This window comes from Ranitomeya imitator, chromosome 3 (assembly GCF_032444005.1).
Source record: "Ranitomeya imitator isolate aRanImi1 chromosome 3, aRanImi1.pri, whole genome shotgun sequence".
Taxonomy (NCBI): Eukaryota; Metazoa; Chordata; class Amphibia; order Anura; family Dendrobatidae; genus Ranitomeya; species Ranitomeya imitator.
The window spans coordinates 688,718,631-688,790,719 of NC_091284.1; the positions used below are offsets into that span (position 1 = coordinate 688,718,631).

The window sequence follows — 72,089 nt, forward strand, 5'->3', positions numbered from 1 at the left end:
CTCTGGATCATTCCTGTGGCCTGCTGCTCTGCATAGCTAAGTGCTTCTTTGCTATTTGTTGCTATTTTTTCTGTCCAGCTTGTCTATTTGTTTTGCTGGAAGCTCTGGGACGCAGAGGGTGTACCTCCGTGCCGTTAGTTCGGTACGGAGGGTCTTTTTGCCCCTTTGCGTGGCTTTCTTTAGGGTTTTGTGTGGACCGCAGAGTTATCTTTCCTATCCTCGTTCTGTCTAGAATATCGGGCCTCACTTTGCTGAATCTATTTCATCCCTACGTTTGTCTTTTCATCTTACTCACAGTCATTACATGTGGGGGGCTGCCTTTTCCTTTGGGGTATTTCTCTGAGGCAAGGTAGGCTTATTTTTTCTATCTTCAGGCTAGTTAGTTTCTCAGGCTGTGCCGAGTTGCATAGGTAGCGTTAGGCGCAATCCACGGCTGCCTCTAGTTGTGTTTGGAGAGGATCAGGGATTGCGGTCTGCAGAGTTCCCACGTCTCAGAGCTCGTTCTATTATTTTGGGTTATTGTCAGATCACTGTATGTGCTCTGACCTCCATGTCCATTGTGATACTGAATTGCCTTTCATAACATATCACCATTTTCGTCTGTCAATCATCCTGGTCCGGTCTGATGGGCGTGGCCTAATCGCCGATTCTCCCCACCTCTGGCTTTTCACTACGAATCTTCTTCCCGGCATTGGCGTTGTATTTTGTGCCTGCGCATTCAAGTGTCAACTTGCGCCTGCGCAGTATGCTTTGACCAACTGTGGACAAAACATACAACACATTATTGCGCATGCATCGGCTTTTGACACTAACCTCTGTGCTCCGGAAGTGTGTATATGCAAATTGTGTTGTCCTGGATGCCAGAAAACTTTTCCCATCCAGGACATAATGCTGTAACCCACTGCTAGCGTAAGTTTTGTGACAATTTTGCTAATCTATCTATCTCTTTAAATCTATCTATCTTTCTATTTCTTTACATCTGTCTATCTCATTCTATCTATGTTATTCCTTCTAACTTTCTGATTCCATATTTCTATTTATCTATCTCATCTATCTAAGAGTGGAGAGCAGCCACATCAGCTGATGTGACCGCTCTCCAGGAGCTCCAGGAATATAATGATGGAAGGTATCCTTCCACAATGTCTTCCCCACAATGTATTCCTCCGCCCCCGTGAAAAAATAGTCTCTAGTCTCACTTGGGGCACTGCTGTGTGGGAAAAATCCCTGGCAGCTTTGCCATAAAGTGAGACTCTGAACTAAGGTAACCTCAGTGATACAGTGCAGGAGCCATTGTCTCTTGTCAGTGTGTCCCTGGAGGTCTATAGAGCAGTGACATCACCCAATGTCACTGTTCTATAGGGGAGATCATCGTGGGACACTCGTTATTAATTGGACTACGGCAGAAAGTAAGTATACGGTTTCTTTATTACACTGGTCAATGCAATTTTTCTGGCAAAAGGTTTTAAAACATATTTTAAGTAAATTTTGGCTGCTGATTACAAATATGAACTCCGTTTTTGGCTATCACATCAGGATTTCGAGATATTTTCAATTTTTGATGAAAATTACTCCTATCTAATGTTTTATGATAAAAACACATGATTTTCGATACTACATTGTATATTTTTAATCAAGGAGTAACAAATATTACAAACTATGTAGAGAAAATCAAATATACTTGCAGAATTAAACAACTACAAAATATTAAAACACATATATATGGCACACAGATAAATGACAAATGGCAGTTATTTGAACTTTTTTTTCTTGGCTGATCTGTTATGTACAGCTTCTGGGTTGTCTCTCATCAGGCTCCAGCAATAGTTAGCTATCATAAGTGAATGCCACCGGCCTTGATACCATTCTTCCATTGTTTTAATGTCCTGATGAAAACGCTCCCCTTGTTCCTCGCTCACATCCCCAAGATTCTCTGGAAAAAAGTCCAAATGGCTGTGTAAATAGTGAATCTTGATACTCATTCTACATTCCAAATTTCACTGACTCATTAGTAGCTTTTCCACAATCTCTTCATAGTTGTCTGGTTTCTTATTCCCTAGAAAATTCTGCACCACATTACAAAATGCATTCCAAGCTCTGTCTTCTGTCTCATTCATTGATGTGATAAAATTTGGGACTCTCATAAGTGTTCTTATTTGAGGTCCATCAAATATTCCAGCCTTTTTCTTCTCTTTACTAAGACCAGGAGAAGTTGAACATATATAGTTAAAGCATTCTCCACTGTGATTGAGAGCTTTGACGAACTGCTTCATCAATCCAAGTTTTATGTGTAAGGGAGGAAAGACAATGTTCTTCCTATCCACTAGAGGATCATGGATGACATTCTTATTGCCAGACTCCAAACTCTGTAGGTGAGGCCATTCTGTTTTCACCCAATGCTCTGCTGTAGCTCTACTGTCCCAGTAGAATTATGCATGTTCAAAGAAAGCAAAGATATTCTCACATTTATTGGGAGACTAAATGAAAACTTAATTTACCTTAGTGAACCGTATAAATCGGCACTTTCATACACTACTTATATTTATCATAGAATTCTTGAAAATGGGCTATATACCTGTAGCGCAAAAACGTTATGTGATAGAGAAATTATGAGATCAGATTTGAATTCAGCAACCTCAAATTAGTCTAAAACTGTTCTTAAAGTCCATGCCAGAACATTTTTTTTTTGCACACCAGTGTTATTTTTACTTTTTTTGCAGGCGCTCGAGTATGGTAAGTAAGGTGAAATTAAGAATAATAAAATACTTTTTTCTTGCTGTGTCTTTATTTTTTTTACACTTTCACTACTATAGGATTAGTAATGGATAGGAGTCTTATTGACACCTCTCCATTATTAACCGGGCTTAATGTCACCTTACATTAGAAAGGTGACATTAACCTCTTATTACACCATATCCCACCACTACAGGGGAGTGGGAAGAGAGGGGCTAAGTGCCGTTATTGGCGCATCTTATAGATGCGCCATTTCTGGGGCAGCTGGGTGCTGGTATTTGTAGCCGGGGGGAAAATATCCATGGCCCCTCTCCAGGCTATGAATATCAGCCCGCAGCTGTCTGCGTAGCATTTCTGGCAATAAAATATAGGGGGATCCCACGTCATTTTTTTGGGGGGTTCCCCCTATTTTAATAACCAGTAAAGGCTATGCAGACAGCTGCGAGCTGATATTCATAGCCACGGAGGGGCCATGGGTATTAACCCCTTCCCAGGCTACAAATATTGGCCCCCAGCCGTCGGCTTTCCCCCTCTGGCGCAGAAAATGGAGCGGGAGTCCACGCCATTTTTTTAACGTTTTTATGTTAAAGGGAACCTGTCACCCCCAAAATTGAAGGTGAGCTAAGCCCACCGGCATCAGGGGCTTATATACAGTATTCTGTAATGCTGTAGATAAGCCCCCGATGTATCCTGAAAGATGAGAAAAGAAGTTAGATTATACTCACCCAGGGGTGGTCTACGTAGCCTTTTCTGGCTATTAAAATAGGGGACCCCCCCAAAAAAACTACATGGGGTCCCCCTATATTATAGGCAGAAATGCTACGCAGACAGCTGCGGGCTGATATTCATAGCCTAGAGAGGGGCCATGGATATTTGCCCCCCACTCGGCTACAAATACCAGCACCCAGCTGCCCCAGAAATTCCAGCACTTAGCCCCTCTCTTCCCACTCCCCTGTAGCGGTTGGATATGGGGTAATAAGGGGTTAATGTCACCTTGCTAATGTAAGGTGACATTAAGCCCGGTTAATAATGGAGAGGCGTCAATAAAACTCCTATCCATTACTAATCCTATAGTAGTGAAAGTGTAAAAAAAAATAAAGACACAGCCAGAAAAAAAGTATTTTATTATTCTTAATTTCCCTATACTTACCATACTCTAGCGCCTGAAAAAATAAATAATAAAGAAACCGTATACTTACTTTCCACCGTAGTCCAATTAATATTGAGTGTCCCATGACGATCTCCCCTATAGAACATTGACATTGGGTGATGTCACTGCTCTATAGACCTCCAGTGACACACTGACAGGATACAATGGCTCCTGCAGTGTATCACTGACGTTACCTTAGTTCAGAGTCTCACTTTATGGCAAAGCTGCCTGGGATTTTTCCCCACACAGCAGTGCCACAAGTGAGGCTAGGGACTATTTCCTCACAGGGGCGGAGGAATACATTGTGGGGAATACATTGTGGAAGGATATCTTCCATCATTGTATTCCTGGAGAGCGGTCACATCAGCTGATGTGGCTGCTCTCCACGGGAGATCGTCGAGAGACACTCGTTTTAATTGGATTCCTGTGGATCAGGGAGTATATTGTTTGTTTATTATTTTATTATTTGTTACAGGTGACAATGGCTTTGGGGATCAAGGTGACAAGGTGATGGTGAGTATGTACTCTATGTTTAATGTACTGTATGTATGTACTGTATATATGTACTGTATGTATGTTCTGTATGTTGCATGTTCTGTATGTATGTACAGTATGTTGCATGTTGTATGTAGCATGTTGTATGTCGTATGTTACATGTCGCATGTGTTATGTCGCATGTACTATGTTGCTTGGTAAATGTGGTATGTTGCATGTCGTATGTTGCATGGCACATGTTGCATGTCGCATGTGGTATGTTGCATGTCACATGTAGTATGCTGCATGTAGCATGTGGTATGTTGCATGTCGCTTATCGCATGTGGTATGTTGCATGTCGCATGTAGTATGTCACATGGCGCATGTTATGTTGAATGTCGCATGTTGCATGTCGTATGTCGCATGTTGTATGTAGCATGTCACATGTGGTGTGGTGCATGTTGCGTGTCGCATGTGGTATGTTGCATGGCGCATGTAGTATGTTGCATATTGTATGTCGCATGTAGCATGTCACATGTGTTATGTTGCATGTCGCATGTGGTATGTTGCATGTCGCATGTGGTATGTTGCATGTCACATGTAGTATGTCACATGTTTTATGTTGCATGACGCATGTCGTATGTTGCGTGTTGCCTGTCGCATGTTGTGTGTTGAATGTCGCATGTTGCATGTGGTATGCAGCATGTGGCATGTCGCATGTAGCGTGTCTCATGTCGCATGTCTCATGTTGCATGTAGCTTGTAGAAAGTCACATGTGGTATGTTGCATGTTGTATGTCGCATGTTCTCTGTTGCATGTCTTATGTTGAATAGTGTATGTGGCATGGTGTATGTTGCATGGTGTATGTTGTAGGGTGTATGTTGTATGTACTCTACTCTTAGATAGATGAGATAAATAGATAGAAAGAAGGAATCAGAAAGTAAGAAGGAATAACATAGATAGAATGAGATAGACAGATGTAAAGAAATAGAGAGATAGATAGATTAGCAAAATTGTTACAAAACTTACACTAGCAGTGGGTTACGGCATTATCAATATCCAAAAAAGTTTGGTCCGACCGCACCCTAAAATACTGTTGTCTCTATGGACATCAGGGCGCACGTCCTCACCAGGGGGTCCATCCCAGATAGAAGATCCAAATTCAAATGAAGAGAAGGACAGCGCCACACCAGGAAGTGAAAAAGCAGCTCACATTTTATTCTGCCTCCTGCGGCAACGTTTCGGTCCGAGGACCTTTGTCAAGCACAGTACAAAACTATTCCAACCACCATTATATATCCTTAAACCCACCCCATTAATTAGCTGACAGCCAATAGGGATACCATAATATAATAGAAAAAAACACACAGCGATATAACATACATAACATACATAAACATAAGTAAAAACAATACTAAATGGGTAGCATATGTACATATCACCCTCTAACACAGTACAATCACCCCTGATCGCTCCCCTTTGTATAATAAAGCTCAGAGAATACAGTGTAAAGTTCCCAACATACAAAATGTAAACAGACTCCATCCTCCTATCCGGGCAATGCATAGGTAGCTGTCATGGTACCGTAGGCGTGCTCATGAGAAGCGCAGCACAAACAGGAAACAGTATCGGCCCCATGTGACCGCACCATACCCAACATGCAGCGCTCATCCTACACAGGCCCACAAGTCCTACTCCAACCGCGCATGTCTCAGGACAAGGCCCGCCCACACCCATCAGAGTCCAACCCTCCGGTGCTCGTCACCGGGACCCATCAGTCACCAAGTGATGCATGACGCGGCGCCTATCCTTGCGCAAGTCCAACGTTACTTTTGAGACTGCGCATGTCCCAAATAAGGATCCGCCCATATAAGTCCAGGCTCAGCATTTCAGTACGCATGTCCGTGACATCATAGTCCTCTGGGGCTCCAATGCGCATGTCCGAGTTACGATGTTCAATAGCTTCTATGCGCATGTCCACAGCTGGTCATTAATGCGCTTGTCACGGGAGATTTACCAAAGCGTCCCTCCATACTGAGTCCACAACGCACGGTATAATAGTACGTTCATCCAGATGATACCGCTGAATACATTGCACAGGAGGAGCGGGGGGAGAGACAGCAATTAGGCCTCGCCCATCTGAACAGATCGTAGTGATTGACAGACGAAAACGGCGAGATTACTAAGGTATTTTCTCTGCAAAGGTGGGGAATCGGGGGATATAAAAGGTACTAATGTAAAGCAGAGCTCAGGCCCTATTGAATGATATTTTTATCTCATATCGAAAAAACGGGGTGACAGGTTCCCTTTAAAAGCCTTCCTCTAGCGAAGTGGTGTTGTAGTCCCTTACTGCCTATGGCTTCTAATAAGGTCCTCACAGTTCTCTCTGTCCCCCATATAGGATAGGACACAAACCCATATGACAGGTGTTACTTGAGCCTTTTTACAGGGACTCTATCATGCCCCGGGCTCTATGCGTCACTGTGCCTCCTGGGTATTGAGGCGGACAGGTAACTTGCAGTTCAGCTGTCTTGCCAGTTTCTGCTGTAAGTTGTAGAGTCCGTTACAACCTCGGTGTTCCGCTACCGGTTATCTGCGCCTCAGGCAGAGGCAGCCCATTCGCAGCTGGTCTTCCCTGATATCACTCTCCTGTGCTTCGCTCTCCTACATGCTCACTACAATCTGTTCTTTCGGTAATATCTCTGTCCAGGAGCTGCAGCACTTTCTCGTGGCTGCATGGCTCCTCATACGTTCATCCTGCTCTCTGGCACTATCTCACTGACTTTCCCTCCAAACCACAATATACAGGGGAGTCACCTAGGAATAGGATCACAAGCTCGCCCTTGTGGCCTGGAGTGTGAACATGTTGCATGTTTGTGTTTACCTGGTGAAAGTTATCCTTCCTTGCCTCCAAGCGTAACATCACTCTCCCAGTGAGGAAAGCAATGTCACTGTGATGACTAGGACCCTGGGGTGCCACACTCCCCCATTAAATCCAGTACTCCCAGACTGGGAAAGAAGAACAACAATATAAATTAGCAAAAAAACATACAGTGCAGACCAAAAGTATGGACACACCTTCTCATTTAAAGATTTTTCTGTATTTTTATGACTATGAAAATTGTACATTCACACTGAAGGTATCAAAACTATGAATTAACACGTGAAATTATATACTTAACAAAAAAGTGTGAAACAACTAAAAATATGTCTTATATTCTAAGTTCTTCAAAGTATCCACCTTTTGCTTTGATGACTGCTTTGCACACTCTTGGCATTCTCTTGATGAGCTTCAAGAGATAGTCAACGGAAATGGTCTTCAAACAATCTTCAAGGAGTTCCGAGAGATGCTGAGCACTTGTTGGCCCTTTTGCCTTCACTCTGCGGTCCAGCTCACCCCAAACCATCTCGATTGGGTTCAGGTCTGGTGACTATGGAGGCCAGGTCATCTGGCCTAGCACCCTATCACTCTCCTTCTTGGTCAAATAGCCCTTACACAGTCTGAAGATCCAACTAAATGCAAACCGGATGGAATAGGAAGTCGCTGCAAGATGCTGTGGTAGCCATGCTGGTTCAGTATGCCCTGGCAGCCATTTTCCCGGAGTCCACCACATAATAAACTGCGGGGGCTCTGGGCTTTCACAAAATGTTGGCAGAGCCCCTGCACTACCGAAGACCCGCAGCGCCACTCTTGCCTCCTCTAGCAGCAACCCTGGGACCCTGTTCCACTGTGGCCTGCACCACCAATCACCTGCAACGCCATTCTTACCTCCTCAGCAGTGACCCTAGGACCCTGCTCCACTGCAGCCTGCACCACTGAACAGCTGCAGCACCACTCTTGCCTCCTCCAGCAGCAACCCTGGGACCCTGTTCCACTGTGGCCTGCACCACTTACGGCGTGGAACAGGATGACTGACACATGAGAGATGTTTTTTTATTTTAGTTTTATTACAGTAGAACGAGGTGTTAAGGTATAGGTGGAATTGGTGTTAGGTAAGTATAACTCTGTTATTTTTTTATGAAATGTAAAACTGTGTTTAGTTTTATTTCTAATAAAGGACTTTATTCTGTCTGTGTCTTTATTTACCATACAACTATAGGATTAATAATGGATAGGTGTCTTATAGACGCCTCTCCATTAGTAATCCATGGGTTTGATGTCACCAGACAATACAAAGGTGACATCAACCCTACAAATATGAACCCCACTTGGCAACACTACAGTGGAAGTGGGATGAGCTGTGCAAAGTGCCAGAATTGGCGCATCTAATAGATGTGCCTTTTGTGGATGGCTGTGGGCTGCTATTTTTAGGCTGGGGGGCCAATATCCATAGCCCATTACCAGCCTGAGAATACCAGCCCCAGCTGTCTGTTTTAGCAAGGCTGGTTGTCAAAAGGGGTGGACCTCATGTCTTCTTTTTAAATTATTTATTTAAATGATTAAAAAATACAGTGTGGGGACCCCGCTATTCTTGATAGGAAACATTGCTGAAGCTGACAGCTGAGGGTTGCAGCCCCCAGTTGTGAGTTTTACCTGGCTGGTTATCAAAAATACAGGGGAACCTACACAGGTTTTTTTAATTATTTATTTGCAGTGCAGGAGCGGCTGATGAATACTCCATCCGCTGCTCCTGCTTTCACTGTTATTAGCGGCAGCAGGTGTCAGCTGATGGAAGCTGTAGTCCCATCAGTTGACACCAGTGACCAGAGGTAAACTAAAAACCTCCGATCACAGCTGAGCGCTCACGCTGTCTTTTGACAGAGTGGGAACTATGGCTCTCCGACCGGCAAGGATGATTCCATCACCGATCAGGAGCGCTACGTCAGCGTGGGAAACACCAGCTTTTGTGCTGTGTATGTTCGGCTATATTTGGCGATTAAATCGGCGAATATTGCAAATTCAGCGATCATGAGCCGAACCGAACATTGAAATATTCGCTCATCTCTATTCTTGTTGGCTAGGCACCAGACATTGCGTTTACATTGGTGGCCAAAAAGTTCAATTTTAGTCTCATCTGACCACAGCAAATTCCTCAATACATTTGAGAAGTCTCCCACATGTCTTTTAACAAACTCAAAATGAACCTTACAATTTTTGAATGTAACTAAAGTATTTTTCTGCCCACTCTTCCATAAATGCCACCTCTATAGAGTGTATGGCTTCTTGTGATCGTATGAACAAATACTCTACAGCTTCTTCATGGTTACCTCTGGTCTCTGTGCTGCCTCTCTGATTAATGCACTCCTTGCCCAGGCTGAGATTTTTGGTGGGCATCCCTATCTTCACAGGTTTGGTACCATATTCTTTCAATTTGATATTTTTTTTTAGGTAAAAAGCCAAGGAGGGTGAATACTTTTGCAAGCCACTGTACTTCAATACTTGAGACCATATGATCTGAAAGGGATAGCTCTTTGCACTGCTACTATCATTATAAGCTGCTTGGTCATTTTTTTATAGGATCAAACTGATCTCTAGAATAGGTTTTAGAACAAGAACAAAGGTAGCCTTCATAAAATGAACAAGGTTTAGAGAATACGTTGGCAATCTATTATATGACCTAGTTTGTTCTAAATTCCGATTCATTTAATTTTATTAAGTAGGGTTTTTTTTTCAAATTTGTGGTGTATTAATATAGTCAACTATACATAACAAATTATATTATTATAAAACATCTGATGTGACTTGTTACGTTCATTTGTGAATTGATGATTAAAATCAACTATTCATAGGATGGGTGATAAATCTATGATTGCTAGGACCCCCAAACTGACATAAGTGTGTTTCTTTGCCTCTGAGCAGTATGCACAGTGTCATTAGATTTAAACTCACAGAGACAGCTGAATTAAGTTCTCTGTCCCTCATTCTATAAAAGAGGACCTTTCACCAGTTGGAGCATTTTAAACTGACCACATCATGGAATAGTGGTTGGAGAGAGTAAAAAATAGTTTTTAATTTCCATTTTCTCCTCTCCGTTGAGGAAATATTAGCTTGTAACATTTAGATTATAATACATATTATAGTTCAAGTAGGTCTTACCAGAAATTTGTCTCTGAGGGTGTGTACTGCTTCACATACATGGGGTTGACCAATCATAAGTAGGCAGCTACACACAGGGATGAAAATAACACACCCTCCACTCCTTATTCATCTCTGCAGCTACTGTGCAGAGGTACAGTAGAGATGAGTTATGTATCATTACAAAATCTCCAGATCTCATTTCATGGCAGTCAATGTGGAGGAAGAGTGATAGCTGACAGCACTAAGAGATGGGATATGGAATTGTTTGTAATGATAAATAACTCAGTGTGGAGATACGGGGGTCAGCAGGTGCCCGCTAGCTCAAACCACATGGACCAGGGATCACCCCACTGAACGCTCACTCTTCTTTTACCATCGGCGCAATACTACTCAGACAACACAGGGTGAGGGTAAAACAGTGTGGCAATACTTTATTGAACCACAAAACAGGTTCATAAGACATAGAACAGTCCCAGCACAATACAGAATCTCATCCTTCCACTTACTCAGCGGGATTTATCTGGATTTAATTTCTCATCCATATACCATATATACTCATGTATAAGCCGAGATTTTCAGCACATTTTTTTGTGCTGAAAAAGCCTCCCTCGGCTTATACACGATTTATGGTCCAGAAAGCCGGAGGGGGAGGAGGATGGGAGCGGCAGAGCAGTGGCAGGAGCCAGCGGTGGCTGTGACATCATACTCACCTTCCTTATGCCGTCACTGAACATCCCTGCATCTCCATTGTCCCGGTGCAGAATCTCCACTCCCATAGGCGCATATTCATTACCTTAATGAGCGGTACCATGTGACCACTCAACACAGGAAGAAGCTGCCGCGCTGGGACAACAGATATGCAGGGACATTCAGCGACGACGCAAGGAGGGTGAGTATGACGGGGGAAGATGGTTGAGCAGAGCCGAGCCATGCATATGTAGCAATATGTTATATGATAATATGGCATCTAGGGGTCTCACTACGTTTATGTGTGTGCTATAGTGTTGTTGGAACTTGTTTGTTGGTTGTGGAGAAGACTCATGTAATGAAGAATTACACCGCATGTAATAAACAGCCTGTGAATACCAACAGAGTGTGATCCATGACGAGAAACAACTAACAGAACAGCATACAAGGATGAGACATGGGAGCCCAGCCATGCATACAAGATTGGACGGGGGAAGCCATGCTTACAAGGATGGGAGGGGGAGAGCCAAGCCATGAATACAAGATGGGACGGGGGAGCCATGCATACAAGGATGGGATGGGAGGAGCCAAGCCATACATACAAGATGGGATGGGGAGCCATGCATACAATGAGCGGATTGGGAGAGCCATGCTTACAACAGGGGGAGCCACACAGAGCAGGACAGGGGAACCACACATACTGGGATAGGGATGAGGAGACAATACATACCCAGCTTATACTCGAGTCAATAAGCTTACCCAGTTTTCTGTGGCAAAATTAGGTGCCTCGGCTTATACTCGAGTATGTATGGGACTATTACATGCCCTGGGGTACATTGCGGTGGAATATAACTCTCCAAAAAAGCATTGAAAAATGTGTCTGGTTTCAATTTCTCATGCATACACTATTACATGCATTGGGGCACATTTTGGTGCTATATAAAACACCAAGATAGTGTTGAAAAAGTTATCTGCAATCAATTACTCATCCATATACTATTAAATGCTCTGGGGTACATTTCAATGGTATATAACCCTCAAAAAATTGTTCAAAAATGTTTTGGTATTATATTGCTCATCCATAGGGTTTTATGATTCTTGAGTACATTTCGGTGGTATCTAACCCTCAAAAAAATAGTTCAAAATGTTTTAGGTGTTATATTGCTCATCCATATTACATGTTCTTTGGTAGGTTTCGGTGCCATATAACACTCAAAATAAGTTGACAATTTTCTTCAGTATTATATTGCTCAGCCATACAAGATTACGTGTTCTTGGGTACATCTTGGTGGTATATATAACACCTAAAAAAAGTGATAAATTTGACTGGATTCTAAGACTCATCCATACCATTTTACATGATTTATGTTACATTTTAGTGTTATATAAAACAATTTTTGAGAAAATGTATAATGATTCAATTACTGATCCATACAGCATTATGTGCTTTCTGTTATATTTTGGTGTTATATAAAACTCCCAAAAAACTTGCAAAAATGTTAATGGATCCAATGATTCATCCATACATTGTAACGCAGTTCTTGTTACATTTTGCTGGTATATTAACTCATTCTCATCATTCACATCTTGCGCTGTACATGCACTGGACATGTACTGCGCATGTTGTGTATCTACCTCTGATGTGGGTAACGGCATTAAGCCCACATCTTTCCCAGCATATGTCAGCTGTTTCAACAGCTTTGTGCCCCTAACAGCCATGGTAGAATTGAGATCCACCTGCTGCTATTAACCAGATAAATGACGTTTTCAATCTCTGGCAGCAGACCCCTGTGTTTGTCATTGCTGGATTGCTATGAGCGCCACCCAGCAGTTGGCGCATATAACAAGTGAGCATTTCTGCTACACACAGGCGATCTGATCATCGTCTGTGTGTAGCAGAAGCAATGGGATTATCAAAGCTTCTAGTCTTCCATGGAGACTATGGAAGTAAGTGAAAAGTAAAAAAAAAATGTTTTTAAAAATATAAAAAAATAAAAAATATAAAAGTTCAAATCACACCCCATTCAAAATAAAATAATAAAAAACTTAAAACTACACATACTTAGTATCACAGCGTTCAGAATCACCCGATCTGTCAAGATATAAAAAGAAGTAATCCAATCAGTAAATGACGTAGCAAAAAAAAAAAGTGAAGATCAAAATGCCAAAATTACATTTTTTTAGTCGCCGCAACATTGCATCAAAATGCAATAACGGGCAATCAAAATATTGTATCCTCACCAATATAGGATCAATACAAACATAAGCTCAGCACACAAAAAATAAGCCCTCACCCACCCCAAGATCACAAAAAAATAGGACGCTATGGGTCTTGGAAAATGACGTAATTTGTTTTGTTTTTTTTAAACAAACTTTGGATTTTACTTTCACCACTTACTTAAAAAAGAACCTATACATGTTTAGTATGTACGAACTTGTAATGACCTGGAGAATCATAGTGGTAGTTTAGTTTTAGCATTTGGTGAACATTGGTAATAAAAATCCAAAAAAATAGTTGTGGAATTGTGCTTTTTTTTGCAATTTCACCGCACTTGGAATTTTTTTCCCATTTTTCAGTACACGATAAACTAATGGTGTCATTCAAAAGTACAACTCATCCCGCATAAAACAAGACCTCACATGGCCATATTGACAGAAAAATATAATGGCTCTGGAGCGCCCCGTCTGGGCATTGGGGTACTTGGTACCGGGTCTGATTTTAAAGGGGATGTCACGGTGGCTGCAATTCGGTCCGTGGCCCTGGGCATCAAATTAAAGGGAAAGGTCTTTAAGAGGATTTGTAATGTCTATGTTCGTGACGCCACCTGTGGTGTTCATTCAGTAGGGACTGGTGCTGCTTAAAGGGGTCCTCTGGAGTGATGTTGTTGCAGCAAGATAGTAATGCTTCCCACAGGTGAAGGCGGGTCCCCAGGGCTTCCCAGGTGTAAGGCACCAATGGTGTGGTAGATGGTATGACGAAAAACGAGGACACAGGTTTGCAGTCTTTACCTGGTTTACTGTAGCTTCAAGCAACTGCACTCCAGGGCACTAGAAAACAGGGACAGGCAGGGTCCGGCCAGCTTAGAAGCGATTCCAGAGTCTCCTTCACCAGGTGGAGATCAAAGCCTTCCTCGAAGTGTGGTGGTGATGTGGTACCTTACTGCCTAAGGCTTCACATAAGGTCCTCACAGTTTCTCTCTGCCCCCCATAAAGGGTGATCTGCAATCCAGCTGCTCTGCTGGTTTCAGCTATGCCACGTTAGAGTTCAGCAAGGCCTCGGTCTTCCGGCTACCGGAATTTGCACTGGCCAGGGAGGTAGCCTCTTCTCAGGTTTTCCTCTCCTTTGCTTTCTCCCTCCTATTCTCCTTCTACAAGCTGTCCGTGCTTTCTGTTCCCTTACTCCAGGAGCTGTGGTTCCTCGGATCACACGGCTAATTCAGACTTTCCGACCCTATAGGTCCGTCCGCCCTCTTTCACTGTCTCTCTCAGACTTCCTACTAACTTTCCCTCCAGCCAGAATATTTCGCCTTAATCCAGGTTCAGCTCCCCCTTCTGGCCTGGAGTGTGAACGTGTTATATGTGAGATTTACCTGGTGAAAGATATGCTTCATCGCTTCCAAGCGTGACGCCACTCTCCGAAAGGGGAAAGTAATGCCACTGTGACGACCAGGAACCTGGGGTGCCACAGCTCTGGGAAGAATGGGAGCGAAAAACGGAAATGCAAAAACAAAAAGGGGCTGCGGCGTGAAGACGTTGAATTCACAAAAACCCTTCCAAAACTTTTTAGCCATTCATTGATTTATCCATACACTGTAACGTGGTTCTTGTTATATTTTGCTGGTATATTAAGATCTAAAAAAACCTCCAAAACTTTTTATGGATTCAATGATTCATCCATACAGTTGACTGTGCTTTGTGTAAAATTCTGATGGGTTAAAATTTTGAAAAACCGCTTGATCTCTTAAAAGTTTACAACATATTTTTGGTCAAAAAATGTATTATTGTTATATATATATATATATATAATGTAAAACCTGCTTTGTGTGAAATGTTGTTCGTTTGAAATAAAAACCAAAACTAGCCTGCTATACATGTATACTTTTTAAATATTTTAATGAGGTCGCCAAGTTGTTGCCTTCAAGGGATAATTTGAACAGAATGTGTATGAGACCCTTCTCTATGTCTAGTACAGGATGTTTCTGAGTCCCTCCTAGATCATATTTTTGACAGTTTTTGCTTCCTTTATAAATTACACTAACATTTCCTATAAATAACAAATTCAATTTTGCTTTACTTAATTTATAATTTTTGCAAAAATCCTTTTTTTGTCTTTTTAAAAGTTATTATAAAGGAAAGAATGTTTCTTAACATTTTTTTTTTCCTGCAAACTCAAATTTCTTGTCAATTTTGAATGTTTTATTGTCAGTCCTTAAAGTGGAGTAAAAGTGTGACATCATTGTTCTCAGTAGCGATTTGAGAGTCAGAGATGCTTCCAGGGGTGTTCCCCAAGCTGTTCTCCTTCCATTCAGCACTTTTTCTATCTATTTCAACATTTTCACTGCCCTCCAGACCACTTTGTAGGGTCTGCTGGAAAAAAAGCTTGGATTTCCGATTGACTCCCATTATACTTTTTACTCAAAACGAGCATTCGAGCATTAGGAATTGCTCGGTTTGAATTATGAGCATCTGAGCATTTTAATTCTCGCTCATCTCTAAAGCTTAATATCTTCTATTTATAAGAGTCCAACATATTAGAATAAGTGGTGGAAATGGGTATAAAGTCCAACTAGTAGACAGCCCTGTCCCTTAGATCTGTGTGTTAACATATATTCTTAGGGATACACGAAAAAAATGTAAGATGGTTACATTATTGAGAAGCTCTACCTTTGGTGTCACTTTCCTTATATTAATTTATAACTTGCAAATATTTCATAAAATTGTAAAATCAAATCTATTACAGATTGAACAAGTTATCATAAAATAATTATAGATGTAATAACTACGGTATATGTTAACTGCTAGTCAATCGTTTCTCTAATATAAACATGAAAAGTCGGAGGATCCCATCACTTTATGAATTATGTCACATTAAACAAAAACACATTTCCTCAATAGACCTTTTGTCATCTACACAGATCTCCAAAGTTTGGTTTTATGGAGTCCTTTGAAATAACTAGTAAAATATTTGCACTGTAGAATGGGGTGATTATCACAGCTTGAAAACTCAAGCCAAAGTGTTAATCACACGCGTAAGCTATAGAAAGAATGAAAATAAATAAGCCAATCTCTTTATGTGCTCCATGGGAGAAAGGAAAGACTTATTTGTTTAGAAATTCTTTTTAGCTGCATTCCTTGCACTCGGACAAAGGGACCGCGCTCCATTTTATGGCTCGGACAATCTTAGAAGGTGTTTGCCTTTGCATAAGAGGATATCCTGGGCTACGAGAGCCACGGCCATGATTGCAGCTTCAGGATATGTGGGATCATTTCCTGAATGTGAGTGATGCTAACAAGTGTAAAATAGCCCATGTCACTTACTGCGGAGACGGAGAGAGCTAAAGAGCTGGGAGTAAAACTAAACGAAATTGTCAGAAACGTCTACGTCTGTTCAGGTGAGAATGCCTTCTAAACGACTCCGTAAATACTATTATTTTATCTGGGTGGCAGAAAACAGCTGCGACTCTTATGCTGACATGTAGTATGCACATTTATTGGTCTTACAATTCGTCTCTTGCTGAATTATGATGAATTTTACGATTCAAGCAGCATAGTTCTTGTGTAATTTATCACTTATATCTGTCACACAGTATCAGTAGCTGCCAAGGCTGGCTTCTCATATACAGACACTTTCACTACAATTCTAGTTAGGAGTTTTTAAACTTTGATATAGCTAAGTGCATGATAAAGACTACACGGAAGCGCACGGTACAGTACCGCTATAAACATACATGCAGAGTCCATTTCTCCTTATCGTACTTGTTTATATTTTGATACCATTGGTCTACAACATGTGACTCTCCCACTGTTGCAAAACTACAATACCCAGCATGCCCTGACAGACTGGGAACTTCCATTTACTGGAGAGCCACAGGTTAACATCAACTGCCTTATGTACTGTATATGCTGCCTGCCTTTTGCATTATTCTACAATACTCATTTTTATACATGCACAGGTATATATGCATAATTACACGCATTACTGTATGTTTTTCTATACACCATTTATATCAGCATTATACTAAGTTTATTGCTATTATGTTAGAATTTTATATGCGTCAATTATGTGTGTATTTGTTTAATATGCATGTGTTTGTACAATTTATCATGCTGTCCATATATATCTGGATGTCTGTAAGTATCAGCGTATACTGTATGTGTTTATATCCACACACATTAATTGCGGTTCTCATTTTACAATGCACCCCTCACTTATTATTTTACATTTATTTTTATTTTTTTTTATCAGCCTCCGGCTCGATCTTGAGCCATGGCGACTTGATGGATAAACTTTTTGTAGGAAGATCGATCTTGTGCAAGCCTTGATAGGTCCAACAGGGTCTCCTCCGCCATTATCGTGACAGTATCAAGCTATCGGGTTGCTGGTCTTCCTCTTTATTCTAGCAAATTCATATATATCAGTGATGGACTTATTACTTTACAACATAGTTATTGTTTTTATTATTTATAATATTATGCTATTTACATCCCTTCACTTATACGTTATGCACTTGTATGTGCATATTTCTACACATATATTTATTCTGGAGAGATGTATATGTTACTGTAAAAGTCAGAAGGACGGTAAAACCTAGGATTTACCAGTCAATCTGGACATTCACCGAGGCCGTTGGTAAAAGCTCAAAATGAAAAGTAAAATTGGACTTTTACCGGTGAAGTCTTGGTAAATGTTAACATTTCTCAACAGCGTTGGTAAAAGTCAGATGTATTCCATATAAACGAACGATTTTGGACTTTTACCTGGGCGAATTGGTAAATCTTTACATTTACCAGCATGTGTCGGTAAAAGTAACTTTGAGTCACAGAATTCTGACTGACCAGCAGATGATGGTGGTAAAAGTCAACTAAACGTAATTTCCGACTCTGATGAAGGCCTTAATCATTAGAAATATTTTTATTGTCCTCCATTTCCTCACCCGCGGTGGCTTACACTTTTTATTACACCCATCTCAGCTACATTTACCAAGAAGCCGTGGTAAATGTGCACATTTACCAACAGTGCTTGGTTAAAGTCAGATGTTCCATCTTCACACCAGATATTTCTGACTTTTACCAACGCTGTTGAGAAATGTTAACATTTACCAAGACTTCACCAGTTAAAGTTCAATTTTACTTTTCATTTTGAGCTTTTACCGACGGCCTCGGTGAATGTCCAGATTGACCGGTAAATCCTAGGTTTTACCGTCCTTCTGACTTTTACAGTAACATATATATGTCCACTGATCTTTTTCTTCATTCACTTTCTCTTATTCACTTTCATACACTCCAGTATTCTCATATGCGTGTATACATAGTCATATAACCCCTGTAGACACCTGTCCACATTTATCCCTTGTAGACTATAAGCTCACAAGGGCACGGCGCTCTCCCCTCTGCACTAGCCTGTCACTGTTAGTCTGTTCATTATAATTTATATCTGTATTTTATGTAACCCTCTCTCATGTACAGCACCATGGAATCACTGGTGCTCTACATCTCTTTGGAAAGCTTAGTTTTCCCTCATTATTATATACACTGCACATTAGTGTCTAGTCTTCATTTTGATTCTCATTGTTGGATAGTATGCAAGTGCCCCATCTCCTGGGTTTTCTGTGCCACCTGCATCTTTAAGCTGGTCCTGATGTCAGATCACTTAACTCGCCACATGTGCTCCTGTAATCATGTGTGGCATGACATGGGCTACGGAGTACTTCCAGGGTCCGCCAGGACAGCGCATGCATTGCTATCGTAGCCAGCCCCACTGATGCATCATTTGACATTTACTCACATGGCGCTCCTGTTGGGCACAACTACCTTTTAACGAGGCCCCTCCTACTGTGACACCATCCCTGAAATGCGAGTTCGGTGAGGATCCTTGAAGGAAATTTCATTTTTTTTTTGTAATTTACCATCACTATATGCATATTAAGTAGTATTGGATATAGAATTCAAGTTTGCTTTTTGGGGGAAAATGTACTTTACACCCATGAATATAATTCACTTAACTTGGCGCATATATTCTAGCATACTGCAATCCTGTTCCCACAATACTGATATACCTATAATTCATTGTAATGCTCTCCAATTCACATGCATATAGGTCATAAATTTATGATATTTTTTATTCCTCCTTGTCGAGGTTGGTCGCTTCTTCCACTGTTTGACCCATATTTTTACCTGCTCTTGAACAAAATAAAAGATATTTCTTTTATCTATTGTTGTGATGTTATTTATGGGCAAATGATTGTTTCTTTTGCTCTAATATTTTAAAAATATAGAACATTAAATATAGTTTACAATAATAATTTGAATGAAAAATATCAGCATTATCATCATTCAAATATTCAATGTCCTTTTGAATTCATTTAAGTATGATTTCTTGTACTAATAAGAGAAACACTAAAATTGCAAACCATCTGATTTATACAGCACCATACACAGGATGACCAAGTCTCACGTGCCATAGGAAATATTTTCTATTAAGTGTCAGTATGTTTCTGGAGTTACAGATACAAGATAACCCCAGAAACTACAGACTCTACAGTATCTCAGTATCTTGGCATGACACAACTACATCCTTGGTATAAGCCTATGCATCGTGATATTCGGAGCACATGTAGCCAACACATTTAGGTCTTTTGTTCTATGGCGCCACTGTTCTCTCAGCAGTTAAATATTTCCACACATTTCCCCATCTCTTTGGAAAGCTGGAATGGAGGGCCTGACCTCGCATTGTGGAATGCTTTGTGAAATCTATGCACCTAACAGATATCTGTCAACATGAAACATTTAATCTTCCTATTGAAATGTTGGATTTCTCTATATCTATGGAATATGTCATGGATCTGTTATTTTGCAGGTCGGTGGTGATGTTTATACTACTATGGTGTTGCTCTCAAAACTATATGTAAAAAGTTAGGTGTCGAGTTCCCACCGCTGCACAGGGGGAATCTCGAACCATGTCCACCGTGGTCTCCCATTCTCCAGCCGCAGTGGAGCCTGCTCAGCAGAGATGTCCATCCCAGCGTCTGGCTCAAGCTGATGCTGTGCGCTTGGGTACTGCTACCTTTCCAGGTTCTGCCTTTGTAGCCAGCACTGTTCAGCAGCAAGCAGGCATCACCCATTATAGTATACATCGAATTTTATTAAGGAAACCTCCCAATGATAACAGTATAATCTCCAAAATGAATAAAAACTCAAAGTGCCCTGTTCCAAATTATTAGGCACAGTAGAATTTCTAAACATATGATATGTTTTAAAGAACTGAAAATGCTCATTTCTTGAATTTGCAGCATTAGGAGTTCACATTCACTGAACAAAAAAGCTATTTAACCCCTTAACCCCAAGGTAGGTTTGCACGTTAAAGGGAACCTATCACCCCCAAAATGGAAGGTAAGCTAAGCCCACCGGCAGCAAGGGCTTATCTACAGCATTTTTGTTCGCTAATGATGCTGTATGGCGGCTCATTTTTTGCGGGACAAGATGACGTTTTCAGCGGTACTATGGTTATTTATATCCGTCTTTTTGATCACGTGTTATTCCACTTTTTGTTCGGCGGTATGATAATAAAGCGTTGTTTTTTGCCTTTTTTATTTTTATTTACGGTGTTCACTGAAGGGGTTAACTAGTGGGACAGTTTTATAGGAGGGGTCGTTACGGATGCGGTGATACTGAATATGTGTACTTTTATTGTTTGTTTTAACATTTAGATAAAGAAATGTATTTATTGGAACAATATTTTTTTTCTTTATTTAGGTTTTTTTTTTTTTACACATGTAAATATATATATTTTTTTACTTTGTCCCGGGGGGACATCATACTATAGTGTCAGAGCGCTGATCAGATTAGCGATCTGACAGGCACTGCAGGGAGGCTTCCCTGCGCCTGCTCTGAGCAGGTGCTTGAAAGCCACCTTCCTACAGGACCCGGAAGGCCCCCCATGGCTATTTTGGATCCAGGGCCTGCAGGGTCGGGGGACATAAGAGACCCTTGGAGCAAGGCGATCATATCGCGTTGCTCCGAGGGTCTCAGGGAAGCACGCAGGGAGCCCCCTCCCTGCGCGATGCTTCCCTGTGCCGCCGGAACGCTGCGATCATGTTTGATCGCAGTGTTCTGGGGGTTAATGTGCCGGGAGCGGTCCGTGACCGCTCCTGACACATAATGCCGGATATCAGCTGTAATAATCAGCTGATACCCGGTGGCGATTGGCCGCGCTCCCCCCATGAGCGCTGCTGATTGTGCTGGACGTACTATCCCGTCACTGGGAATTAAGTCCCAGGTCTCCTTGACGGGATAGTAAGTCCAATGGGATTAAGGGGTTTACTCCAAAACACCATAACAGGCCAAGTTACATGTCAATATAGAAACCCTTCTTTGATATCACCTTCACAATTCTTGCATTCATTGAACTTGTGAGTTTTGGAGAGTTTCTTCTTGTATTTCTTTGCATGAAGTCAAAATAGCCTCCGAGAGCTGCTGTTTTGATGTGAACTGCCTCCCACCCTCATAGATCTTTTGCTTGATAATACTCCAAAGGTTCTCCATAGGGTTGAGGTCAGGGGAAGATGGTGGCCACACCCTGAGTTTATCTCCTTTTATGCCCATAGCAGCCAATGACTCAGAGGTATTATTTGCAGCATGAGATGGGGCATTGTTATGCATGAAGATGATTTTGCTCCTGAAGGCACGTTTCTGCTTTTTATACCATGGAAGAAAGTTGTCAGTCAGAAACTCTATATACTTTGCAGAGGTCATTTTCACACCTTCAGGAACCTTAAAGGGCCCTACCAGCTGTTTCCTCATGATTCCGGACCAAAATATGACTCCTCCACCTCCTTGCTGATGTCGCAGCTTTGTTGGGACATGGTGGCCATCCACCAACCATCCACTACTCCATCCATCTGGACCATCCAGGGTTGCTCGACACTCATCAGTAAACAAGATGGTTTGAAAATTAGCCTTCATGTATGTCTGGGCCCACTGCAACTATTTCTGCTTGTGAACACTGTTTAGGGGTGGCCGAATAGTAGATTTATGCACCACAGCAAGCCTTTGAAGGATTCTACACATTGAGGACTCCAGAGGCACCAGTAGCTGCAAATAACTGTTTTCTGCTTTGTAATGGTATTTTGGCAGCTGCTCTCTTAATCCAATGAATTTGTCTGGCAGAAACCTTCCTCATTATGCCTTTATGTGCATGAACTCTGTTTATGCCCGGTTTCAGTCACAAATCTCTTCATAGTATGATGATCACTATTAAGTTTTTGTGAAATATCTAATGTTTTCATACCTTGTACAAGGCATTGCCCTATTTAACGCTTTTCAGCAGCAGAGAGATCCTTTTTATTTCCCATATTGCTTGAAACCTGTGGCCTGCTTAATAATGTGGAACATCATTTTTAAGTAGTTTTCCTTTAATTAGAATCACCTGGAAAACCAATTATCACATGTGTTTAAGATTGATTTCAGTGATCCATTGAGCCCTGACACACAATACCATCCAAGAGTTTATTTGAAAAACAAAACAATTAAATCTTTTTGACACTTAAATCCAATTTGCATAATAATTTGGAACACAGTGTAAAGTGCAGAAGTGCTGGATCCTCCAGAAGCTCTCTGTAGCCCCACTTAGTTCTTGCTCATTCATAAAGGTCATTTACACCATATGTCGTTAAGGGGATAAATGTGCCACAAACCAACAAATGTATTTACACATACATTCACCACAATACAAGCACATCTTAAATAACATTTTTTCACAGACTGTACAATATCTTCAGAAATAAATGGAAATGTGCCAAAGTTATATCCTCAGGATTTATTAATTAGTGGTCCAAACAATAAAACATTATTTTTCAACTTACATGCTGCAATTTCAAAGAAAAAACAATAAACAGCATGTGCAGCAATAAAGGCACCCCTAATTAGCACTTAGTTGTATGCATTGATGACAGCTTCCAAAATTTTCTTGTAGCCACCAATAAACTTCTTGCACCTCTCAGCTGGTATTTTGTCCCACTCTTCCTTTGCAGTTTGTTCAAGCTCTTGAATGTTTGCAGGGTTCTTTTTCACAATGGCAGATTTCAGCTCACCCCAAAGATTTTCAATGGGATTGAGATCAGGACTCACTGTGTCTGCGAATTCGCATATACAGTGTCTTCAATAAAATGGCACCAGAGATCGCAGAATGTGCATGCTTTGACTCTGACACCATTTTATTGACGTATTGCACTATAAAATTAAAGGGAACCTGTTACCAGAAATAACGCTAAAAACCTGCAAATATGCAGTTAACATTCCGTTTTAGGCCATGTTCACACTTTGCGGTTTTTACCGCAGAACCGTGGCGATTTTGCAGCTGCGGGTCCGCAGCAGTTTCCATAGCGTTTACAGTAACCTGTAAACCCTATGGAAACCGCTGTGCACATGCTGCGGGAAAAACCGCGCAGGAACGCAGCGGTTTACAACCCACAGCATGTCACTTCTTTGTGCAGAATTGCAGTGATTCTGCACCCATAGGAATGCATTGATCCGCTTACTTCCTGCATGGGGCTGTGCCCACCATGCGGGAAGTAAGCGGATAATGTGCGGGTGGTACCCGGGGTGGAGGAGAGGAGAGTCTCCTCCAGGCCCTGGGAACCATATTTGTGGTAAAAAAAAGAATTAACATAAAAAATAAGCTATACTCACCTCTCAGCGCTGCACGTGGCCGTCCGTTCTCAGGTTTGCTATGCGACCAGGACCTGCGGTGACATCGCGGTCACATGACCGTGACGTCACAAAGGTCCTTCTCGCACAGCATCTTTGGAACCGGACCGCCGCCTGCAGCGCCGAGGAGATCGGGACGTCAGAGGGTGAGTATATTATTATTTTATTATTTTTAACATTACTATTGATGCTGCATATGCAGCATCAGTAGTAGGAGTAAAATCCCGCAGCGGAACCTGCAGGACAAAACGTGATAAATCTGCAGGGATAACCGCAGCGGGTTTGCCCTGCAAATTTATCAAATCCACTGCGGGAGAACCCGCAGGGACCCGACGCTATGTGTGAACATAGCCTAACAGTGTCATGATGCTGCCCAGCGTATGGTACTTGTTGAAACCATGACCCTAGATTGTTCCAGGTTGGTCTCAGGCCTTTGGATGTTTACGTGGTGTTTTGTCACCATTCACAACAACCTTTGAAGACATCTTGTCAATTTTACAATTTTCCTCCATGTCCAGGGAGGTTCTTGACAGTTCTATTGTTGGCAAACGTCTTAATAACATTGAGCACTGTTGAAACTGTGATACCAAGGACTTTGGAGAAGGCCTTAGGCCATATGGAAGTCTTGTGTTTGCTAATAATAGCAGTTCTCATGTCCTCAAACACCTCCTTTGTCTTCAACATTGTGACAAAGGAACAAGACCTACCATGTGGCTTTTTAAAACACTGAAGTCATTATTCATTAGCTAATTCATGTGACATGGGCATCGACAATTAATCACAGGTGATTCTCAATTGTGATTTACCACAAAAAAAATGTTTCCATACTAATTTAACCCCTTCCCGACCCATGACGCCACGTAGGCGTCATGAAAGTCGGTGCCAATCCGACCCATGATGCCTATGTGGCGTCATGGAAAGATCGCGTCCCTGCAGATCGGATGAAAGGGTTAACTCCCATTTCACCCGATCTGCAGGGACAGGGGGAGTGGTAGTTTAGCCCAGGAGGGGTGGCTTCACCCCCCGTGGCTACGATCGCTCTGATTGGCTGTTGAAAGTGAAACTGCCAATCAGAGCGATTTGTAATATTTCACCTATTATAACTGGTGAAATATTACAATCCAGCCATGGCCGATGCTGCAATATCATCGGCCATGGCTGGAAACACTAATGTGCCCCCACCCCACCCCACCGATCGCCCCCCCAGCCCCCCGATCTGTCCGGTACACTGCTCCGGCTCCCCTCCGTCCTGTGCTCCGCTCCCCCCCGTGCTCTTGTCCGCTCCCCCCGTACTCCAATTACCCCCCGTGCTCCAATCACCCCCCCTGCACTCCGATCCACCCCCCCGTGCTCCGTTCCACCCCCGTGCTCCGTTCCAGCCCCCACCGTGCTCCGTTCCACCCCCCCGTGCTCCATTCCACCCCTGCCGTGCTCCGATCCACCCCCCCATGCTCCGATCCCCCCCCCGTGCTCCCCCCCACCCCATCATACTTACCGATCCTGCCGGGGTCCATCCGTCTTCTCCCTGGGCGCCGCCATCTTCCAAAATGGCGGGCGCATGCGCAGTGCGCCCGCCGAATCTGCCGGTCGGCAGATTCGTTCCAAAGTGCATTTTGATCACTGAGATAGATTATATCTCAGTGATCAAAATAAAAAAAATAATAAATGACCCCCCCCCTTTGTCACCCCCATAGGTAGGGACAATAAAAAAATAAAGAATTTTTTTTTTTCCACTAATGTTAGAATAGGGTTAGGGGTAGGGTTAGGGGTAGGGTTAGGGGTAGGGTTAGGGCTAGGGTTAGGGTTAGGGGTAGGGTTAGGGGTAGGGTTAGGGCTAGGGTTAGGGTTAGGGGTAGGGTTAGGGGTAGGGTTAGGGCTAGGGTTAGGGTTAGGGCTAGGGTTAGGGGTAGTGGTAGGGTTAGGGTTAGGGTTAGGGCTAGGGTTAGGGGTAGGGGTAGGGCTAGGGTTAGGGCTAGGTTTAGGGTTTCGGTGTGTGCACACGTATCCTGTTCCTCTGCGGATTTTTCCGCTGCGGATTTGATAAATCCGCAGTGCTAAACCGCTGCGGATTTATGGCGGATTTACCGCGTTTTTTCTGCGCATTTCACTGCGGTTTTACAACTGCGATTTTCTATTTGAGCAGTTGTAAAACCGCTGCGGAATCCGCACAAAGAAGTGACATGCTGCGGAATTTAAACCGCTGCGTTTCCGTGCAGTTTTTCTGCAGCATGTGTACAGCGATTTTTGTTTCCCATAGGTTTACATTGAACTGTAAACTCATGGGAAACTGCTGCGGATCCGCAGCGTTTTCCGCAGCGTGTGCACATACCTTTAGAATTAGGCTATGTGCACACGGTGCGGATTTGGCTGCGGATCCGCAGCGGATTGGCCGCTGCAGATTCGCTGCAGTGTTCCATCAGGTTTACAGTACCATGTAAACCTATGGAAAACCAAATCCGCTGTGCCCATGGTGCGGAAAATACCGCGCGGAAACGCTGCGTTGTATTTTCCGTAGCATGTCAATTCTTTGTGCAGATTCCGCAGCGTTTTACACCTGTTCCTCAATAGGAATCCGCAAATCCGCAGGTAAAACGCAGTGCCTTTTACCCGCGGATTTTTCAAAAATGATGCTGAAAAATCTCACACGAATCCGCAACGTGGGCATATAGCCTTAGGGTTAGGGTTGGAATTAGGGTTGTGGTTAGGGGTGTGATTAGGGTTATGGCTACAGTTGGGATTAGAGTTAGGGGTGTGGGGGGGTTAGTGTTGGAGGTAGAATTGAGGGGATACCACTGTTTAGGCACATCAGGGGTCTCCAAACGCAACATGGCGCCACCATTGATTCCAGCCAATCTCGTATTCAAAAAGTCAAATGGTGCTCCCTCAATTCCGAGCCCCGACGTGTGCCCAAACAGTGGTTTACCCCCACATATGGGGTACCAGCATACTCAGGATAAACTGCGCAACAATTACTGGAGTCCAATTTCTCCTGTTACCCTTGTGAAAATAAAAAATTGCGGGCTAAAACATGATTTTTGAGGAAAGAAAAATGATTTTTTATTTTCACGGCTCTGCGTTGTAAACGTCTGTGAAGCACTTGGGGGTTCAAAGTGCTCACCACATATCTAGATAAGTTCCTTGGGGGGTCTAGTTTCTAAAATGGGGTCACTTGTGGGGGGTTTCTACTGTTTAGGCACACCAGGGGCTCTGCAAACGCAACGTGACGCCCGCAGACCATTCCATCAAAGTCTGCATTTCAAAAGTCACTACTTCCCTTCTGAGCCCCGACGTGTGCCCAAACAGTGGTTTACCTCCACACATGGGGTATCAGCGTACTCAGGAGAAACTGGACAACAACTTTTGGGGTCCAATTTCTCCTGTAACCCTTGGGAAAATAAAAAATTCTGGGCTAAATAATTATTTTTGAGGAAAGAAAACGTATTTATTATTTTCACGGCTCTGCATTATAAACTTCTATGAAGCACTTGGGGGTTCAAAGTGCTCACCGCACATCTAGATAAGTTCCTTTCGGGGTCTAGTTTCCAAAATAGGGTCACTTGTGGGGGGTTTCTACTGTTTAGCCACATCAGAGGCTCTGCAAACGCAACGTGACGCCCGCAGAGCATTCCATCAAAGTCTGCATTTCAAAACGTCACTACTTCAATTCCGAGCCCCGGCATGTGCCCAAACAGTAGTTTACCCCCACATATGGGGTATCACCGTACTCAGGAGAAACTGGACAACAAATATTGGGGTCAAATTTTTCCTGTTACCCTTGGGAAAATTAAAAAATTCTGGGCTAAATAATTATTTTTGAGGAAAGAAAACGTATTTATTATTTTCACGGCTCTGCATTATAAACTTCTGTGAAGCACTTGGGGGTTCAAAGTGCTCACCACACATCTAGATAAGTTCCTTTCGGGGTCTAGTTTCCAAAATGGGGTCACTTGTGGGGGGTTTCTACTGTTAAGCCACATCAGGGGCTCTGCAAACGCAACGTGACGCCCACAGAGCATTCCATCAAAATCTGCATTTCAAAACGTCACTACTTCACTTCCGAGCCCCGGCATGTGCCCAAACAGTGGTTTACCCCCACATATGGGGTATCAGCGTACTCAGGAGAAACTGGACAACAAATTTTGGGGTCAAATTTCTCCTGTTACCCTTGGGAAAATAAAAAATTGCAGGCTAAAAGATCATTTTTGAAAAAATAATTTTTTTTTTTATTTTCATGGCTCTGCGTTATAAACGTCTGTGAAGCACTTGGGGGTTCAAAGTCCTCACCACACATCTAGATTAGTTCCTTTGGGGGTCTAGTTTCCAAAATGCAGTCATTTCTGGGGGATCCCCAATGTTTAGGCACACAGGGGCTCTCCAAACGTGACATGGTGTCCGCTAATGACTGGAGCTAATTTTCCATTTAAAAAGCCAAATGGCGTGCCTTCCCTTCCGAGCCCTGCCATGCGCCCAAACAGTGGTTTACCCCCACATATGGGGTATCAGCGTACTCAGGACAAAATGGACAATAACATTTGGGGTCTAATTTCTCCTATTACCCTTGGCAAAATAGGAAATTCCAGGCTAAAAAATCATTTTTGAGGAAAGAAAAATTATTTTTTATTTTCATGGCTCTGCGTTATAAACTTCTGTGAAGCACCTTGGGGTTTAAAGTGCTCAATATGCATCTAGATAAGTTCCTTGGGGGGTCTAGTTTCCAAAATGGGGTCACTTGTGGGGGAGCTCCAATGTTTAGGCACACAGGGGCTCTCCAAACGCGACATGGTGTCCGCTAACAATTGGAGCTAATTTTCCATTCAAAATGTCAAATGGCGCGCCTTCCCTTCCGAGCCCTGCCGAGTGCCCAAACAGTGGTTTACACCCACATATGAGGTATCGGCGTACTCGGGAGAAATTGCCCAACAAATTTTATGATCCAATTTATCCTACTGCCCATGTGAAAATGAAAAAATTGAGGCGAAAAGAATTTTTTTGTGGAAAAAAAAAGTACTTTTTCATTTTTACAGATTAATTTGTGAAGCACCTGAGGGTTTAAAGTGCTCACTGGGCATCTAGATAAGTTCCTTGGGGGGGTCTAGTTTCCAAAATGGGGTCACTTGTGGGGGAGCGCCAATGTTTAGGCACACAGGGGCTCTCCAAACGCGACATGGTGTCCGCTAACGATGGAGATAATTTTTCATTCAAAAAGTCAAATGGTGCTCCTTCCCTTCCGAGCCTTGCCATGTGCCCAAACAGTGGTTTACCCCCACATGTGAGGTATTGGTGTACTCAGGAGAAATTGCCCAACAAATTTTAGGATCCATTTTATCCTGTTGCCCATGTGAAAATGAAAAAATTGAGGCTAAAAGAATTTTTTTGTGAAAAAAAGTACTTTTTCATTTTTACGGATCAATTTGTGAAGCACCTGTGGGTTCAAAGTGCTCACTATGCATCTAGATAAGTTCCTTGGGGCGTCTAGTTTCCAAAATGGGGTCACTTGTGCGGGAGCTCCAATTTTTAGGCACACGGGGGCTCTCCAAACGTGACATGGTGTCCGCTAAAGAGTGGAGCCAATTTTTCATTCAAAAAGTCAAATGGCGCTCCTTCCCTTCCAAGCCCTACCGTGCGCCCAAACAGTGGTTTACCCCCACATATGAGGTATCAGCGTACTCAGGACAAATTGGACAACAACTTTCGTGGTTCAGTTTCTCCTTTTACCATTGGGAAAATAAAAAAATTGTTGCTAAAATATAATTTTTGTGACTAAAAAGTTAAATGTTCATTTTTTCCTTCCATGTTGCTTCTGCTCCTGTGAAGCACCTGAAGGGTTAATAAACTTCTTGAATGTGGTTTTGAGTACCTTGAGGGGTGCAGTTTTTAGAATGGTGTCACTTTTGGGTATTTTCAGCCATAAAGACCCCTCAAACTGACTTCAAATGTGAGGTGGTCCCTAAAAAAAATGGTTTTGTAAATTTCGTTGTAAAAATGAGAAATCGCTGGTCAAATTTTAACCCTTATAACTTCCTAGCAAAAAAAAATTTTGTTTCCAAAATTGTGCTGATGTAAAGTATACATGTGGGAAATGTTATTTATTAACTACTTTGTGTCACATAACTCTCTGGTTTAACAGAATAAAAATTCAAAATGTGAAAATTGCAAAATTTTCAAAATTTTCGCCAAATTTCCGTTTTTATCACAAATAAACGCAGAATTTATTGACCTAAATTTACCCCTAACATGAAGCCCAATATGTCACAAAAAAACAATCTCAGAACGGCTAGGATCCGTTGAAGCGTTCCTGAGTTATTACCTCATAAAGGGACACTGGTCAGAATTGCAAAAAACGGCAAGGTCTTTAAGGTCAAAATAGGCTGGGTCATGAAGGGGTTAATGTAAAAGGTGCCAATACCAGTGTCACAGCAAGCTTTAGGTTTTTCTATTTTTCCCTCACATTGTTTTTTGTTTTAAATTATTGTTTATCACTTGCTCTTTTGTATTTAACACGAGTGCTCTATAAAAAAAACTGTTTCACTTGATATTCCACATTACGTACTTAAACTTCATGGATGCCAATAACAATGAGCAGGACTGTAATTACAATTCCAGATGCACAGACAAGGACATATACACAAATACTGTACATACACACATACTTGCAATTCTGCATACATATACAAACATATGTATATACAGTGGGGCAAAAAAGTATTTAGTCAGTCAGCAATAGTGCAAGTTTCACCACTTAAAAAGATGAGAGGCGTCTGTAATTTACATCATAGGTAGACCTCAACTATGGGAGACAAACTGAGAAAAAAAAATCCAGAAAATCACATTGTCTGTTTTTTTTAACATTTTATTTGCATATTATGGTGGAAAATAAGTATTTGGTCAGAAACAAAATTTCATCTCAATACTTTGTAATATATCCTTTGTTGGCAATGACAGAGGTCAAATGTTTTCTGTAAGTTTTCACAAGGTAGCCACACACTGTTGTTGGTATGTTGGCCCATTCCTCCATGCAGATCTCCTCTAGAGCAGTGATGTTTTTGGCTTTTCGCTTGGCAACACGGACTTTCAACTCCCTCCAAAGGTTTTCTATAGGGTTGAGATCTGGAGACTGGCTAGGCCACTCCAGGACCTTGAAATGCTTGTTACGAAGCCACTCCTTCGTTGCCCTGGCGGTGTGCTTTGGATCATTGTCATGTTGAAAGACCCAGCCACATTTCATCTTCAATGCCCTTGCTGATGGAAGGAGGTTTGCACTCAAAATCTCACGATACATGGCCCCATTCATTCTTTCATGTACCCGGATCAGTCGTCCTGGCCCCTTTGCAGAGAAACGGCCCCAAAGCATGATGTTTCCACCACCATGCTTTACAGTAGGTATGGTGTTTGATGGATGCAACTCAGTATTCTTTTTCCTCCAAACACGACAAGTTGTGTTTCTACCAAACAGTTCCAGTTTGGTTTCATCAGACCATGGGACATTCTCCCAAAACTCCTCTGGATCATCCAAATGCTCTCTAGCAAACTTCAGACGGGCCCAGACATGTACTGGCTTAAGCAGTGGGACACGTCTGGCACTGCAGGATCTGAGTCCATGGTGGCGTAGTGTGTTACTTATGGTAGGCCTTGTTACATTGGTCCCAGCTCTCTGCAGTTCATTCACTAGGTCCCCCCGCATGGTTCTGGGATTTTTGCTCACCGTTCTTGTGATCATTCTGACCCCACGGGGTAGGATTTTGCGTGGAGCCCAAGATCGAGGGAGATTATCAGTGGTCTTGTATGTCTTCCATTTTCTAATTATTGCTCCCACTGTTGATTTCTTCACTCCAAGCTGGTTGGCTATTGCAGATTCAGTCTTCCCAGCCTGGTGCAGGGCTACAATTTTGTTTCTGGTGTCCTTTGACAGCTCTTTGGTCTTCACCATAGCGGAGTTTGGACTCAGACTGTTTGAGGGTGTGCACAGGTGTCTTTTTATACTGATAACAAGTTTAAAAAGGTGCCATTACTACAGGTAATGAGTGGAGAAAAGAGGAGACTCTTAAAGAAGAAGTTACCGGTCTCTGAGAGCCAGAAATCTTGATTGTTTGTTTCTGACCAAATACTTATTTTCCACCATAATATGCAAATAAAATGTTAAAAAAACAGACAATGTGATTTTCTGGATTTTTTTTTCTCAGTTTGTCTCCCATAGTTGAGGTCTACCTATGATGTAAATTACAGACGCCTCTCATCTTTTTAAGTGGTGGAACTTGCACTATTGCTGACTGACTAAATACTTTTTTGCCCCACTGTATATATATACACACACATATATCTATCTATATAAAGCTGAGTGTATGTATGTGTGTGTGTGTGTGCGCATGTATCAAGCCCCACCTACTCCATGCAGCCACACTCACTCCACGCGCAAAGCCCCGTCCACATGGCCCATGTTGTTAGAGCAAACAGGTGGAGACACATTCACCTCGAAAACTCACCGGCTGCGATGTCACAGAGCCACTGACAAGAGAAGACAAGAGAACGCTGTGCTCTGTTAACCTCACAGAGGAACACAGCTACCAAATAGAGCGAACAGTGGTCATGCAGTCAAAATAGCACATGCAAAACTCCTCACCAGAGGTGCCAGTATTCTAGGGGCTTATTTCAGCCGGGCCCTGAATCCACTCACACAAAACTCCTCACCGGAGATGCCGGTATTCTAGGGGCTTATTTCAGCCGAATCCTGAAACCACATACATATGACCACACTGGCGCAGAACACATAACTTAGTTGATACTAGCGCATGGCTGTGCGGCCATGCAAAACTTTTATAGCTGCAGCAGAGGACCAATGGGAGCTGCTGTAGTACCTGAGCGCGTGACCCCTGACCTTCAATGAGAGGACTTACCCTGGGTATGCTCAGAAGGGAAAAAGCAGGACTTAGTCCCAGAGACGTCTACTCACCACTGACCAATACTGGCTACAATGGCTAAGCCTGGAAAGGCAGCAGTAACCATCTGCACCGTATCAGGCTGAGCCAGATGCTGAGACCGACGTCTCCGCTGAGCAGGCTCCACTGCGGCTGGAGAAGAATGGGAGACCGCAGCAGAGATGGTTTGAGATTCCCCCTGTGCAGAGGCGGGAGCTCGACACTTAACATTACCCCCTCCAAGGGCCCACCTCTTTGGATCTCACTACGCTCGAAAGCCGCAATGAGCTGCGGAGCTCGAATGTGCTCAGCATGTTCCCAAGACCTGTCCTCTGGGCCATAACCCGTCCAGTCCACTAAATAACATTTCTTGCCACGTACCACCTTGCACCCCAAAATAACGTTCACCTCGTAATCGCCCGTAGACGAACCCGATGTCCTGGCAGATGACTCGGAACATGGGGAAATGTATACGGGCTTCAAGAGGGACACATGAAAGGTGTCGGTGATACCTAAGCATTGAGGAAAGGCCAGATGGTAGACCTGTTCGAGGACCTTGAAGGGACCCAAGTAGCGAAGTGCAAACTTAGTGGACTCAACATGCAGCCTGATGTTATGGGCGGAGAGCCACACTAAGTTTCCAGGAGCAAAGATCGGAGCGGGGCGCCGATGAGCGGAGGACCTCATTTTCTCCTTGGAGGCCAGAATGGCATCCTGAGTGCGGTCCCAAAAGTCCCATACCTCCACAGCCCAGTCTGCCACCCTGGAGTTGGCGGAAGATACGGGCATGGGCACAGGGACACGCGGATGCTGGCCATAATTAAGGAGGAATGGAGTCTGACCGGTTGAGTCGGCTACTGCGTTGTTAAGTGCAAACCCCGCCCTCGGTAGCAAGGATGCCCAGTCATCCTGCCTGGCAGAAACAAAATGACCTAGATATGTGACCAGAGTCTGGTTTGCCCTCTCTACCAACCCATTGATATGCCAAGGAGAGATTCAACTCAATGCTGAGTAGATGACAAAGCTCTCTCCAGAATCGAGACGCTAACTGGGGACCCCGGTCACTGATAATTTTGTCCGGCACACTGTGTAGGCGAAATATATGTTTGATAAACAACGCTGCCACCAACCGTGCAGAAGGTAGCCGTGGAAGAGACCCCAAGTGCACCATTTTGGAAAAATGGTCTGTGATCACCCAAATAATGGTGCAGCTACGAGACTTGGGTAATCCCACCACAAAATGCATCCCGACCATCTCCCAGGGCATGTTCGCCACCAGCAGGGGGTAAAGCAACCCAGCTGGCCATTGATGTGGAGACTTGTTGGCACAGGAGACACACGCCCGAACATAGTCTGCGACATCACGGGTCATATGTGGCCACCAGTATGTCCTCGCCAGAAGCTCAGATGTTCTTTTGGACCCAAAATGTCCACCCACCCTGGACGAGTGAGCCAAAGAGAGATCCTCTGGATGCAGACTGGATGGTACAAATGTATTGCCTGGAGGCACAGACTCTAGCGAATTCCGAGCCACAGTTCTCAGACTCTCGGTAGGGACAATAAGCCGAGGCTCCTCTTCCCCTTCAGATGATACAATGGAGCGAGAGAGAGCATCGGAACGAATGTTCTCCCCGGAAAGGAAATGGAGGGTGAAATGGAACTGGGAGAAGAACAAAGACCATCTGGCCTGGTGAGAATTTAACCGCTGGGCTGTCTGTAGGTAAACCAAATTCTTGTGGTCTGTGAATACTTGGAAAGGAAAGCTCCCTGCCTCCAAAAGATGTCTCCACTAAGAGAAGGCCAACTTCATTGCTAGCAACTCCCTGTCCCCGATGGAATAATTCCTCTCCACTGGTGTGAAGGTCTTGGAAAAGAAGAAGCAAGGATGCTTCCCACCTTGAGCATCCTTTTGAAAGAGGACTGCTCCAGCACCAACCGCAGAGGCATCCACCTCCATTATAAATGGCTTATCTACATCGGGGTGATGTAGGATGGGAGAGCTAGCAAAATGGGACTTAATAGAAGTGAAGGCCTTGGAGACCTCCTCAGACCACAATTTGGGATTTGCTCCCTTCTTGGTGAGGGCTATCAAGGGAACTACCAAAGTTGAGAAATGAGGAATGAACTGGCAATAATAGTTAATAAACCCCATAAAGCGCTGCACTGCTTAAAGAGAATCGGGTTCTTTACAGTCCATCACAGCCTGAAGTTTGGCAGGATCCATAGCCAATCCTGGGCGGAGATGATATAGCCCAAGAAAGGTAAGGACTCCTGCTCTAACATATATTTCTCCAACTTAGCATAGAGGGAATTAGCTCGTAAGAGGTCGAAGACTTTGCAAACATCTCTCCGGTGGGAGTCAATATCTGGAGAGTAGATGAGGATATCATCCAGATAGACTACAACCGAGGTGGAAAGCATATCCTGGAAGATATCGTTTACAAAGTCTTGGAAAATGGCTGGGGCATTACAGAGCCCAAAGGGCATCACTAGATATTCATAGTGCCCATCCCTGGTGTTAAAAGCCATCTTCCATTCGTCCCCCTTAAGGAGGCGAATCAGGTTGTAAGCACCCCACAGATCTAGTTTAGAAAATACCCTTGCTCCCCGAGGTCTATCAAAGAGATCAGATATCAGGGGCAGGGGATATTTATTCTTTATGGTGATGGCGTTAAGACCCCTGTAGTCTATACATGGATGTAGTTTCCCGTTCTTCTTCTGCACGAAGAAGAACCCAGCCCCTGCAGGTGACACTGACTTCCTAATGAATCCCCTTGCCAAATTTTCCTGGATGTACTGTGACATTTCCTCCGTCTCCGAGAGAGATAACGGATAGACTCGACCCCGGGGAGGCTCAGCACCAGGCAAGCGGTCTAAAGGACAGTCATAGGGACGGTGAGGCGGAAGGGTGTAAGGACTAAGACTGCATACCTGTTTTTGTCTGTTCTTGCCCTTAGTTCTGTTGGATTCTGCCCTTACCCAAGATAGAGTGGCTGGCTTCATGGGGGCCATCTTGTTTCCTGTCTGATACTCCTTGTTTCCTGTCTGCTGCATATATAAAGGAACTCTGCACACTATACCTTGCTTGTGTATCTTGTATCTCACTTGCTGCCAAGCTCAAGGGCTTGCAACCTGCTTGTTCTTCTACTCCTCAAGTAGACTACCCCGCTTGCTTCTGGATCTACGTACCACCGGAAAGACTCTGTTATTCTTCACCTGATTTGCACCCACCTCTGCTAAGGTCTGCCCCTCTGGTAGGAGCCAGCCCAGGCTCTGACCTCTGGATACTGCATTGCTGGACTTGTACTTGCACCCTCGGTCTGTGGCTCTAATATCTGCATATTCCTGAGACTGTTTACTTGCTTATCTGTAAAGCTGCAGTTTGCATCAGTTATCTGAAGTTCATCTTCCTACAATATATATATATCTTGAACTGTGATATACCGTGTTTGTCGTCATTCTGACTCACGTCATCGGTCTCCATAGAACATTAGCATAATCTTATTACAAAGGGTCTCCACAGCCCTTTTGGACAACACATCAGCATAGGGCCAATATTGCTTGGGGAGAGAGGACAGATCTGCGGGTACATTGGTATTAGCAACCTGAACGTATTCCCTCTGACATCTACCCCCACAAGATTCACCCCATCCCAAAATTCTGCCCGTGGACCACTCAATATGGGGAGAGTGGTACCATAGCCAAGGTATCCCTAACACGACCTCATCAATTCCCTCAGGAATGACGAGCAGAGATATAATCTCCTGATGAGATGGCAACATGGACAGAGTGAAAGGGATGGTTTGTAATTCGATTTTCCACTTTGATTTTGAGTATCATTCCAAATCCAGACTTCCATGGAATATTCATTTTGATTTACATTGATTATTTTTATGTTTTAATGTTCTCAATCTCAACACATTCCACTATGAAATGAATAAAGATTTGCAACTGAAATATTTCATTCAGTGATATCTAGGATGTGGTATTTTAGTGTTCCCTTTATTTTTTGAGCAGTGTGTATATATCTACTATATTATTGTCTAAGGGTCACTTCCGCCTTTCTGTCTGTCTGTCTGTAATGGAAATTCCAAGTCGCTGATTGGTCGCGGCAAAACAGCCACGACCAATCAGTGACGGGCACAGTCCGGTGGCAAAATGGCCGCTCATTACTCCCCACAGTCAGTGCCCGCTCCATACTCCCCTCCAGTCAGAGCTCACACAGGGTTAATGACAGCGTTAATGGACCGCGTTATGCCGCGGTGTAACGCACTCCGCTAAGCTGCTATTACCCTGTGTGACCAACTTTTTACTATTGATGCTTCCTATGCAGCATCAATAGTAAAAAGATCTAATGTTAAAAATAATAAAAAAATAAAAAATAGTTATATACTTACCGCCCGTCGGCCCCCTGATCCAGAACATGCCTTTCCCGCTCCTCGCGGGGCTCCGGTGATCGCTCCATGGATTGTGATCTCGCGAGGTGATGACGTAGCGGTCTCACGAGACCGCTACGTCATCATCTCGCGAGACCGCAATGCACTCTTGGGACCAGAGCGCGAGGAGCATCGGTAAATGCTTCGCCTGGATCTGGGGGCCAACGGAAGGTGAGTATATAACTATTTTTTATTTTAATTCTTTTTTTAACAGGGATATGATGCCCACATTGCTATATACTATGTGGGCTGTGCTATATACTACGTAGGCTGTGCAATATACTATGTGGCTGTGCAATATACTACGTGGCTGTGTTATACACTACATGGGCTGTTATATACTACGTGGGCTGTGCTATATACAGTGGGGCAAAAAAGTATTTAGTCAGTCAGCAATAGTGCAAGTTCCACCACTTAAAAAGATGACAGGCGTCTGTAATTTACATCATAGGTAGACCTCAACTATGGGAGACAAACTGAGAAAACAAAATGCAGAAAATCACATTGTCTGTTTTTTTATCATGTTTTTTGCATATTATGGTGGAAAATAAGTATTTGGTCAGAAACAAACAATCAAGATTTCTGACTCTCACAGACCTGTAACTTCTTCTTTAAGAGTCTCCTCTTTCCACCACTCATTACCTGTAGTAATGGCACCTGTTTAAACTTGTTATCAGTATAAAAAGACAGCTGTGCACACCCTCAAACAATCTGACTCCAAACTCCACTATGGTGAAGACCAAAGAGCTGTCAAAGGACACCAGAAACAAAATTGTAGCCCTGCACCAGGCTGGGAAGACTGAATCTGCAATAGCCAACCAGCTTGGAGTGAAGAAATCAACAGTGGGAGCAATAATTAGAAAATGGAAGACATACAAGACCACTGATAATCTCCCTCGATCTGGGGCTCCACGCAAAATCCCACCCCGTGGGGTCAGAATGATCACAAGAACGGTGAGCAAAAATCCCAGAACCACGCGGGGGGACCTAGTGAATGAACTGCAGAGAGCTGGGACCAATGTAACAAGGCCTACCATAAGTAACACACTACGCCACCATGGACTCAGATCCTGCAGTGCCAGACGTGTCCCACTGCTTAAGCCAGTACATGTCCGGGCCCGTCTGAAGTTTGCTAGAGAGCATTTGGATGATCCAGAGGAGTTTTGGATGAATGTCCTATGGTCTGATGAAACCAAACTGGAACTGTTTGGTAGAAACACAACTTGTCGTGTTTGGAGGAAAAAGAATACTGAGTTGCATCCATCAAACACCATACCTACTGTAAAGCATGGTGGTGGAAACATCATGCTTTGGGGCTGTTTCTCTGCAAAGGGGCCAGGACGACTGATCCCGGTACATGAAAGAATGAATGGGGCCATGTATCGTGAGATTTTGAGTGCAAACCTCCTTCCATCAGCAAGGGCATTGAAGATGAAATGTGGCTGGGTCTTTCAACATGACAATGATCCAAAGCACACCGCCAGGGCAACGAAGGAGTGGCTTCGTAAGAAGCATTTCAAGGTCCTGGAGTGGCCTAGCCAGTCTCCAGATCTCAACCCTATAGAAAACCTTTGGAGGGAGTTGAAAGTCCGTGTTGCCAAGCGAAAAGCCAAAAACATCACTGCTCTAGAGGAGATCTGCATGGAGGAATTGGCCAACATACCAACAACAGTGTGTGACAACCTTGTGAAGACTTACAGAAAACGTTTGACCTCTGTCATTGCCAACAAAGGATATATTACAAAGTATTGAGATGAAATTTTGTTTCTGACCAAATACTTATTTTCCACCATAATGTGCAAATAAAATGTTAAAAAAACAGACAATGTGATTTTCTGGATTTTTTTTTCTCAGCTTGTCTCCCATAGTTGAGGTCTACCTATGATGTAAATTACAGATGCCTCTCAACTTTTTAAGTGGTGGAACTTGCACTATTGCTGACTGACTAAATACTTTTTTGCCCCACTGTACTATGTGGGCTGTGCAATATACTACATGGGCTGTGTTATACACTACGTGGACTGTTATATACTATGTGGGCTGTGTTATACACTACATGGGCTGTGTTATATACTGCATGCGTGGGCTGTTATATACTACGTGAGCTGTGTTATATGCTATGTGGGCTGTTATACACTCCATGGGCTGTGCTATATACTCCGTTGCCTGTGTTATATACTACGTGGCTGTGCTATATACTCCGTGGGCTGTGCTATATACTACGTAGGCTGTGCAATATACTATGTGGCTGTGCAATATACTACGTGGCTGTGTTATACACTACATGGGCTGTTATATACTACGTGGGCTGTGCTATATACTATGTGGGCTGTGCAATATACTACATGGGCTGTGTTATACACTACGTGGACTGTTATATACTATGTGGGCTGTGTTATACACTACATGGGCTGTGTTATATACTGCATGTGTGGGCTGTTATATACTACGTGAGCTGTGTTATATGCTATGTGGGCTGTTATACACTCCATGGGCTGTGCTATATACTCCGTTGCCTGTGTTATATACTACGTGGCTGTGCTATATACTCCGTGGGCTGTGCTATATACTATGTGGCTGTGCTATATACTAAGTGGCTGTGCAATATACTATGTGGCTGTGCTATGTACTACGTGGCTGTGCTATTTACTACATTGGCTGTTATATACTACGTGGCTGTGCTATATACTATGTGGCTGGCAACGAACAATCAGTGACAGGCGCAGTCCGGCCGCGAATTGGCGCGGGATTTGAACCAGGCTTCGCTAATTGGTCGAGGTTGGCCGAATCCTGTGTATTCAATGCATTATTCTAAAATCTTTATAAATAAACTACATACATATTCTAGAATACCCGATGCGTTAGAAACGGGCCACCATCTAGTATACAGTATATATATATATTACTATTATTAATATAATTATTTATTATTATAGCGCCATTTATTCCATGGCACTTTACATGTGAGGAGGGGTATACATAATAAAAACAGGTACAATAATCTTGAACAATACAAGTCACAACTGGTACAGGAGGAGAGAGGACCCTGCCCACGAGGGCTCACAATCTACAAGTGATGTGAGGATACAGTAGGTGAGGATAGAGCTGGTCGTGCAGTGGTTTGGTCGATCGGTGGTTACTGCAGGTTTTAGGCTTGCTGGAAGAGGTAGGTTTTCAGGTTCTTTTTGAAGGTTTCGATGGTATGTGAGAGTCTGATATGTTGTAGCAAAAGAGGCGAGAAGCCAGCGCTGCCTATGGTTAAAACGCAATACATAAAGTGCAAATGCACATATTGATTTCTAACTGTATTTTCAAAATGAGACATTTAGCAAACAATTGATCAATTCTTTGAGCTACTCCGCCACTTCACAGCATTCTCATAATGGGGCAGTCCTACTCTACGTTTCTTATATTCGCTGTGCCATAAAGGCCTCCTAAACAAATTAAAAGCAAGACCACATTAAATGCAAGTTGTACCTGGAGCATTACTGAATCACTCCCATGGTGCCAGAGGGGCAAGCGAGGATAAAGGTTGACCAGGTCCAGGCATAGACATTTCAGGTCCAACCTCCACACTGCCCAGCCAGCACCACAGATAAAGGGTGAGACAGGCTGAGACACAGGTGCATAATTAAACAAAGCCTAGGGCAGGGCACGGCTGCTGTATGTGTGCACAGCAGCCTATCAATCACAGAAACACAGAAAGAATGGCGCACGTACCCGGCGCACATGGCAACAGTAGTGGTCAGCCACGTACCAATATCAAAGCAAAAGAGGGGAGAAGCCAGCGCTGCCTATGGTTAAAACGCAATACATAAAGTGCAAATGCACATATTGATTTCTAACTGTATTTTCAAAATGAGACATTTAGCAAACAATTGATCAATTCTTTGAGCTACCCCGCCACTTCACGGCATTCTCATAATGGGGCAGTCCTACTCTATGTTTTTTATATTCGTTGTGCCATAAAGGCCTCCTAAACGAATTAAAAGCAAAACCACATTAAATGCAAGCTATACCTGGAGCATTACTGAATCACTCCCATGGTGCCAGAAAATACAGTTAGAAACCAATATGTGCATTTGCACTTTATGTATTGCGTAGGCAGCGCTGGCTTCTCCCCTCTTTTGCTCTGATATGTTGTGGTAGAGAGTTCCAGAGTAGGGGTGATGCGCAAGAGAAATGTTGTATGCGATTGTGGGAAGAGGAGATAAGAGGGGAATAGAGAAGGAGATCTTGTGAGGATTGGAGGTTGCGTGCAGGAAAGTACCGGGAGACGAGGTCACAGATGTATGGAGGAGACAGGTTGTGGTTGGCTTTGTATGTCATGGTTAGGCTTTTGTACTGGAGTCTCTGGATAATGGGGAGCCAGTGAAGGGATTGACAGAGGGGAGAGGCCGGGGAATAGCGGGGGACAGGTGGATTAGTCAAGCAGCAGAGTTTAGAATAGATTGGAGGGGTGCTAGAGTGTTAGAGGGGAGGCCACAGAGCAGGAGGTTACAGTAGTCGAGGCGGGACATGATGAGGGCATGGACTAGGGTTTTTGCAGATTCTATATATACACACTGCTCAAAAAAATAAAGGAAACTAAAATACCACATTTTAGATATCACTAACCCTTTCACGACATGCGCCGTACTATTACTGCGCATGTCGTGTCTCCCCCTTTGATGTGGGCTCCGGCGGTGAGCCCACATCAAAGTCGCGAAATGTCAGCTGTTTTGTACAGCTGACATGTGCGCGCAATAGCGGCGGGTGAAATCGCGATTCACCCGCCGCTATTAACCTGTTAAATGCCGCTGTCAAATGCAGACCGGCGCTTCCGGCCGGGCGGCCAGAAATGACCTCATCGCTGACCCCCGTCACATGATCGGGGTCGGCGATGCATCAGGATGGTAACCATAGAGGTCCTTGAAACCTCTATGGTTACTAATGCCGGCCTGCTGTGAGCGCCCCCTTATGGTCGGCGCTCACTGTTGTGAATTCTGTGGCAGAGCTCCCTCCTGTGGTCACAAGTGGTACTTCGGCTGATTCTCTCTATGAGCTTCCGTTGGTGGAGGAGAGTGGTACTGCGGCTTCTGAGTTTCCTTCCTCAGGTGATGTGGTGAAGTCGTTAGGTGCTGCTCTATTTAACTCCACCTAGTGCTTTGATCCTGGCCTCCAGTCAATGTTCTAGTATTGGACCTGTTTCCTCCTGGATCGTTCCTGTGGCCTGCTGCTCTGCATAGCTAATTTCCGCTTTTGTTATTTTGTTTGCTGTTTTTTCTGTCCAGCTTGCTTATTTGTTTTTTCTTGCTTGCTGGAAGCTCTGGGACGCAGAGGGTGTACCTCCGTGCCGTTAGTTCGGTACGGAGGGTCTTTTTGCCCCCTTTGCGTGGTTGTTTGTAGGGTTTTGTGTTGACCACAAAGTTACCTTTCCTATCCTCGCTCTGTTCAGAAAGTCGGGCCTCACTTTGCTAAATCTATTTCATCTCTACGTTTGTCTTTTCATCTTAACTCACAGTCATTATATGTGGGGGATGCCTTTTCCTTTGGGGTATTTCTCTGAGGCAAGGTAGGCTTATTTTCTATCTTCAGGCTAGCTAGTTTCTCAGGCTGTGCCGAGTTGCATAGGGAGCGTTAGGCGCAATCCACGGCTGCCTCTAGTGTGGTTGGAGAGGATTAGGGATTGCGGTCAGCAGAGTTCCCACGTCTCAGAGCTCGTTCTATGTTTTTGGGTTATTGTCAGGTCACTGTTTGTGCTGTGACTTCTATGTCCATTGTGGTACTGAATTACCTCATCATAACAGCTCACAGCACACCTGCATTTCTGCTACATAGCAGCAAACATCAGATCGCTGCTATGTAGCAGAGCCGATCAAGTGGTGCCAGCTTCTAGCTTCCCATGGAGGCTATTTAAGCATGGCAAAAGTAAAAAAAAATGTTTTTAAAAATATGAAAAAAATAAAAAAAAAGTGAAAGTTTAAATCACCCCCCTTTTGCCCCATCCAAAATAAAACAATAAAAAAATCAAATCTACACATATTTGGTATTGCTGCGTTCAGAATCACCCGATCTATCAAAAAAAAAAAGCATTAACCTGATCGCTAAACAGAGTAGCGAGAAATTTGAAACGCCAGAATTATGGTTTTTTGGTCGCCGCGACATTGCATTAAAATGCAATAACGGGCGATCAAAAGAATGTATCTGCACAAATGTGGTATCATTAAAAACGTCAGCTCAGCTTGCAAAAAATAAGCTCTCACACGACCCCAGATCACGAAAAATGGAGACGCTACGGGTAAAATGGCACATTTTTTTAGCAAAGTTTTGAATTTTTTTTCACCACTTAGATAAAAAATAACCTAGACATGTTTGGTGTCTATGAACTCGTAATGACCTGGAGAATCATAATATCAGGTCAGTTTTAGTTTTGCAATTTCACCACACTTGGAATTTTTTTCCCATTTTCTAGTGAAAGACATAGTAAAACCAATGATGACGTTCAAAAGTACAACTCGTCCCGCAAAAAACAAGCCCTCACATGGCCATATTGACGGAAAAATAAAAAAGTTATCACTCTGGGAAGGAGGGAAGCGAAAAACGAAAACACAAAAACGAAAAAAGGGCCACGGCATGAAGGGGCTAAATGAAATATTTCAGTTGCAAATCTTTATTCATTACATAGTGTAATGTGTAGAGAACAATAAAACATAAAAATGATCAGTGTAAATCAAAATGAATATCCCATGGAGGTCTGGATTTGGAATGATACTCAAAATCAAAGTGGAAAATCAAATTACAGGTTGATCCAACTTCAGTGAAAATGCCTCAAGACAAGGAAATGATGTTTAGTTTTGTGTGTGTGTTGCCTCCATGTGCCTGTATATTCTCCCTAAAATGCCTGGGCATGCTCCTGATGAGGCGGTGGATGGTCTCCTGAGGGATCTCCTCCCAGATCTGGACTAAAGCATCCGCCAACTCCTGGGCAGTCTGTGGTGCAACGTGATGTTGGTGGATGGTGCGAGACATGATGTCCCAGATGTGTTCAATCGGATTCAGGTCTGGGGAACGGGCGGGCCAGTCCATAGCTTCAATGCCTTCATCTTGCAGGAACTGCTGACACACTCCAGTAATGAGGTCTGACATTGTCCTGCATTAGGAGGAACCCAGGGCCAACCGCACCAGAATATGGTCTCACAAAGGGTCTGAGGATCTTATCTCGGTACCTAAAGGCAGTCACGCTACCTCTGGCAAGCACATGGAGGGCTGTGCAGCCCTCCAAAGAAATGCCACCCCACACGATTACTGACCCACTGCTAAACCGGTCATGCTGAATGATGTTGCAGGCAGCAGATCGCTCTCCATAGTGTCTCCAGGCTCTGTTACATCTGTCAGATGTGCTCAGTGTGAACCTGATTTCATCTGTGAAGAGCACAGTGCGCCAGTGGCTTTTTTGCAAATTTTGGTGTTCTGTGGCAAATGCCAATCGTCCTGCACGATGTTGGGCTATGAGCACAACCCCCATCTGTGGACGTCGGGCACTAAGACCATCCTCATAGAGTCAGTTTCTAACCTTTTGTGCAGACACATGCACATTTGTGGCCTGCTGGAGGTCATTTTGCAGGGCTCTGGCAGTGCTCCACCTGTTCTTCCTTGCACAAAGGCTGAGGTAGTGGTCATGCTGCTGGGTTGTTGCCCTCCTACGGCCCCTCCACGTCTCCTGGTGTACTGGCCTGTCTCCTGGTAGCACCTCCAGCCTCTGGACGCTACGCTGACAGGCACAGCAGACCTTCTTACAACAGCTTGCATTCATTTGCCATCCTGGATGAGCTGCACTACCTGAGCCACTTGTGTGGGTTGTAGAGTCCATCTCATGCTACCACGAATGTGAAATCACGACCAACATTCAAAAGTGACCAAAACATCAGCCAGTAAGAATTGGTACTGAGATATGGTCTGTGATCCCCACCTGCAAAACCACTCCTTTATAGAGTGCGTCTTGATAATTGCCAATAATTTCCATCTGTTATCTACTCCATTTGCACATCATGTGAAATTGATTGTCAAACAGTGTTGCTTCCTACGTGGACAGTTTGATCTCATAGAAGTTTGATTTACTTGGAGTTATATTCTGTTGTTTAAGTGTTCCCTTTATTTTTTGAGCAGTATATATATATATATATATATATATACTAGAAGGTGGCCCGATTCTAACGCATTGGGTATTGTAGAATATGCATGTCCACGTAGTATATTGCCCAGCCCACGTAGTATATTGACCAGCGACGTAGTATATTGCCCAGCCACATAGTATATTGCCCAGACACGTAGTATATTGCCCAGACACGTAGTATATTGCCCAGTGACGTAGTATATTGCCCAGCCACGTAGTATATTGCACAGCCCACGTAGTATATTGCCCAGTGACGTAGTATATTGCCCAGCCACGTAGTATATTGCCCAGTCACATAGTATATTGCACAGCCCACGTAGTATATTGCCCAGCCACATAGTATATTGCCCAGCCACGTAGTATATTGCCCAGTGACGTAGTATATTGCCCAGTGATGTAAAATATTAGTCAGCCACGTAGTATATTGCCCAGACACATAGTATATTGCCCAGCCACATAGTATATTGCCCAGCCACATAGTATATTGCCCAGTTATGTAGTATATTGCCGAGCTACGTAGTATACTGCACAGCCCACGTAGTATATTGCCCACTGACGTAATATATTGGCCAGCCACGTAGTGTGTTGCCCAGTTACGTAGTATATTGCCTAATGATGTAGTATATTGCGCAGCCACGTAGTATATTGCCCAGCCACATAGTATATTGCCTAGTTACGTAGTATATTGCGCAGCCACATAGTATATTGCCCTGTGACGTAGTATATTGCCCAGTGACGTAGTATACAGCACAGAGCCACATAGTATACTGCCCAGCCACGTAGTATATTGCACAGCGAAGTAGTATACAGCACAGAGCCACGTAGTATATTGGCCAGTCACGTAGTATATTGCCCAGCTACGTAGTATATTGCCCAGCCAGGTTTGTCACAGGTGAAAAAATAAAATATAAACATATACTCACCTTTCCGAGGGAGCCCTTGTAGTCCACGGCAGGTAGCGGTCCCAGGGTTGGTATTAGCGCAGGACCTGTGATGACGTCGCGGTCACATGACCGTGATGTCATGGCAGGTCTTTGTAGCGTGCGCAGGGCCTCTGATGACGTCGCGGTCACATGACCGTGACGTCATGGCAGGTCCTAGGCGCGCAGGGCCTGTGATGACGTCACGGTCACATGATCGTGACGTCATGGCAGGCCCTTCTGCCACCGGAACCTGCAACGGAAGATGGCGGCCGGCGCGAGCTGCAACGGAGGGTGAGTACAGCAGGTTTTTTTTTTAATTAATATTATTTTTAACATTACATTGTTTACTATTGATGCCGCGTAGGCAGCGTCAATAGTAACAAGTTGGGGATACACAGGGTTAATAGCGGCAGTAACGGAGTGCGTTACCAGCGGCATAACGCGGTCCGTTACCGCCGGCATTAACCCTGTGTTAGCGGTGACCGGAGGGGAGTATGCAGGCGACAGGCACTGACTGCGGGGAGTAAGGAGCGCCAATTTTCTTCCGGACTGTGCCCGTCGCTGATTGGTCAAGGCAGCCATGACAGGCAGCTGGCGAGACCAATCAGCGAATGAATAACCATGACAGAAGGACAGACAGACAGGCAGACGGAAGTGACCCTTAGACAATTATATGTAGATATATTTAAACCAGCTATTGAACCCATTCTATGCATAGATGGTGAGCATTTTTACTCGTACATTTACGTGGCTATTTTTTTTAAGACACTATATGTGCAAATTCACATATTCAGTGTCTTCAATAAAATGGCGCTGGAGATCGCAGTATACGCACGCTTTGACTCCAACACCATTTTATTGAAGTATTGTGCTACAAAATTAAAGAGAACCTGTCAAAAGAAATAACACTAATAACCTGCAAATATGCGGTTAATAAGCAGGTAAACAGCGTCATGATGCTGCCCGGCGCCTGCACGCAGTCGAATGCAGTGGGGAGAAAATTTACTTTATTCTTCCCACCATCAGTCATGGGGCAGAGGAGGTCATTGCTCTGAGAATACAAAGCTGTGGCAGTAATCGCGACCCCGGCCCTGACTGACAATGGTTGTACATTGAGGTCGGCTGGCAGTTTGGGATGGAGGCTCAGTCACAGCGGTGGCCGCTCTGTATTCTTAGAGCATTGATTGAATCTGCGGCGTCCCCACCCCTATGACTTAAAGCTAAATGGTGAGAATAAAGTTCATCTTGTCCCTGCTACATTCAGGTGTGTGAAGGCGCTGTGCTGCATAATAATGCTGATAATCTGCAGATTTACCACATATCTACAGATTAACAATGCTATTTCCGGGGACAAGTTCCCTTTAACATAACACAAAAATGTACCAATAAAAATGCTCCACATGTGGGTGTAGAACAGGTTCAATAGCTACTCCTGGTATAAGCTCCCCCATCCTTGTATATGCTCCCTCAGCATTGTCCCTTTTCCTATTATATGCTCCCGCATCCTGGTCCTCATCTACAGTTAGGGCCAGAAATATTTGGACAGTGACACAATTTTCGCGAGTTGGGCTCTGCATGCCACCACATTGGATTTGAAATGAAACCTCTACAACAGAATTCAAGTGCAGATTGTAACGTTTAATTTGAAGGGTTGAACAAAAATATCTGATAGAAAATGTAGGAATTGTACACATTTCTTTACAAACACTCCACATTTTAGGAGGTCAAAAGTAATTGGACAAATAAACATAACCCAAACAAAATATTTTTATTTTCAATATTTTGTTGCAAATCCTTTGGAGGCAATCACTGCCTTAAGTCTGGAACCCATGGACATCACCAAACGCTGGGTTTCCTCCTTCTTAATGCTTTGCCAGGCCTTTACAGCCGCAGCCTTCAGGTCTTGCTTGTTTGTGGGTCTTTCCGTCTTAAGTCTGGATTGGAGCAAGTGAAATGCATGCTCAATTGGGTTTAGATCTGGAGATTGACTTGGCCATTGCAGAATGTTCCACTTTTTGGCACTCATGAACTCCTGGGTAGCTTTGGCTGTATGCTTGGGGTCATTGTCCATCTGTACTATGAAGCGCCGTCCAATCAACTTTGCAGCATTTGGCTGAATCTGGGCTGAAAGTATATCCCGGTACACTTCAGAATTCATCCGGCTACTCTTGTCTGCTCTTATGTCATCAATAAACACAAGTGACCCAGTGCCATTGAAAGCCATGCATGCCCATGCCATCACGCTGCCTCCACCATGTTTTACAGAGGATGTGGTGTGCCTTGGATCATGTGCCGTTCCCTTTCTTCTCCAAACTTTTTTCTTCCCATCATTCTGGTACACGTTGATCTTTGTCTCATCTGTCCATAGAATACTTTTCCAGAACTGAGCTGGCTTCTTGAGGTGTTTTTCTACAAATTTAACTCTGGCCTGTCTATTTTTGGTATTGATGAATGGTTTGCATCTAGATGTGAACCCTTTGTATTTACTGTCACGGAGTCTTCTCTTTACTGTTGACTTAGAGACAGATACACCTACTTCACTGAGAGTGTTCTGGACTTCAGTTGATGTTGTGAACGGGTTCTTCTTCACCAAATTAAGTATGCGGCGATCATCCACCACTGTTGTCATCCGTGGACGCCCAGGCCTTTTTGATTTCCCAAGCTCACCAGTCAATTCCTTTTTTCTCAGAATGTACCCAACTGTTGATTTTGCTACTCCAAGCATGTCTGCTATCTCTCTGATGGATTTTTTCTTTTTTTTCAGCCTCAGGATGTTCTGCTTCACCTCAATTGAGAGTTCCTTTGACCGCATGTTGTCTGCTCACAGCAACAGCTTCCAAATGCAAAACCACACACCTGGAATCCACCCCTGACCTTTTAACTACTTCATTGATTACAGGTTAACGAGGGAGACGCCTTCAGAGTTAATTGCAGCCCTTAGAGTCCATTGTCCAATTACTTTTGATCCCTTGAAAAAGAGGACGCTATGCATTACAGAGCTATGATTCCTAAACCCTTTCTCCGATTTGGATGTGGAAACTATCATATTGCAGCTGAGAGTGTGCACTTTCAGCCCATATTATATATATAATTGTATTTCTGAACATGTTTTTGTAAACAGCTAAAATAACAAAACTTGTGTCACTGTCCAAATATTTCTGGCCCTAACTGTATTATATGCTCCCCCCGCCTTGCCTCCTATCCTATTGTATGTGTCTCCATCTTGGTATATGCTTCCGCATCCTGGTCCCCCATACTATTATATGCTCCCCCATCTTGGTATATGTTCCCCCATCCTGGTATACAGCTCTGGCAAAAATTAAGAGACCACCACATCAAAACCCTTTAATGGGCAGCCCAATCTTCAGACCTGAACCCCATTGAAAACCTCTGGAATGTAATCAAGATGAAGATTGATAGTCACAAGCCATCAAACAAAGAAGAACTGCTTACGTTTTTGCGCCAGAAGCAGTGTGAAAGACTGGAGGAAAGCATGCCAAGACGCATGAAAGCTGTGATTAAAAATCATTGTTATTCCACAAAATATTGATTTCTGAACTCTTCAGGAGTTAAAGCATTAGTATTGTTGTTTCTAAATGATTATTAACTTGTTTTTTTGCATTATTTGAGGTCTGAAAGCACTGGGGTTTTTTAAATTTTGACCATTTCTCCTTTTCAGAAAAAATACAAAATGTATTGCTTGGAAATTCGGAGACATGTTGTCAGAAGTTTATAGAATAAAAGAACAATTTTTACATTTTCTCAAAAATATACCTATAAAGAGAAAAATGAGACAAACTGAACATTTGGCAGTGGTCTCTTAATTTTTTGCCAGAGCTGTATGTTCCTCCATCCTGGTATATGCTTTCCCCATCCTTGTTAATGTTCCCCAGCCTGGTATATGCTTCCCCATCAAGGTATTTTCTCCCACAGCATGGATCCCCATCCTATTATATGCTCCCCCAGCATGGTATATGCCCCCCGACCTGGTCCCCATCCTATTATATGCCCTCCATTCTGTCAGCGCTGCTGTTGACTATTGCATACATAGAAAAAAAACACTCCTACTCACCTTTCCTCTGTTCCCTTGCAGTATGTCATCTGTTAAATATTTAAATAAAATGGTGCATAACGCGGTATCAGCTGCATTTTATTGAAGACACTGTATGGCAACACACTTGTCCTCCTGCTTCTTCCACTGTAGACAGCTGACTCCAGCGCCACACTCATCCTCATGGTGCTGGAGATAGGCTTTGACTCTGGTGCCACACTCCTCCTTCAGCCTCGTCCTGCTTACGGTCACGTCGAGGCACTAGACCGCTGGTGCAGGTGCATTCTATACTGGCTTTGGACAGAAGGATGCATGCAGAGTTAAATTATATAATATATATATATATATATATATATATATATACTGTGTGTATATATATTTATATCTAATATATAAAGCTGATGTGTGTGTGTATGTATGTGTGTGTGTGTGTGTGTGTGTCCGGGATTGGCATCTGCACCGTCGCAGCTACAGCCACAAAATTTTGCACAGTCACATGTCTGGACCCCGAGAGCATCATAGGCATGTTGTGAGGCAAAATTTTAACCCCGTGCATTCCAATTCACCAAACAATTTTGCCCCAATCTACATAATGGGGAAAAAGTGAAAGGAAAAGTGTTGGAGGCAAATTAACAGCTGCCAGATATGAACAAGGGGGACTTAAAGAGTGAGAGCGATGGCACCAAAGAGTATATACCGTACAGTTGCTAAGGTGGGGCCCCGACATGGGATACTCACCACACACGAGGATATGAACACACACACAAAATGCGCCACACACTACCACGTGCTTGAACACATATACCACCCTCAGCACACATACAACAACCTCGCCATATAAAAGTCGAAACACAAAAGTCGCCACTCAAAACTCGCCACGCGCAAAACTCACCTCATGGAAAACTTGCCACACGCAAAACTTGCACACGCGGAAAAATTGCCACATGCACAAAAGTTGCAACACATGCAAAAGTTGCCTCACACAAAACTTGCACATACTCAAAATGCACCACACAAAACTCGCCATGCACAAAACTCGCCAAGCGCAACACTTGCTGCGCACAATTTGCTACACTAACCTGTCACATGCAACTCGACACACAAAAAGTTGCTACACGCATGTTGCCACACAAAACTTATCTCACAAAAGTCACTACATGCATGTAGCCACATGCAACTCAACACACACAACGTGACACATGAAACTCGACCTAAAACACACACAAGTATGGTATTATCCTTAAAAAAAAAATAATCTGATTAATAAGCAGACAAACTGCAAGAGCAACAACTGTACCATATAGGAAATACGGAGCTGTCAGTCACATGACCTGTCTATTATGTGTATGTGTGAGCTAATATATACTGCCAGGGGGGAGGGCTTCCTGTTGGCTGGGGATTTATGAGGCTGCCAATTTAGCTTACTAATACTGAGGTACAAATACTGACCAAATAACGCGTGAACGCGGTCTAATACAGGAGGAGATGACATACATGTCACGCTCACACCCAGACTGGTTGGCGCGGGCATGCGGCCCCACTGGACCACAGACCAAACTTCCCTGGAAGGGGCGTAACTAAGTAGCTTCCTAGGTGTTCACTGGAGCCTCAGATGGTGAGGTCAGACTTGTGCAATAGGAAGCTACCAGGTACCACTCCAGGGTGGTGTCTGGCTGTGGCTGCTGATCCCACCGGGGAACGGAGCATAGACAGGCAAGCGGGCACGGCTGGCACTCTGGTAGGCAGGCAGGTACGGCTGGCTCTTTGGCAGGACAGGCGGACAAGGCTGGTACACTGGAAGAACCGGTAGGAACCAGTCTGCAGACAGGTATGTAAAACAGGTAAGAACCTGTTCAGACAGGAGGACTTAAGAAAACATAGAGGAAGACCGCAAGAGCGGATGCAGAGCGAAAGCACAGGAGCTAGAGCCAATAACAGAGATGACAGAGGCAGAGCCAAAAGCTGGAGGCGGAGCTAAGTGCTGGAGGCGGAGCCAAGTGCAGAATCGCAGGAGGCTGAGCCAAGAGCAGGAAAAGTAGAACCACAAAGAGCGGAGCCAGGTAGAACCGCAAGGAGCGGAGCCACAGAGCTAAGCCACAGAGTGCAGAGCAAGGTCAGAGTGCAGAGCAAAGTTACTGAGAGTAGAGCTAGAGCTAAGCCACAGAGTACAGAGCTGAGTGCAGAGTAAGACACAGAGTGCAGAGCAAGGTAACAGAATACAGAGCAAGGAGCAAAGCAAGGTCGCAGAGAGCGGACCCGAACGCGGAGCAAAGCAAGACACAGAGAACACACAGGAGGGAAAGGAAATCAAGACAGGGATATAAACGAACACAGGAACAGGACTAGACTAAGACAGAGCCAGGAACGAGACAAGGCACAGAGACATGGACACAAGCCAGGGTACGACGCCCCTCTGGGTGGCGGACATAGGCCAGGGTATGAAGCCCCGCTGGGTGGCTACACAAGGACATAGGCCAGGGTACAAAGCCCCACTGGGTGGCTACACAGGACACAGACCAGGGTACAATCCCCCCCTTGGTGGCGGAACACAAGAGTCACAGAGACATGGCCTGGCACTTCAGCAGCTAAGAACTGACTGAAGGAGTAAGTTGCACAGGCCCCCACCAATGGGTGGGGATGTCTTAAATACAGGAAGCCTCGTGGTAATTGGCCAGGGACACCTTAGCAAGGTGCACACAGTCTCTATAAGAAACAGGTGTTGCTGGCGCCACCCCCCTATGCACACAGACAGAGCATGAACAGAGCAAACAGCAGACATGAGGCGCACAGCATGGAGCTGGCAGCAGAGAGAAGTCACCACAAGGCCCAGAGAAGTAAGTGAGTTTGAGTGTAATGCAGGTGGGGGATGGGAGGCCATGCAGTGATGCCAGCAGGGTTGTTACAATACAGATATATACTATATGCAGGGGAGATGACACAGATATATACTATATACAGGAGAGATGACACACAGGTATATACTATATACAGGGGAGATGACACACAGGCATATACTATATACAGGAGGAGATGACTTACAGGTATATACTATATACAGGAGGAGATGACACACGTATATACTAGATACAGGAGATGACATACAGGTATATACTATATAAAAGAGGAGATGACACATAGGTATATAGAGGAGGAGATGACATACAGCAGGTATATACTATATACAGGGGAGATGACATATAGGTATATACTATATACAAGAGATGACATACAAGTATATACTATATATAGGAGGAGATGACATACAGGTATATACTATATACAGGGGAGATGACACACAGGCATATACTATATACAGGAGGAGATGACTTACAGGTATATACTATATACAGGAGGAGATGACACATAGGTATATAGAGGAGGAGATTACATACAGCAGGTATATACTATATACAGGGGAGATGACATATAGGTATATACTATATACAGGAGATAACATACAGGTATGTGCTATATATAGGAGGAGATGACACAGGTATATAGTATATACAGAAGAGATGACATACAGGTATATACAATATACAGGAGGAGATGACATACAGCAGGTATATACTATACACAGGGGAGGTGACATACAGGTATATACTATATACAGGAGATGACATATAGATATATACTATATATAGGAGGAGATGACATACAGTTATATAGTATATACAGAAGAGATGACACAGGTATATACTATATACAGGAGGAGATGACACATAGGTATATACAATATATAGGAGGAGATGACATACAGCAGGTATATGCTATTTACAGGGGAGATGACATACAGGTGTATACTATATATAAGGGAGATGACAAACATGTATATACTGAGGGGAAAATGAGAGGAGTGAGGTGAAAATGAGGGGTGTGAGGTGAAAATGAAAAGGTGTGAGTGCAAAATGAGAGGAGTGAGGGAAAATAGTGGAGTGATCGGAAAATGACAAATGTGAGGTCGAAATTACAAGTGTTAGGGGGGAATGAGAGGAGTGAGGGGGAAAATGAGAGGTGTAAGGGAGAAAATGAGAGATGTGAGGGGGAAAATGAGAGGCGTGATGGGAAAATAAGAGAAGTGAGGTGCTATAACTAACCACAGATATTATGCCCAGGCAATGCCGGGCTCTTCAGCTAGTATATATATATATATATATATATGTGTGTGTGTGTGTGTGTGTGTGTGTGTGTGTGTGTACAGACATTGTGTTCCAAAATTATTATGCAAATTGGATTTATGTGTCATATTTAATTGTTTTGTTTTTCACATAAACTTGTGGATGGTATTGTGTCTCAGGGCTCACTGGATCACTGAAATCAATCTTAAACACGTGATAATTAGTTTTCCAGGTGATTCTAATTAAAGGAAAACTACTTAAAATTGATGTTCCACATTATTAAGCAGGCCACAGTTTTCAAGTAACATGGGAAAGAAAAATGATCTCTCTGCTGCCGAAAAGCATCAAATAGTGTAATGCCTTGGTCAAGGAATGAAAACATTATATATTTCCCGAGTGGTCATCGTACTGTTAAGAAATTTGTGGCTGATTCTGAGCACAGACATGTTCGTGCTGATAAAGCCAGAATGAGGAAGGTTTCTGCCAGGCAAGTTCATCGGATTAAGACAGCAGCTGCTAAAAAGCCATTACAAACCAGCAAACAGATATTTGAAGCTGCTGGTGCCTCTGGAGTCCCTCGAACCTCAAGGTGTAGGATCCTTCAAAGGCTTGCTGTGGTTCATAAACCTACTATTCGGCCACCCCTAAACAGTGTTCACAAGCAAAAACGGTTGCAGTGGGCCCAGACCTACATAAAGACTAATTTTCAAACAGTCTTGTTTACTGATGAGTGCCGAGCAACCCTGGATGGTCCAGATGGAAGGAGTAGTGGATGGTTGGTGGATGGCCACCATGTCCAAACAAGGCTGCGACGTCATGAAGGAGGTGGAGGAGTCATGTTTTGGGCCGGAATCATGGGGAAACAGCTGGTCGTGCCTTTTAAGGTTCCTGAAGGTGTGAAAATGACCTCTGCAAAGTATACAGAGTTTCTGACTGACAACTTTCTTCCATGGTATAAAAAGCAGAAACGTGACTTCAGGAGCAAAATCATCTTCATGCTTGACAATGCACCATCTCATGCTGTAAAGAATACCTCTGAGTCATTGGCTGCTATGGGAATAAAAGGAGATAAACTCATGGTGTAGCCACCATCTTCCCCTGACCTCAACCTTATAGAGAACCTTTGAAGTATCATCAAGCAAAAGATCTATGAGGGTGGGAGGCAGTTCACATCAAAACAGCAGCTCTGGGAAGCCATTCTGATGTCATACAAAGAAATACAAGAAACTCTCCAAAAACTCACAAGTTCAATGGATGCAAGAATTGTGAAGGTGATATCAAAGAAGGGTTCCTAGGTTAACATGTAACTTGGCCTGTTAGAATGTTTTGGCGTTAAATAGCTTTTCTGTTCAGTGAATGTGACCTCCTAATGCTGCAAATTCAACAAATGAGCATTTTCATTTCTTTAAAACATAACAAATGTATAGAAATTCTACTGTGCCTAATAATTTGGAACAGTGTATTTTAAGTTTTTATTCATTTTGGAGATTATACTGTTATCATTGGGAGGTTTCTTCAATAAAATTCGATGTATACTCTAACGGGTGATGACTTTTATCAGACTGACTGTCATTTTCCCTGACCATTTAGGAAAAGCCGAGAAAAATAATATTTGCATAATAATTTGGAACATGGTTTATATATACCGTTCATACACACACATTTACAAATAAATACACACAATTCCACATACATACTATATACATATGACTTCATACTGTAAAACTCCTATTGGCCACCATGTATAGTTTATATTAACTACCAAAAGCAGTGGAAATAATTATTGGATTTGTTGTTTATTTGCAGTAAAATAATTTTCTTTCAATATTTTACAAAGTTAAATCAGATTGTTAGGGATGAGCGAGCACTAAAATGATTGGATGCTCGTTGCTTGAACCGAGCAATTCCTAATACTCGAATACTCGTTTCAAGTAGCTAGTATAATGGGAATCAATGGGAAAGCCAAGCTTTTTTCCTGCATACCCTACAAAGAGGTCCAGCAGTAGTGAAAATGTTCAAATGGATGTGAACAGTGCTGAATGGAAGGAGAACAGCATGGGGGAGACCCCTGGAAGCATCTCTGACTTCCAGATCACTGCTGAGATCAATGGTGTCACACTTTTACTTCACTTTAAGGAATGACAATAAAACATTCCAAACCAATGAGAAATTTCATTGTACAGGAAAAAAAATGTTAAAGCAAACCTGTCACCGGGTTTGGCCAATATGAGTTACGGCCACTACTTTTCAGGGCTGACATACAGCATTCTATAATGCTGTAGATAAGCCCCTGATCTGACCTGACAGATAAGAAAAATAACTTTTATTATACTCACCTGCAGGGCGATCTGGTCCAACGGGTGTCGCAGGACCTGGTCCGTTGCCTTCCATCTTCTTGCAATGTCGCCCTCCTGCTTGCTTCATAGCTCCCCGGCATCGCGCCCCGGGTAGATGGGAATGACCTCCCATTCAGGACAGCGCAGCTGGGCGCGGGATGCGCCACTGATTCCTAACTAGGACGCAGGACTTTACAGGCCATTCCTATATGCTACGGCCCTCTTTAACCAGGATCCATCTACCCGGGACACAGAAGCCTTCACTGGCCTTACAATAAGGTTATGCTTTAAATGGATCGTTTTCTTACCCTCTATTACTGCCACTCTTATGTATGTGTATCAAAGGATTAAAGTAACCCCATGAATAAGACCCGGGAGGGTCGAAACGTCGGGTCTCTATCTACAAATATCAACGTGGCAACTTTTTTTGTTCTTCTGAATAAACTTGGCATATACCTTTTTGCATCATACCAGTATTGAGTGTGCAGTACATTACTAATAGGGCAGCATAATGGCTCAATGATAAGCACAGTTGCCTTGCAGCGCTGGTTTCCTGAGGTCTTAACCAACAAAGGGTAACAACAGAATGGAATTTGTATATTCTCCTCATTTCAAATCCATGCAGATATGTTAATTGGAAGAAATAAGTAAAAAGATTTGCAGGAGCTTAGTACGCAGTTGGAACCAGACCAGGTCAGTGCAAACTTCCTTACCTAGTACTTGGATGCAGAGACCTGGTAATCACCAGATGCCCATGATGCTGGCATTAAAGTGCCAGTCACAGGAGTTTGCATTGACATGGAGTACCTTCAAATCTTTTTGCTCAACTCTCTTAATTAGTTTCATGAAAAAAAACTATGCCCCAAGTATGTGTGTCTACGGAAGTTAGATTGTGCAGATGTTTCTACTATACAATCAACAGGAAATAAGTAAAGTTCACTGAGCTTTAGAAGGAAATGATTAGGGATCATTTTAAATTAGTTTAACTTTCAGGACAAATTGCTAAACAATTTTGTTTTCTTTTAGGCTATTGCCTTTGCTTCCAATGGCTGAAGAAAATATTCACAACTTTACAGAGCTTCTACATTTTCTTAATTCCTCATTTTCTCTGTGTGCGGTTGACTTGGATGAAGGTGTAAAGAAGATCTTCCTCTTCATTCTCTACCTCGTTACGTTTGTTCTCGGATTGGCTGGAAATCTGCTAGTGGTATGGGTCAACTGGCAATCAAGAAGAAGAAAAAGCTCTATTAATCTCTACATCCTCAACATGGCAGTGGCTGACCTTGGAGTGGTCTTCTCCTTACCTTTTTGGATGTTAGAGGCAATGTTGGATTACACGTGGCTGTGGGGCAAATTCCTCTGCAAATTTACCCATTACTTCTATTTTGCAAACATGTTCAGTAGCATTTACTTCCTTACCGCTCTGAGTGTGGACCGTTACTTGACTTTAACTTCTTCCTCGGTTTTCTGGCAGCAAAACCAGCAAAAAATCCGTAAAGCTCTTTGCATTGGCATCTGGGTAATATCCGCCATATTACCTATACCAGAAGTCATCCATATGCAATTGGTGGATATCATAGACCCCGAGTGTATGTTTATGGCCCCATTTGAGACTTATGATGAGTGGGCACTGGCTGTTACCCTAATGACAATTATTCTTGGATTCCTGCTACCTTTCTTCATAATCCTTATCTTCAACGTGATGACCGCCTGTCACATTAGGAAATCTAGAAGACCGGAAAGCAATAGACACTGTCGGCTTATCTATGCCTATATATTGACGTTCTTACTCAGCTGGCTTCCATACCATTCTACTCAGATTACTCTAGTTCTCCATGGAAGCCACATCTATCTGAACTGCCATGCAACCGCCGTTCTTTATTTCCTCTATGATGTCATTGACTGTATTTCACTGTTTCACTGCATGGCTAATCCGATTCTTTACAATGTTTTTAGTAAGGATTTCAGAGGCAGATTTATTAGTGCAGTAGTTAAGTACATTCCTAAGGAAAAACAAGGTAATGGCAACCATGCTGAACAATCTACGTCTACCACAGATCATTCTGTTGTAATAACTGCCGAACCTGCAGTTTTGACAAATGTAATCAATGTCTCAGAAGAGAAAGTCATGTAGTCTTAAGCTTCGCCCAAGTAATAAATGTATAGCTTCTAACAGCCAGTTCTTTAGTATACCATATACATTTCTGTTAAGAGGTTCTTTGCCTGTGTAATCCAAAATCATCTGTCCAATCTGTTTTTTGACAAATGATTGCCATATAATACAGGCTGGTGATGTTCTGCTGGAACCATGTGAGGGGTCCCAGGTAGGTGCCCCATCTTTTACATAACGTTCATATTCCAAAGCACGGCATGTGGAAAATGGACGACGAGATGAAATGTATTCCAATCAAACTGTGAAAAATAATAACTCAACACCTATGTGTTATATATAACCTACAACATAATTTCCGTGGACAAAACGGAATTTTTCCCCTTTGGCCAATAACATTACACCAAAAAGAAGGAACTTGGATCTCTATAAAAGATATCCTGCTATATTATCAAACCATGTACTTATCAGTATATGAATTAGAGACCACAATAAAGAATTAGGGGATTTTTCAGTGAAAAAATACATAACTTGTATTATACATATTTACTAGAGCAGTACAATCACAACAAAAAGGCATTCATGTGTATGAAACAGCTCATCTGGTATACTATATTATACCGGTAAATAAGTCAAATTTTGATAGTTAGCATGTTGGCTGAACATGCTGAACAGCCAACATGCTATCAAAACTTATTTACCGGTATAATATAGTATACCAGATTCTATTTTTCTTCATCCTATATAACAATGTGCAATAGTGCCTACTGAGTCACGTCTGTTTTTCTTATTCCCATTACCACATATTCCAACCTATACGGTACTGGTGGCTTTGAGCTGTTTCATACACATGAATGCCTTTTTGTTGTGATTGTACTGTTCTAGTAAATATGTATAATAAAAGTTACGTATTTTTTCACTGAAAAAAATCCCCTAATTCTTTATTGTGGTCTCTAATTCATATACTGATAAGTACATGGTTTGATAATATAGCAGGATATCTTTTTTATAGAGATCCAAGTTCCTTCTTTTTGGTGTAAACCTGTGTGTTATATGTTTGAAGATCTTTCACTTGTCAGAAATTTGTGACCTTTTTTTTACCCATTGGAAATGTTGATTTCCACCTGCATCTGGCATTCTTTATTTCTTATTCTTGAACCTCCATTTCTGAGAAATGTCTCCCTTTCCTTTATATAAGTCTAGCGTCTTAGGGTACCGTCACACTATACGATTTACCAACGATCACGACCAGCGATACGACCTGGCCGTGATCATTGGTAAGTCGTTGTGTGGTCGCTGGAGAGCTGTCACACAGACAGCTCTCCAGCGACCAACGATGCCGAGGTCCCCGGGTAACCAGGGTAAACATCGGGTTACTAAGCGCAGGGCCGCGCTTAGTAACCCGATGTTTACCCTGGTTACCAGCATAAAAAAAACAAACACTACATACTTACATTCCAGTGTCTGTCCCTTGCCGTCTGCTTCCCGCACTGACTGACTGCCGGCCGTAAAGTGAAAGCACAGCACAGCGGTGACGTCACCGCTGTGCTCTGCTTTCACTTTATGGCCGGCAGTCAGTCAGTGCGGGAAGCAGACGGCAAGGGACCTGACGGACACCGGAATGTAAGTATGTACTGTTTTTTTTTTTTTACATTTACGATGGTAACCAGGATAAACATTGGGTTACTAAGCGCGGCACTGCACTTAGTAACCCGATGTTTACCCTGGTTACAAGCGAACGCATCGCTGGATCGGTGTCACACACACCGATCCAGCGATGACAGCGGGAGATCCAGCGACGAAAGAAAGTTCCAAACGATCTGCTACGACGTACGATTCTCAGCAGGGTTCCTGATCGCTGCTGCGTGTCAGACACAGCGATATCGTATGGATATCACTGGAACGTCACGAATCGTACCGTCATAGCGACAAAAGTGCCACTGTGAGACGGTACCCTTAGCCAACTGGGCACTATCAGCAAGAAGACATCACTGGAAATTAGCTAAAGACAATGGCCACAAGGAAAACAAGACTAGATTTACACACGTGGTCAAAATTGTTGGTACCCCTCGTTTAATGACAGAAAAACCCACAATGGTCACAGAAACAATTAGAATCTTACAAAAGTAATAAATACAAGATCTATGAAAATGAACATATGAAAGTCAGACATTGCTTTTCAACCATGCTGACACAGAATTAAAAAAAAATAAATAAAACTCATGAAATAGGCCTGGACAGAAATGATGGTACCCCTGAAAATAATGTGGCAAAAGGGACATGTTAAATCAAGGTTGTGTCCACTAACTAGCATCACAGGTGTCTACAATCTTGGAATCAGTGAATGGGCCTGTATATAGGGCTACAGATATTCACTTTGCTGTTTGGTGACATGGTGTGTATCACACTCAACATGGACCAGAGGAAGTGAAGGAAAGAGTTGTCTCAGGAGATAAGAAAGAAAATTATAGACAAACATGTTAAAGGTAAAAGTTATAAGACCATCTCTAAGCAGCTTGATGTTCCTGTGACTACAATTGCACATATTATTCAGAAATTTAAGAGCCAGAGGACTATAGCCAACCTCCCTGGACGTGGCCGCAGGAGGAGAAATTGAGGACAAAACAAAGAGATGGATAATACGAATGGTAACAAAAGAGCCCAGAAAAACTTCTAAACAGATTGAAGGTGAACTTCAAGCTCAAGGAACATCAGTGTCAGATCGCACCATCCATCATTGTATGAGCCAAAGTGGATTTCATGGGAGACGACCAAGGGGGACACCATTGTTGAAAAATAATCATAAAAAAGCCAGACTGGAATTTGGAATAAAGACTGGTCTCAGTCGCAGGTCATCGAGCTTGCAACAGGATAATGACCCAAAACACACAACTAAAAACACCCAAGAATGGCTAAGAGGAAAACATTGGACTATTCTGAAGTGGCCTTTTATGAGCCCTGACCTAAATCCTATTGAGCATCTTTGGAAAGAGCTGAAACATGCCGTCTGTCAAAGGCAACCTTCAAACACGAGACATCTGGAGCAGTTTGCTCTTGAGGAGTGGGCCAAAATACCTGTAGAGAGGTGCAGAAGTCTCATTGACAGTTACAGGAATCGTTTGATTGCATCAAAAGGTTGTGCAACAAAATATTACGTTAAGGGTACCATCATTTCTGTCCAGGCCTATTTCACAAGTTTTATTTATTTTTTATTCTGTGTAAGCATGGTGGAAAAGTTATGTCTGACTATCATTTCTTCATTTTCATAGATTTTTTATTTATTATTACTTTTGTCAGATTCAAGTTATTTCTGTGACCATTGTGGGTTTTTCTGTCATTAAACGAGGGGTACCAACAATTTTGACCACGTTTGTACATACAGGGAGGCAGGAGCTATATCCTAGGAGGATCGGTGAAGGAACAATACAACAAACATTATATTCAAGAGATCAGCAGTTTTACAACAAGTAAAAAAACAATTACACATTTATTCCAAGTGGCAGATCATCTTTAAGTTCACACACTAAAAACTAATAGGTAATTAATGTAAATATTAATTTGCTGTAGTTAGATAAATTTATCAACTCGTCAACTCATAAAAGAATTCTAATAGCATCCCAGAAATCAGTTGTAAATAATGAACTTTCTATCAAATATCTGTATCATATGTAAAACCGTATTTTCATTAAAAATATGGAAAACATTTTTTGCATTTTGTTTTTATATCTTTCTTAGTTTCCATTAAACCCTATCCTAAATTGCTACAATAGCATACAAAATCTCACCAGGTTTTTGCTATCCCAGCAGAGGCACTGATTCCAGCCATCCATGTGTAACTTACTGGGCTGTTTGTACCAGCTTTTGTTAAAAACTGTCTTATCTTCTGCAGATCTGAGCTCTGTGTAATCCCACCTCCATCATTGATTGGCAGCTTTCTGTGTACACGGTGCCTAGGCAGAAAACTGACACTATCATGGGGGCGTGTTTAGATTACTTGAAAGCAGGTCTACCAAACCCACATTGATAATCTCCTGCTAATAAAACAGTAATTTTATAAAAACTACACTAAGCAAACCAAAAAAATTACATCACTGGAATCTGGGTTTCTTCTACCACTATATTGTGCTGCTCTTAGATTACAGATAATCTATCAGCAGGTTTTTGCTATTTAATCTGATGGCATCATGAGATATGGGCTGAGACAAAGATTTAGGGCTCATACTCATTTGTGCAAGAAACGGACGAGTGCAATCCGATAAAAAAAATCAGATTGCACTCGGACCAATGTTATTCAATAGGCGACATCTTATTTGTGAGTTTTTTCTCAGCTGAAATCAGACTGAGAAAAAAAATTGCAGCATGCTGCAAGATTATTATTATTATTATTGCTGCGATTCTCGGACGAGACTCGCCAATGTAAGTCATTGGGTGCGAGAAAAAAAAAAAATCGCACAGCACTTGCAACATGTGAGTGAAGTACAATTTTTACACAGCGGTGTCCTTTGAAAAGCCGGTAATTCATGTGCGGTGCACAGTAAAATCACACAGACATGTTAGAATAAAATAGATATATACACATAGAATAGGTATATATATATATATATACATATATATATATATACATATATATATGTATATATATATATATATATATCTTTATATTTCACAAAGAGATAGATAGCAGAATAGCCGATAATTCATTTGTGGCCTTCGCATTATCATTTCAGAAGCCGACAGAATATGACACGTGGTTTACATACAGTAAACCATTGCAGAACACTTAGATTTTTATTGTCCCTCAATAATGTTAGTAGTGTGTGTGTGTGTGTGTGTGTGTGTGTGTAAAATTTTGGAGCTGTAGGTGTTAAATTAAAGGATTAATTCACGCAAAAAAACTGGCGTGGGCTCCAGTGCAATTTTCTCCGCCAAAGAGGGAAAGCCAGTGACTGAGGGCAGATATTAATAGCCTAGAGAGGGACCATGGTTATTGGCCCCCCTGGCTAAAAAAATCTGCCCCCAGCCACCCCAGAAATGGCACATCTGTATGATGCACCTATTCCGGCACGTAGCCTTTTGCTTCCCATTGCCCTGTGGCGGTGGCATATGGGGCAATAAGGGGTTAATGTCACCTTGCTATTGTAAGGTGGCATTAAGCCTGGTTAAAAATGGAGAGGTGTCAAGAATCCATTATTAATCCACAACCCCCAACTGTCCCGGATCCAGCGGGACTGTACCGATTTTGACAGTCAGCCCCACAATCACGGGCAGGACATTAGTTTTCCCACACTGGTTGGGAGGTTTGCTGCAATGTCAGCCGGTCAGCCTCATCCTTGCACCTGCAGAGCAGCACACCACATATATCGCTGCTCTGTGCACACAGGACCTGTGATGAGGTCACAGGAAGGGAGGATTCAGGGGGTCACATGATCGGGACCTCCGTGTATATTCAGGACTCTGCTGGTTGTCATGGTGCTGGATGAGGGTAAACTTATGTGTGGAATCAGTAGGTGTTTACAGTGTGGATGTAGCAGAGCCATGTGTGCATGAGGTTTATGAAGCGCAGCCGCGTGTGTGCGAGGTGTATGAAACGGAGCTGCGTGTGTACGACGTGTACGGAGCGGAGCTGCGTGTGTACGAGGTGTACGAAGCAAAGCCGTATGTGTACGAGGTGTATGGAGCGGAGCAACGTGTGTATGAGGTGTACAGAATGGAGACACGTGTGTACGAGGTGTATGGAGCGGGGATGCATCTGTGCGAGGTGTACAGAACGGAGACATGTGTGTATGAGGTGTACGGAGCAGAGTCGTGTGTGTGTACGTAGCGGAGCCGTGTGTGTACGAGGTATACAAAGCGCAGCCGTGTGTACGAGGTATACGAAGCGCAGCCATGTGTTCGAAGTGTACGAAGTGCAGCCGTGTGTACGAGGTGTACAGAACAAAGACGCATGTGTACGAGGTGTACGGAGCGGAGACGCGTGTGTACGAGGTGTACGGAGCGGAGCCGTGTGTGTACAAAGTGTGTGGAGCAGATATTGCTCCTCGCTCTGACACTGACTGGCACAGGAGACACGGAGAGGTCTTTATCAGTGGCGTACCGGAGCTGCAGCGATGTGAGCAGTCAGCGGCGCGGCCGGATGACATCATTCAGCGCCGCAGGAGTGAAAGCTGCCGGCTGCTGTGAGGGAGTGCTGTGAAAGGTGTGTGTGTGTGATGATGGAGAAGGCAATGATGGGGGTGGGGTAACCATGTGGGGCCATTATACTGTACCCAGCATCATGTGGGGCCATTATACTGCACCCAGCATCCTGTTGGGCTCATTATACTGTATGGAGCATCACGTGTGGCCAGTATAATGTATGCAGCATCATGTGGGCCCATTATACTGTATGGAGCATTACGTGTGGCCAGTATACTGTACAAACCATTATGTGGGGCCATTATACAGTATGGAGCACTATGTGTGGCCATTACAGAGTATGGAGCACTGCGTGGCTATTATATAGTATGGAGCATCATGTGTGGCTGTTATACGGTGTGGGGCATCATGTGTGACCGTTATACAGCATTGAGCATCATGTGTGGCCATTATACTGTATGGAGCACTGTGTGGTCATTATAGAGTGTGGAGCATCATGTGTGGCCATATTTTTTTGTTTATAATTATTGTTTATGAAACAGTGTGATCAGCAGTACTAAATGGGTGTGGTTGGGATGTGGATATGAGTGTGACTAGTTGTGAAATGGGTGTGGTCAGAGGCGTGACCTAAAATTTGCTGTGCGCTGCAACCTTTGCCCCTCTTTCCCTTCTTCACAAGTTGGGAGGTATGTTAATCCAATAGTATGAAAGGGTTAAAAACACACACACATTAAGAATAAAGTATTTTAATGGAATGAAATAATGAAACACATAGGTTTAACATCTTTATTACACTCTCAGTCCAAGGAAAGCCCTCGTTTTTCTGTAAAAAAAAAAAAGCAAAATAAAAAAGCAACAATATCCCATACCTGTCCGCTGTACAGTCAAGTCCTACGCTGCAATCTACCTCAAGTGTTTAAATAGTTTACAACCCGAAGCGGTGCTAATGCTACCAGCCGGGCTGTAAACCACGGAGGAATTCATGAAAAACTGGCTGCGCAGCCTCCCTGCCTGACCGGACATGAACTCATTAGCATGGGAAAGTTTCTGAACATTTTCCCATGCTGTCAAGTACACAGCAGGTCAGGCGGGGCCGACTGCCGCTGTAGTCACTGAGCATGCGCAGACTCCCCACATGACCCACAGTGAACTGACAGAATGGGAAAATGTTCAGAAATGATCCCACGCTAATTAGTTCATGCCTGGTCAGGCGGTGAGACTGCACAGACAGCTTTTCATTCATTCATTCCTCCATGGTTTACTGCCAGGCTGGTAGCATTAGCACCGCTCCGGGTTGTAAACTATTTAACCCCTTGAGATGGATTGCAGCATGGGACTTGACTGTACAGCGGACAAGTATGGGATATTGTTGCTTTTTTCTTTTACATTCTTTTACAGAAAAACGAGGGCTTCACTTGGACTTAGAGTGTAATAAAGATGTTAAACCTGTTTCATTATTTCATTAAAAGACTTTATTCTTAATGTGTGTGTATATTTTTAACCCTTTCATACTATTGGATTAATAATGGATAGGTGTCTTATTGACACCTCTCCATTATTAACCAGACTTAATGTCACCTTACAATGGCAAGGTGACATTAACCCTTTATTACCCCATATGCCACCACCACAGGGCAATGGGAATAGAGAGGGTAAGTGCCAGATGTGCCTTTTCTGGGGTGGCTGGGGGCAGATTTTTTTTAGCCGGGGGCACCAATAACCGGTTATTGGTGCCCCCGGCAAAAAAAAAATCTGCCCCCGGCTAAAAAAAAATCTGCCCCCAGCCACCCCAGAAAAGGCGCATCTGGCACTTACCCTCTCTCTTCCCATTGCCCTGTGGCGGTGGTATATGGGGTAATAGAGGGTTAATGTCACCTTGCTATTGTAAGGTGACATTAAGTCTGGTTAATAATGGAGAGGTGTCAATAAGACACCTATCCATTATTAATCCAATAGTATGAAAGGGTTAAAAATATGCACACACATTAAGAATAAAGTCTTTTAATATATATATACACACACACACCTATACTGTGTGTATGTTTCAATTCTATCTAATCTGCACGCCACATCTGCTGGTTTTTAATCTATCTAATATGTGTGTGTGTTTTGAACATTATTTGTTTTAAAACGATCGGTACAGTTCTATTTTACAATGCAATTTTAACATGAGCTTTTACATACAGAGAACTGCTGTATGTAAAACCTCATGTTAAAATCGCATTGCATACGGATTGCATACACACATCTTACAGATGTTCTGAAGAAAAATCGCACAGAAATCACATTACAGTCGCATGACACTCACATATCCCTGGTCTGTTTTTTCAGTCCGAAAATCTGACCTTTTTTTTCTCACAAATGGGTATGAGCCTTTAATCGAATTCTCACTTATTGGGCTGTGTGCTGTTTTTCCATACAGTGAATGTTTTATCACCAGTAGATTATCACTGCACTGACTAACTTATGCCAAGTTGTCCAACTTAGTCCCCTCCTACGATAAGCAGCTTACTTTCAATAGGCAATGTATATAGAAAGATGTGACTCAGTCATGTTTGAGGGGGTTAGCTGTCTAATCTCTCTTACATCCAAGAATTCTGATTGAGGGTACAACTACTGCACCCAGTAAACTGATACATAGTTTGAATCAGGGTCTCTTTCACTACATTTTGCTGCTTCTCAGATGAGATAGCAAAAACCTACTGACAGATTCTCTTTAACCCATTCACGACATCCGCCATACACGCCATGGGAGGTATGTTCCAGAAAATTGCCATGTCACAGAGCCATCGCGATTATCAGCAGGCAACAGCTGTACAGTATATTATAGCTGACACTATGCAGAAATGCCCATGATCAGTGCTTGCAGTGCCGCTGTCAGTTGGGTTCCATGTAAATCTCTGAACTTCGTGATTCAGATGGAACCCCCAACAGAAGATTTCCTATAATGAGTCAGATGGAGGCACTATGGACACCATCTGGCTTATGATCCGGTGGTATCCCTCTTTTTAGGCATGCATAAAAACCTGGTCAGCCAGTTTTATGTAACTCTGACAAGAAGGGCACCGTTGAACAGAGACCAGACGGAGTCCACAGTAACTCTGCTGCCTCATTGTAGCGATTGGATCTGCCGAGGGTTTCATCTGAATCACATCATTTAGAGCAGTGTTTCTCAACTCCAGTCCTCAAGACCCCACAACAGGTCATGATTTCAGGATTTCCTTAGTATTGCACAGGTGATAATTTCATCACCTGCTCAAGCATTAATTCCATCGCCTATGCAATACTAAGGAAATCCTGAAAACATGACATGTTGTGGGGTCTTGAGGACCGGAGTTGAGAAACACTGATTAAGGTGGAAACCCTGTTGTAAGTGCTTAGATTAGGGTGCCAGATAAATGTGATCTAAAATATTATGTAAAATGTTCCCAATATAAGCTTAAACTCAATCTTTTTAGGCATGCATAAAAAAGCAGACCGCCAGTTTGTGCACCACTGAAAAGAACGACAACAATGAACAGAGGCCAGACTGATACCAAAGTAACTCTGCTGCCTCATTATAGTGAATGGATCCCTCGGAGGTTTCATCTGAAACACGTCATTCGGAGATGTAGATGGAAACCGCTCAGGGTAGGGCGCCAGATAAATGCGATCCAAAATGTTATGTAAAATGTTCCCAAAAAAACTAAAACTCAATACACAAAATAAGCAAGTCCCCACTCAGGTCCATCATCTTCATCTGTTAATAGAAATATAGGGGGCTTCCATGTTACTGGTAACTCAAAGGCTTTGGGAAAATAAAATGGCTTCTCACCCCCCAAAAGAAACAAAGCGAATTCTCCGCTCTCAAATCCAAATGCCCCTCTCCCTTCTGAGTGACACAGTGTGCCTAAACTACATTTAGCGTCCACATGTTAGTACTGTAACGATGAGGGCCCACTTAATTTATGGGGTGCGTGTCTCCAGAAGCACGAGCTGGTATAAGGTTCTGTGACACACCTGTGTTGTCATTATGATCACTGCACCCTTAGATGAATTCATTGAGTGTAGTGTGCAAAATGGGGTCACTTTTGGGAAGGTTCTGCTATTTTGTCTATGTCATCTCAGGGGCTCTGCCAATGTGACATCATACTAGCAAACCATAACAGCAAAATGTGCACAATAATATGATGCGCCTTTCCTTCTGAGCTTTGTACTATGCCTCAAAAGTAATTTTTGACCACAAAATTGCGCAACAAATTGTACCATTCATTTTCTTTTCTTTACCCTTGTGAAATTGAAACATTTGGGGGCTAAAGCAACATTTTTGTGAGAAAAATGCATTTTTATATTTTCACAGCTCAACATTATCAAACTCTGTAAAGCACCTGTGGGTTTAAGGTGAGCTCTAGATAAAATACTTAAGGCTTGTTGTTTCCAAAATGGGGTCACTTGTGGGGGATTTCCACTGTTTGAGTACATTAGGGGCTCTGCAAACTCCAAATGGCATCCGCTGTCTGTTCCAGCCAATTTTGCACTTCAAAAGTCAAATGGTGCGCCTTCCCATCTGAGCCGTGCCGTTTGCCCAAACAGTAGTTTTCCCCCACATATGGGGTATTGGCGTAGTCATAAAAAATTGCACATTGGTGTCCACATTTTCCTGTTACCCTTGGGAATATGAAAAATTTGTGGCTAAAGCAGTATTTTTGTAGGAAAACTCATTTTTTCCATTCCACATTGCTTTAATTCCTGTGAAGCAACTGAAGGGTTAGTAAATAGTGATGAGTGAATACATTCGACAATATTTTTTACTCACATAAATAGTACACTATTTGGGCTAATTGTTATTCGGCGTGTAATTAGCCATTTGCTTCTGTATATTCGAATGACCCCCCCTAGCATGTTTGGCGCTTTATTGCAGCCAATTAACATACTGGGCTTGATTTCCAGTAATAGTAATGCCGTAGCCATTTTTGTTGTGGCATTATTGTGACTGGCTGGCCTTACAGTGTCATAGGGGATATGTAAGCCCTACCGGCGCCATCTTGCGCACATTGTATGTGGAAACAGCATACTGAGAGCTTAGTGTCAGCATAGGGATAATTAAGGCAGCAGATAGGGAGAATGTCTGAGTCCAAAAAGGTCTTTTAAAAGCAAGAATGAAGATTAGGGAAAGGCTGGCAGGGTGTTAGCATTTCATGTACATCCTGCATATTTCTGCTAGGTGGCATTGTGTATAGTGCAGCAACAGATTCTGAAGTAGGGAGAGAGAGGCAGGGTTTGATCTCTAGAACCAGCATATACAAAACAGCTCTTTTTAGAGCTAAATAATATTCCTCGCATATTGCTGAAATAGCGTATATTTATTTAGCAGTTGTGCGACTGGCGTAAAGACTGCTGACATATGTAAACGTCACTATTTAGCTGTGTCTACTTTTGGTGTGTGTAATATAGCTGATAGCAAAAAAAAATTATCCACACATTGCCAGATACAGGGAATTTGTACATAACACCTCTGTGAGGGTACTTGTGACAAGTTGATAAGAAAAGCCAGGAATTTGTTTTTCATAACATATTCAAAATGGGAAAGGGTGATGTTAAGCGATGGGGACATGAATGTGGTGGTCCCAGCAAAGGCTGTGTGACAGATCAGAAGGTGATTTTATCTAGTTCTAGATTCCTGTCAAAATTAGTTCTGCGCGCTACACCACTGTTGAACACAAAAAAGTGTGAGGAGGTTGTGAATTGAATGGCAAACAAAAGCTGCAGTGTGTTGACAAGCAGCACCACCAAGTCTTTCACACCATGCAGTCTCAGTAGCCAAGAGGCTGGGCCTCACAATCCCCAACCTGGTCCTCCTTCATCCCCCATAAAGAATCCCAGGAGACATATTAGCCCAAACCTGGGGACTCCTAGGAGGTGTTTACATTTCCTTTTAATTATTCTGACCTCTCACCATGCACCATTAAAGAGGGTCATTGGGAGGTGAGGTACAGTGATGCACAAACATTTGAGCACCCATGGCCAGAAGAAAGCCATGTTGAGGAAAGGCAATTCGTGTTTGAAGAAGTGGAGGATAATGGTTATGCACAGTTTCCATCATGTCAGCCTAAAATTGCAACTCACAAGGAGGATCAGATTGATGAACTGGAAGATGACATGGTCCATGATGAGGCCACTGATTCAACTTGACATGGTGGCACGCATAACGATCACAGCAGTGCAGAGAGGGATGGATCTGTAGCATGAAAACAGGCAAGAAGAGGTAGTGGTTTGACCAGAGCAAGAACTCGGTCACCTGTTCCACAGAACCCCCCACTTAGTTAGATAACAGGCCAAGGGTGCGTTGGTCCCTTGTATGGCAGTTTTTTTAAAAAATTCTTCAGCCAAAACAACTGTAAATTTGCAGTATTGCTATACCAAGCTAAGAAGTGGCAAGAACACTGCCAACCTGAACACAATCAGCATGCAGAATCGCATGGCAGCCAATTACTGCAGTAACGTAGTAACATAGTTATTAAGGTTGAAGGAAGACTTTAAGTCCATTTAGTTCAACCTATAGCCTAACCTAACATGCCCTAACATGTTGATCCAGAGGAAGGCAAAAAAAAACATGTGGCAAAGAGTAAGCTCCAAATTGGGGAAAAAAATTCCTTCCCGACTCCACATACGGCAATCAGACTAGTTCCCTGGATCAACGCCCTATCAAGGAATCTAGTATAGTATCTAGTATAGCATTAGGTGGATGGAATGCCTGGGTACAAAATCTATGTCTGAGGGTGTAATCACTGCTACTTCCCCAGTGTTAAGGCCTTCCCAATCTGCTATCCAGGAAGCAAGTACTGATGCTTCTTGCCCACAACTTGCGGTTTAACCAAAAAGAACTGAAAAAAAAAACACTTAAAATGTAACCTTTAATAAATTCAGAGTAAAAATTACCCATATATGTG

The 72,089-nt window shown here is 43.1% G+C and overlaps 1 protein-coding gene across 1 annotated transcript; it reads left to right on the top strand.

Annotated features, from left to right (window-relative positions):
- The first annotated feature begins 16,562 nt into the window (after nt 1-16,562).
- Nucleotides 16,563-59,464, top strand: GPR182 (G protein-coupled receptor 182). Its single transcript, XM_069758528.1, has 2 exons — nt 16,563-16,672; nt 57,942-59,464. The coding sequence occupies exon 2, from the start codon at nt 57,961-57,963 to the stop codon at nt 59,047-59,049; it is 1,089 nt and encodes a 362-aa protein (XP_069614629.1). The 5' UTR covers nt 16,563-16,672; nt 57,942-57,960; the 3' UTR covers nt 59,050-59,464.
- Nucleotides 59,465-72,089: the final 12,625 nt, after the last annotated feature.

Excerpts from the sequence above, each read along its gene's own strand:
- GPR182 (XM_069758528.1), top strand. The coding sequence starts at position 57,961 with ATGGCTGAAGAAAATATTCACAACTTTACAGAGCTTCTACATTTTCTT.